The 72,089-nt window shown below is 38.5% G+C and overlaps 1 long non-coding RNA gene across 1 annotated transcript; it reads left to right on the top strand.

The window, feature by feature from the left end:
- Window positions 1–32,933: 32,933 nt before the first annotated feature.
- On the top strand, window positions 32,934–43,855 carry LOC309647527. The gene is made up of 2 exons (XR_014256145.1): window positions 32,934–33,531; window positions 33,858–43,855. It is a non-coding gene; the product is annotated as an uncharacterized lncRNA (long non-coding RNA).
- Window positions 43,856–72,089: the final 28,234 nt, after the last annotated feature.

Below are 72,089 nucleotides of genomic sequence, written 5' to 3'. Positions count from 1 at the left end.
TAAATATTTTTGAAGACTTGCCAACATAATTAAGGACTGAGAATTTCTTTCAAGTGACTGGTTCCTTGGCCTTGCTTTTAAAATTTCATTGATATCTTTTATGACTAAAAACTTTCCTTCTGTTTAAGCTTCCTTCAGAGTTAGCTTTTCTCCTACATCGCTTTTTCCAAAGCACACTCATGGAAAAAAAAATGGTATGGTAACCTGGGTAGCTTCTTTTGAATACCCTCCTACACATTGAGAGACTCCCAACTACACTGCTCTCATTTCATCACATACCATTTCAAAATTAAATTTCAGACATCCTTTGTCAGTATAGGTTTGCATTTTTATGGGCTCCCTGACCTATCTTCTCAACTGTCATCAAGATATTAAAGTGAAGTCTTAACATGAACCTTAGGAGGCTTTGGCAGCATCAGTTAATCTGGGTCTAGTCTGCACTGAGTAAATAATACTGTATGGAAGACGTGAAAGATATATACAGTTGACCCTCGAACAATACGGGTTTGAAATGTGCGGATCCACTTACAGGCCGATTTTTTTCAAAAGTAAACACTCCAGTTCTACAGAATTCATGGGTTGGTTGAATCCGAGGATATGGAACCTCAGATATGGAGGAACTGAGTCTATGTGGAGGTCGACTCTAAATTATACTTGACTTGTCGTCTGCATGGAGGATTGGTGTCCCAACCCTTGCGTTGTGCAGGGGTCAACTGTATCTGTATTTATTATGGATGTATGTGTTTATTTATATACTATTTGTATATTTATTTATTTATTTATTTATTTATCTATTTATTTCTATAAATGTTCAGCGTGTGGTTTTCTGAGCAGAACTTGCTAAAAGTGCAAATTTCTGAGCCCTACTGTAGACTTTCTGAATCAGAATTTCTACAAGTAGAGTTTAGAGAATCTGCGCTTATCACAATAGTTGATACTTACATACAGCAAAATATGAGATCTGCCAGTACAGAACTTTCACAATGCAAACAGTCTTTGCATTTAATTTAAGAGGAGACTGGACTGGCCGATAGGCAGTGACACATAGAAATATCAGATTAATATCCATGAAATTCAGGCTAACACACTCATAGCATCATTTGATGTCAGCTGTGGTTCTAGGCTTTTTGACAGATATTGTCCCTTTTAGCTCCCACAATACTGTTATGAGGGCAGGTGTCTTATTTTTCCATTGTTCAGATAAGTAGATTAGCTCAGAGAGGTTTGTGCCTGTCTGGAGATCACCCAGGAATTAAATGACAGAACTGGGATTCAAACCACTACCTCCCAGCTACTTCCACAGTGCCCTGCACTGGTTTCTCTCTGCCGCCCAGTGGGAGCCTCACGCAGCTTCCTTGCTAATCAGCTGCTATAGGCTTAGGAAATCAAGTTCTTTTTACCAATAATGTAGAGAACACCTAATTAGGAGGAAACCTCTACTAATGCTAACATTACACAGTACACTCAGATCCCTTCTTTTGAACTACCTCTGCTCTCATTAGCACAGCCATGTGAAGGGTGAGTGGGTGTGAGCCGACAGACACACGTAGAGAAAACTTAACACTGAAGACATTGAAACTTAACCTACATTTAGTTTATGAGGCTATGGAAAACCAGAAGGGCAGTGTAAGGGCCATGGTAAGGTACATGCATGAGAGAGAATATCAGCACTACCCAGCCAACCCTTTCAAACCTTATCAAACTCTACAGCAAAACCTTAGTTTGCAATATGGCAGCGTGAATAAAGACAGTGCTCTGGAGTCAGATTATCTGGGTATAAATCTGCCTCCTGTTCCTAATAGCCGTGTGACATCAGGCAAATTGCTTCTATTTCCTGAGCCTTGCTTTTTCCACCAGTGAGATGGGAACAAAGTCATCTTTATAGGGTTTTTACGGAGATTAGATGAGATGGTTCATGATGAACTTTTGGGACAGTGCACGACACATGCTAGCATATTCCATAAATGTTAGCCATGTTAAAAAAATTAAGCTCAGCATCTGGACATAGTAGACCCTCAATGATGTTTGCTGAATACTAGGCTACATCATCATTCTTGTTCCCCTACCTTCAGGGGAACCGTGTCCTTTGATAGTTCCCCTTTCTTTCTCTCTGTCTGTTTAAAGACTGACTTGATATTAGTCATTTTACTAGATATTCTTTTTTAGAACCTAGATGGATTCTGTCCTATTCTTAGGAAATGCTGGTTTTTTGGAGATGGGAGAGTAAGTTGGTGGAGGAAAGAGAAGGAGAAGGGGAGGGTTCTTTTAGTCATAGTTCTATGACCTGAGCACACACTGGGTTGTCCCATCTCACTGGTCCACATCACTTTCCTCTTCACCCTCGCCCTCAGTTTGGTATTCCCTCTCTGCTTCAAGGCAGCCAGATGCTGGGGATCACTGTCTTTTGTCTTCTACTCTTTTAAAAATTGAAGTAAAGTTGATTTACAATGTTGTGTTAGTTTCTGGTGTACAGCAAAGTGATTCAGTTATACATATGCATAAATATTCTTTTTCATATTCTTTTCCATTATGATTTGTTACAGGATATTGAGTATAGTTCCCTGTGCTATATAGTAGGACCTTGTTGTTTACTTTATATATAGTAGCTTGTATCTGCTAATCCCAAACTCCTAATTTATCCCTCTCCAACCCCCTTCCCCCTTGGTAACCATAAGTTTGTTTTCTATGTCGGTAAGTCTGTTTCTGTTCATTTGCATCATATTTTAGATTCCATATATAAGTGATATCATATGGGATTGGTCTTTCTTTTCCTGACTTACTTCACTTAGTATGTCTTCTACTCTTGAGTTGTGCTTGTCCAGGACTTCAGCTCACCCTGATTCAGCCACCCCTTCCCCACCTCGTTCCAGCTCATGCACACTGCTTTTTTGGGGAAGGGGGTTGGTCATACTTTAACTTGGAACCTTTCAAAGCCCAAGTGTAAATAATTAAATAGGCTAAAGCAATTAAATTAGCAGTAACTTAGATAGAGCCAAGAATTATGTAGGTGGAAATTAGGAACTTTGCAATAAATTGTTTTCTTTTTGTTTCTTTCCTTTGACAAGTAGAAACTCAAGCAAAGCTGCTGTGTTTGGGTGCTTGCAGAATCCACACAGGGAACCTATTCAACCACAGAGACTTGACTACCCCGTTCCCCCAACAATCCTGCCACTCCCTCCCCTCCGCCCCCTGCAGAGCGCCAACCCTAAAAGAATAAGAAGTAGAAACCACAGCGAGTGTGTGTATGTGTGTGTGCCTGTGTATTTTTGAATAAATTCTTTCAATTCTTTCTGCAAATTATTGGAAAATGACCAAGTGATTTTTTTTCTCTGAAATCTCAGAATGAATTTAGCTTTGTGTAACTAGGTTTTGTTGTGTCAGAGGCTTTTTTGCAAGAAGTAGTAGCAGGCTATCTTAACACCTTAAATTTATATTTTGAAATTGGTGTCTGCAATGTTTAGTATATTTGGACTATTTTATTCTGTGACTGCGATTGTAATAGAAAAAACGTGTTTGTTCTTTCGCATTCATGACAGTTCTGAGTATAGTCAGCATGGGATTAAATAAAAGAAGATTTCTAACTGCTTCAGAATTCCCGTTTATGTGTACTCTATGAAAAGTTTTCTTGAGGGACTTTTATTTTCTGATTCTTTATCAATTTTATTTCTCCATGTATTATGTGGTGCATTACTGCTATTATTATTATTGTTTATCTCTACATCACTATTGAATGCAGTAATGCATTTTCCCTACCCTAGATTTTATTTTGTCTAGCATAAACAGCATCAAAATTTAAATATTCATGGTAGGGATCATTTTAAGAGGTATTTTTCTTTTCCTCCTAACCACTTCTAACACAAGACATTGTAAGAGAACGATATGAGAAAGTGAATATAATATTTGTCTTTATTGGTGTTTTCATGCTGTTTTCTAGCTGATTTATATCATTATTTAATGCCAAAATGTGAGACTTGATAAAATAATAATGCAGGAGGCTGTATGCTTGCTTGGTTTTTATTGTATCAATTTGTATTGAAAATGCATAAAATATTTTAAAAATAATAATGCAAAAATTAATTAGGTCTGTTGAACACTGGGGTGTTCATCTTGACAGCCCCTGAATAACTGTGCTTTGGTTCTGGGGAGAATGCACTGTTGACTTGGAAGAAATGAAGACTTGGTCGGAGGGAGATTAAAATATCAACTCTCACCTCTCACCCCCAAGTATTTTAATTTTCTTCAAGAAGCCCACAGAGGGTTTATGGGTTGTCAAAGTGCTTGTTATTAGGCAGGGATTAATCAACAAATATTTATTACAGACCATTTACTAAGTGCTTTTTTTTTTAATATAAATTTATTTATTTTTTTTTTGGCTGCGTTGGGTTTTTTGTTGTTGTTGCTGCATGCAAGCTTTCTTTAGTTGTGTCGAGCGGGGACTACTCTTCGTTGAGGTGCGCGGGCTTCTCATGGCGGTGGCTTCTCTTGTTGCAGAGCGCAGGCTCTAGGCGCGCGGGCTTTAGTAGTTGTGGCACGTAGGCTCAGTAGTTGTGGCTCGTGGGCTCTAGAACGCAGGCTCAGTAGTTGTGGCGCACGCGCTTAGTTGCTCTGCGGCATGTGGGATCTTCCTGGACCAGGGCTCGAACCCATGTCCCCTGCATTGGCAGGTGGATTCTTAACCACTGCGCCACCAGGGAAGCCCCCTACTAAGTGCTTTTAGCTTGTATTATCCAATGTCATCCATACACCAGCTCTGTGAAGTAGGAACTAAACCTCACGTTGAAATGACCAACCATTGACCCGACAGCCAGTTAACAGCAGAGCTGATTCCAAATTCTGTAATGTATGTTGTTACTAGGTAGTAGGGCCTGTGCTAAGTGTTTTATGAATATACTGTACAATTCTCACACCAGTCCTCCAAGATGGTGCTATTATGTTCATTTAGAGATGATCAGATCAAAGCTTAGAGAGGTCAAGAGGCTTGCCCGACATAGCACAGTTTGTGGTATTGGATTGGAACTGAGGCACAGCTTGTCCCAAGGCTGCATTAAAACTCCATGCTGCCTCTGTGTTCTTTGCACTGGCTTCCAAAAGAAACCTCACCATGTATTATCCATGTTTAATTCTTCCAATCAGCAATTATTTACCAACATTCCTCAGATCAACAGTAAGAATTATTAAAGGCATGTGAGATAGCTCCTGTCCTTTCATGTGGATTAAAAAGGAACCACATTTGGGATCTTTTATTACAATTTCTTTTTTTTATTAAAAAATGCTAAAGAAGAAGATCTTTCAAGATCTATGTAGTAAGGTGTATTAGTGAGCATTTGTAATAGTACATTGTCTCAGCTAAGGCAGAAAGAAGCAGACTTCAGCTGTGAAAGGAGAATGCAAATTAATAATGAGCACCATTTATCCTGCTCCTGCTGGGTACAGACGAGGGACAAAGGAAGGATACATGAAGAATGCAAGACAAAATCCTTGTTATTGTGGTACTTGTAATCCAACAGAGCAGACCAAATCTCCATGTGGGTTCAGTGTGTATGTTGTATACCACAAGAGGAAACCTGCTTTTATTTGGGCATTTTATATTTTCCATCTCCTTGGTGCAATCCTAATTCCATAAGTGTATTGAACATCTATAATTAGGGAATTTTAAATAACCAGAAAATATTTTTGCTCGCAGTCAAAATAGAGTAATAGGGATCAGATTTATCCTCCCACCTGAAACCAAATAAACCAGGGGAAATATTTAAAACAACAAAGGACAATAAACCCTAAGAGGCAGGAAACAAATATGGTGAGTTCTATGATTGCTCCAGCTAACTGCATGGAGAGAGTTTCTAGGCTCCAAATCAGAAGAGAGGAACCCAGGCTGTCATGGGCAGACTCCCTGAATTGAGGAGACAGAGCTGTGAGTCTGGGGAATTCAAAGTGGCTGGAATTCACAGGACAGAGTATTTGAGAAAGAACTTCAGAGATACTTCCTTGAGTATTCATGCATATGAAGAAACTTCCCACAACTGGGGAAAGTGCCACCTGAAAGAATTAGAGAGAAAAATGCCTGGCATATCCATAGGGCTAGGAATATGCCTGTTCCCAAAAGCCAGACCAGAAAAACATTATAATTCATGGAATATCAGTAGATTACTCAGAAGAGATTTACCTCAGTAGTGTGGAAAAATTAGCCCTGTTATAAATAGAGCTCTGATCTCATCTACCAAATATCAAAAGCAAGACTTGAAAAGATCAGACTGTTTTCATGTGACTTAACTTCATCCCAGAACAAAGCTCAAGAATATTTAATATTTATAGGAATACAAAATATCCGGCATCCAACAAGGGAAAATTCACAATGTCTGGCATCTTAAGATCACCAGGCATGCAAAGAAGCAGGAAAATATGATCATTAATGAGGAGAAAAATCAATAAATCAAAACCAATCCAGAACTCACATAAATGTTAGAATAACAGACAAGGACATTAAAATAAATTTTTATGGCTGTATTTCATGTTTAAAAAGTCAAGTTAATTGACCATATCAATTGTTAATGTGGATGTGGAGGAACAAAAATTTCATATGCTGCTGGTGAGACTGTAAGGTGGTACCACCATTTTGGAAGAGTTTGGTAGTTTCTTAAAAATTTAAACCTGCCCTTCCTTTATAATCTAGCCATTCACCTACCATATATTTACCCAAGAGAAAAGAAAGCCTATGTCTATGCAAAGATATATATAAATGTTCACAGCAGCTTTATCTGTAAGAGCAAAAACCTGGAAACAATCCAAATGTCCATCAACAGTTGAATGGATAAACAAGTTGTGGTATTTCCATGTAATGGAGTATTACTCAGCAAAGAATAAGAATAAACTATATATGATACATGCAATAAAAATGGATGAATCTCAAAATAATTATGCTGAGTAAAAGAGGCCAAAACAAAACAAGAGTACATATTATATGACGCCATACAGTATATCATACTGTATAATTCCATTTATTTAAAACTTTAGAAATTGCAAACTGACCTATAATGACAGAAATCAGAAAAGTGGTTGCTTAGGAGTCAGGGAAGGATTATAGCAAGGCATGAGGAAATTTCTGGGGATAGCTAACTTGATTGTGGTTATGCTTTCATGGGTGCATAGATATATCAAAGCATCAATTACAAATTTTAACTATGTGCACTTTGTTATATGTCAATTATACCTCCATAAAGCCTTTAAAAAAACTCCAAGAACAGAAAAAGTATAAATAAGGATAAAAAATAATAAGAAAAGAATCATTTGTAAAAAAATCAGCATTTTTAGCTGTTTAGCACTTTATAAACTCATTCGTATTTTTGTACTTGAGAATTTTGTCCCCCTCTTAGTATTACTTTTTGTTATGTTTTCCATTTGTAAGAGTGATTTAATGACTGGCCCTGTATGAGACCCTCCAGATATGTGACATTTATCTTTTTTTAAGTTTTCTGCTTTTGGGGTTCTCATCAAGGGTGGTCATTACCCCTCTCATTTCTAAAAATTGTTTAGGCTTGGCCTAGGCCATTTCCTTTTTTTTTTTTTTAGACTTGTATATTGTGAAAATCAACAAAATAAACACCAGTGAAATATTCATATTATAAGTCTCTGTTTTTTGAGGCATTTTCTGATGTTTGGGTATATGTATTATATTGGGTGTATTCAATATATACTCATTATTAAAGCCATTGATCATGTTAATTAGCAAATGGAGGTCAAGAATTCTAAATACATTCCCTTAGGGCAAAAAAAAGACCATTGAGAAAGCACGTAGAAATACAGATTGGTTTGAGAATGCCTTCAAGGTATGCAGGAAAATACATAACACAGAGTTTTAAAAATTAAACCAATAAGAATAATATAAAGCAATGATTTTCAAACCTTGTTACATATTAAAATATCATATTAAAAATACCATGGCTGAGCCCCAACCTATACTGATGGACTCAGAATCTTTGGGGATGGGATCTGTGCTAGTAATTTCATGAATCTCTCCATTCAATTCTAATCATGCTGCCAGGGTTTCAAGAACCTCCAGTATAGTTGTACAGACAGATCATGGGCTTCTAAAAAGACTTCCTCTGCCACTTTCAACCTGAATGGCCCTGGGTGAGTGATGATGAAAGTCGTGCTCAACTTTGACTTTGGAGTCACCTGCAGGGTTTTTAAAACTACACATGGTAGGTCTCTCCCCGAGAGCTTCTTGAATCAGTGGACCGAGGTGCAGCCTGGGAGGGAGCTATTAGTAAGAAGCTGCTCCGGTGATTGTAACATGCGGCCAGAATGATGAACCACTGTTCTTAGATGTGCTTCCTCATCTATGATGTGGGAATAATACTTCATAGCTTGTGTGTGTGTGTGTGTCTGTGTGTGTGTGTGTGTGTGTGTGTGTGTGCTCATGATGCTTTCATGAAATAATATGTGTTAAGCACTTTGTATAGCTGTTCGGCTTATAGCAAAAGGTTGATAAAAGGTAGTCATTATTTTTGTGTTTTCTGAAATGCCTAAACTCTAGAAAGGTGGGGTCCATGTGAGAGAACACCACACCCATGAAGGCTCCGCCAAACCCTGGAAAAGTAGACTCTATATTTTTAAAAAGTCTAAACCCATGAAGGACTGTATGAGGGGATGTTATTTTATATAGAATAGAGCTGAGGTATAATGAGGCCTTGCCAGTTTCAGAAGCAAGCGTTATTCCCTTTGAGGAAGAAATGTGTCTTATGAGAAAACTATTTGTTTGAAATGACACTAATACAAGAACCCAGGGAGACTGGTGGGCTTGTACCCATTCTCACTCAGGAGCTGGTTGAAATGGGTTAGTTCATGAAAAAATCTGATTTTTTTTTAAAAAAGTAAGGCTCTCTAGTGATCAGTGAATTTGGCTGTTAAATACGATGCTTTTCTATTGTGAGAGAAAAGTCACTAAAACAAAAAAACAAAGTGCCTCATAAGTGCCCAGACTTGAGCACATAAATAAGAGCTTGGGCCAGGACTGCCTGGGACTGACTCAAGTTGGCTGCTCTAAAACACTACAGTATAAACAGTCTCATGCCGGTAGTCCTGGGCTATTACCACCATCATCACTCATGTACCTAGACCTTCACCATGACCTCACCACCCCCTCCTCTCAGCCTCTCTCTGCCTCAGCCTCTCCTATGGGCAAGATGTTATCTTTTGGAGGTATTACTTTGTTACTATAATTCTCCTAAGATCCTACATTAACTTCTAGTGCCATCAAAATAAACTTTCCATCTTGGGGTGTACAACCAGCCTCCAACTCACCCCTTACTCTAATTACCTTGTTTCCCAGGACAGTTGAATCCAGCTGGACACACCTACCTGTCATCACCTGTGTGAGCTCTTTCCTCTCGCACCTGGCATTTCTTGAGCCTTCAATTTGTTTAGTCATGGTGTCAGGTATGGTGTCATTATCCCCATGTGAATAATGAGAAACTTGGGGATCAGAGATATTAAGCAATTTGGCCAAAGGCACACAGCTAGTAAGTGGTAGAACTATGGTTTGTACCTGGTTTTGTTCCCAAAGCCCATGGTTTTTTCACTGTTAGTATATCACACTCTGTAGGTTTCCCCTCACCAAGAGGCATAATTTAAATTCTTTAAAAAGCTATTAATGATTTATTTTATGCCACCCTGATAAATCTTCTTGATTCCGGCCACCGTAACGAGTATAGTTGAGATACTCTCCTTTATTCTAGCTTTCTAGTTTCCCAAATATATTAATGAAAACCTGTGGAAATATTTTTCTTTTTTGGGGGGGGGATGATTTCTGTGTTACTATCATTCCTATTAAAGTTTCATTTATTAGACTCTGTCTCAAGGAGAGGAATTGCTCCATTGTCCTCATAGAGCCTAGTAAAGATTTTGTAGCAAAAATATGTCAGCTACCTTCAGAGCAGTGTGTTGAGAGTAATATCAGGCAGAATGCAGCCAAATCAGCATATTTGGAGAGTCTATTATGTGTTCTGTGAACACACAGTGTGTGAGTGATGAATGGTCTCTGCCGTCAAGGAGCTTATAACCTAGTGGTAAAACGTTGAAAATAACAGCAATGATAATTTCCTGTAAATTAATTTTATATTAATTGAATTGTTAAAACTATTTAGGGTGTGTAATTTACCCAAACACACACAAAACAGGGACAGGTACTTTCATTTGAATTTCTCCAGTGGGAAACCGAACCACAGAGTGGATCTGTAACTTTCTTCTGGTCTTCTGGTGGGAACAGCTCAGACTCACTGCTCTCTGGCCAGCTGTGCAGTAAGGCTGATACCCCTGTGCTTGGCTGTGTCCCCTTTGCAAGTGAGAGCTAGGAGGAAATTGTGAAATTTTTATTCTTAGGATTGTTTAGTAAGGATTGATGGACTTCTTGGGAATTTTCCCAAGTTTAATAATTAGAAGAGAAGGACATATAAATTAGGTAAAATTTTAAAGGAACTCTTAACACCCTGCCCTTTAAAGTTAAGCGACCAGCGTTTCTTTATTATGATACCCCAGACTAACTATGCTACTTGGACAAGTGTTTCAGGTTAGTCTCAAAATAAGACATCATAGAGCAGTTGAACACGTATTTACTGAGGGCCTATGATGTGCTGGGTACAGTGGTGAAAAAGAAGGACTCGTTCTCTGATCTCATGGAGCTTCTATTCTAGTTGAGGGGGGTGACGAGGAGAAGATGACAGGAACTAAGTAAACCACCCAGTAAAGATGTTCTATGAAGAAAATAAAATAAGATAGTGTGATAAAGGATGTGTCTGGGACTAAAGTTGATCAGGGAAGTTCTCACTTAGAGATGTCTTTTGAGCTGAAATCTGAGGGGAGAAAGGAATTAGCCATGTGAAGATTTAGGAAGACTCTTCAGAACAGCAAGTGCTAGGGCCCTGTGGTAGGAACAAACTTAATGTGCACAGAATAAAAAGCCAGTGTGGCTGGAGCAGACTAAGTCAGAGAGAGGGAGAGTAGTAGAATAAAAGCGACGGGCTGCATCCATGGAGGAGGGACTGAGGATTTGGGCTCTTGCTCTGAGTGAAATAAAGAATAGGCATTTGGTAGAGGTGTGTTTTGCTTTGAAAGTAGTTATGTTTTGGGAGGATTACTCTGTCTCTGGCGTCGAGAATAGACTATAGAGGGTGAAGAGTAGCAACAAGGAGAACATTTAGGAAACTACTGAATAACCCAAGAGAGAGAGGTGGCTTGGATGACGTGGTAACTGTGATAAGAAGTGGTCAGAAACTGGATATGTTCACATGATATCTTGATATGAGAGAAAGAAAGAAGTCAAAAAGGACTCCAACTTGTCTGGCCTCAATAACTGGAAGTTTGGGGGTTGCCATTAACTGAGGTGGGGAAGGCTGCGAGTTGAACAGTTTTGGGGGCAAAACCAGGGGTTCAGGTTTAGGTATGTGAAGGATGAAGTGTGCCAGTGGAAATGTCAGTAACCATTGGATACAGAAGTCTGGAGTTTGAAGTCTATCCTAGAGATCTATACACTGGGCATTGAGAGCACATCTGGAGCATTTAAAGCTGTGGGGTTGGGTGAAATCTCCCACAGAGAGTTAGGTCCTGGGGAGGGGACCTGGGGAGGGGATGCAGGACAGATGAAGAGCTGGTCCTCATGAAGCTTGCTTTCTAGAATGTGTCGAGGAAGACTCTTAGAGTTTCTGTCTTGTGATCCCTTCCTTTCCTTCAGGCTGATTTGGTTTGATTTCCTCTATTTTTCTTGGGTCTACTATCACGTGACAGTATTCACTGATTTCTGAAACTGCATGGATAGTTAACACCAGGATAAACAAACAAAAAAATGATCTTAAGTAATGGGGACCCATCCACAAATTTGGAGGAATCACTTTACTGAAGAAGACATACATATGTACAGCGTTTAATGGAGCCAGAGTGTCTCTTCTACTATGCTGTTCATATAACATTTTGAATTAGAATCTAGGAGGAACAATGATTCTGCCATAACATGTCTTCAGCTTTAAAGTTGGTCTCTTGCCCCTTTCAATTGTGGAGTCCCTAAATCCAAATTTTGTTTAGGCTTGGAAGATGTTAGCCACACCCATGGGGAATTTTTAAATTAAGGGTTTGAATATTTCTATGCATTAAAAATTGTGCTTTCTGGGAGCTCTTTTGTTTTTAACTCTCAAATGATAGTGTAAAGACAAAGATGAATTAAAAATAAGAAGCTTAATTCTCCCTGTTGAAAATAAGGGAAACGATTTCCCTCCCCTCTTTTTTCCTTTGAGCCTTTGCTTGAGAAAACTTGTAATTGTATGGACTTTCTCCTCTCTTTGAAATGGATATAAATCCTTTTGAAGACTAGATTAGCATTTTGTCAGCTTTATGACCTGGGAATGTCTTTCTCCAGGACTGGAGAGCCAACTCTTTGAAATGTAAACATCAAGAGAGATAGAGCCCCAATCTCCCAGTTACTGTAGGAGGGTAGAGGCTCACTTCCAGTGGGCGCTTTGCTTGAACTTGAATCACTACCTTCTGCTGGAAAGAGATGAGAAGTTGTTTTTCCTCTGGATAAATCCACTTGGCTAACACAGATGGTCACCCCAATTACCAGGTAAAGTTAGGATAGTTTATGTGTGACAATGGTCCTGTCAAGTCCTCTGACTTGAAGACTAGTTATGGCTTATCTTAAGAACATGTGTGGGAAGGGTTATATCTGCTTGGCTATATAAAAGGGTCAAATTTCCTTCTGTCTTTTCATATCTTAGCAGATAGCTTGGGATGCACATCATGTTCTGGTTTAATGTGTTCTCAATAACAGAAGTGTTTTCTTTCTCTACTACTTTCATAGAGAGGATTTCTGAGTCAGGAGAATATTTTGTTTTTAATTTTACTGCTCTGACATAAGTTTCCGGTAAATAACCAAATTCCTGACATGCTTTGGTTTTCTAAAATCTCCTTTCAAACATTCATGGGTGATCCGCTTCTGTTGGAGATTCTAAATGACTTTTTGCTCTTAAGTAGAGTTGACATTTGAAAACTAGATTATCCCCACTCTTAGGGATAATTCTAATCACTGTACTCTTGTTATAATTAATATCTTGTTCTTTGAAAATGTTATACTCACATACTAAGGATAATCACTAAGGGATTTAGGGTCCTATTAAGGTTCTGTTGTTGCAGGTATTAGTTTGCTAGGGCTGCCATAACAAAGTACTGAGTGGTTTAAATAACAGAAGTTTATTTTCTCACAATTCTGCAGTCTAGAAGTCCAATATCCAGATGTCTGCAAGGTTGGTTTCTTCTGAGGCCTTCTCCTTGGCTTGCATCTGACCACCTTCTCCCTGTGTCCTCACATGGCCTTTCCTCTGGGCATGTTTGTGCCCTAATCTCCTCTTCCTGTTAGGACACCAGTCAAATTGGACTAAGCCCCACCCTAATGACTTTATTTTAACTCGTTATTACCTCTTTAAAGACTCTATCTCCAAATAGAGTCACATTCTGAGGTACTGGAGGTTAGGACTTCCACCTAAGAATTTGGGGTAGACACAGTTCAGTTCAAAACAGCGTACACATACAAGTTGCTATTCAAGTATGTGCAAAGGTAGTTTGGTCAAAGCACCTGGGAGGCTAGAATGTGACAGTCAATTAAAATAACATTTATGGGATTAGCATCCAGCATTCTACTTGTCTTAGTCACCAGAACCATTATTTCTGAATTTATACCCTATGTTTCATTTCTCTTTTTTATGTAAGAAAATCGGATTGGTTTTGAATAGCTCTCAGTTCCTTCAAAGGAGGGACAAAGTATTTTATGAAAAATATATCCCAAGTCTTCTGAAAATGTACCCCAAGTCTTTTTTTTGTAACTTCAAGTTGACATAGTCAGTTACCTCTGAAACACGGCAGAATAAAAGGTCTTTGTTGTCAGCTCCACCCTAAATCACATGCCTGCGAAGGTAGCCCCCAAATGGTACTTATGGCCCCTAATTAAAACTCAGTTCTCTTGATGATCACTATTATATGTATGGGGGAAGAGATAACAGATGTACACATTTTTTGACCTCTGCATATACTTGCATTCATTAAGAAATCAGTTCTTTCCCCCAAGCACATTTTGGTGACAGGCAGATTGACTTGCCACCAGGCCTGACCCTTGGAGGGAGGAGGAGGAGGATGAAGAAATGCTAAAAGGTAGATGTATTTTTCTCCTCAGACATTATATTTGTCTCCTTCTATGAGATTTATTTTTGGCACGCAGAAGAGCACATCCATGGGGGGACCATTTTAAAATTGCTTGTGAAGAGCCGGCATCTTTCCAAGAGGAAATGTAACCTTGTCTTCATCTGGCATATCAGATCAATGTGCCATAAAAGATCATGTTCAGTTACCTCATTTTTTTGAATTAGAATTAATGGCTCATTAGTCTTGATCATATCAATATTATAACACCACTTCCATTTGATAGGAAAAGGAGGAAGGCTGCCGGAGTGCACTTAGTCCCTTGACTCTCAGTGAATAGACCACGTGCCTGTCTCAGGGAAAGCCCAGCAAAATCACCGGAGGTAGCCCTTTTCAAACCAGCCCCATTTAGGGCAAATGTGGGCTGCTGTGTCAGAGGCTCTTGAAAGAAGATTTAAAAGGTTCTAAGGGTTCGGGTCACTGGGGACATAGATCAGTGTTTCCCCCACTTTAGGCAGCAGACCCCAGTCACGGAACCAGACACCCTCAAGCCTTTCTTTGGCCACATGTCGGACCATATGTTGGAAACTGGAAAAACAGACATTAAGACTCTTCTCTTGAACATCTCTCCCATAAGGAATTTCACCCCCCAAGGAGCATATATTTCTGCAGAGCTCAGAGAAAGAGGCAAGTTGACTCTTTTGAAATAAAAATAAGAAACATTGCCAGACACAAGATGATATTATCTAAGATTTACCCCATTCCCAATCCTTAAAATTTGCCAAAAGAAACAGTAATCAAATGGGTTCTAAAAATAAAGCAAAGTAAAATTAAAACTACCTTTGAGAAAGGAAACACCGGACCAGGAGTCAGGAGCTCTGGCTGTATTCTTGACACTGTCATTAGCTAACTGTGTGACATGGGTGGTGGACGTTTGTTATTTTTTGCCTGCCCAACACGGTTTTCCTTTGGAAATTGTCCTCATCCCCACCCTACAACTGGTTGCATTGTAAACCTATGGTACGCGAGTTTGTATGTTACCTCCCTGGCCACAGTGATTCACTCAAGGATGCATACATGACCAAGCCAGGCCAATTAGGGACTTCCCTGGGATTTTGCTGGACCAATCAGGAATTATGAATTGGAAGGATAATCCAAGCTGATAGCTGCTGGTCTCTGTCTTTGTCACAGAAAGGCAACCAAGAGAAGGCAAACCTGAGAAACCCCAGCGAGAAGCAGAGCTGGCTGATACATATTTGAACCCCTGCAGTTGGTCACTCCGGGAATCCATTTTTAAGCTGAGCAACACATCTGCTTAGTTTCAACTGGGACTTGGCCACTCAGAACCTGATTATTACACTTTGTATATTTGGATTCACCTCTCTGAGCTTCTCTTTCTCATTCGTGAAGGAACATACACAATCTAGTGGATTCCTAAGTTTCTTTCCATCTCTGAGCATTTTTCGACTCTAAATCTTTTTTTTTTTAATTAAAGTATAGTTGATTTACAGTGTTGTGTTAGTTTCAGGTGTACAGCAAAGTAATTCAGTTATCTATATATTCTTCTTCATATTCTTTTCCACTATGGTTTATCACAGGATATTGAATATAGTTCCCTGTGCTATACAGTAGGATCTTGTTGTTTCTCTATTTTATACATAGTAGTGTGTATCTGTTAATACCAAACTCGCAATTTATCCCTCCCCCTCCCTCACTTTCCCCTTTGGTAGCCATAAGTTTGTTATCTATGTGAGTCTATTTCTGTTTTGGCAGAAAGTTCATTTGTATCATTTGTTTAGATTCCACATATGAGTGATATCATATGACATTTGTCTTTCTCTGTCTGACTTACTCTAAGTCTAATCTTTTGACACATTTTCCTTAATACATTGTTGTGATGATATATATTTTCATAGACAGATGATAAGTTCTTAGAAATCTCCAAAATTTCCCTCCAATTATTTGGAACATATGAAAATTACACACGGGGTCAAATTTATCTTTATATTAACGATGAATGAGGTGTTTGATGAGAAAGTAGATAGCATAAACAGGATCAGAGAGCACCATTTAAAACCATTTTAAGAATGCAAACAGCTTTTAAAAGAGAGGGAGGCATGATGAAAATCTAACATCTATTCATTAAAGGACATCCAAGTGTTAAATATAGCTATAGCATCTACTTGAAAGCAATAAAACAAAATATTTTTCTAAAAATGTAATTAATAATTAAGACCAGGCAATTCCACCAATTAGTTCAATTCTCTATACCCATCAGCAAAACTGAGTCAAAGTTCCATTAGGCAAATGTTTTAACAAAATCTCTCTCTCTTTTTTTTTTTTTATCCTATGGTGACATGACTTCGTGCCAGCTAAGAAATAGAATTTGAATAGGAAAGAGCACAATTCGCCTTGAGAAAAGAAATTCAAGACCTTGAGGGTGTTGGTGTAGATTAACCAGTAGAATTTTTTTTTCCTTCTTTTTTTTTTAATGAAAGGACAGTGTCCTGGGTTCAGGTTTCTTTCACTGCTCCCCACCCAGATTTATTAACCTTAAGCAGGAAGAAGACTGAATTAAGAAGGAATTAATAATAAATATTCTTTCTGTTCTTACCCCTTCAAGAAGCTCACAAAATTTTACTAATTTTTTAAACGGAATCCAGTGTGAATGGAAATGTCCCTTTGACAGCTCCGAAAATATGACATCTTTCTGCAGAACTGGCTCAAAGTTATCATAGCACCTAGCATTTGTAGCAGTTGAAAGCAATTAATTAACACACTTAGCATCCTTTCGTGATGTTCGAGTGATTTTAAAAGGAAGATGCGGACGATCAAAGTGGGGGAAACACGGACTTGTATAAACAGTTTGAGTTTTAGACCTCACAACTTTCAATAGGCTGTTGGAGAGTCATCTCTGCTTCTCCACCTGGACCAGCTTTCTTCGGGAGGGACCTCATCCTTTACTCTCTTCATTATCCCCTGGGATGCTTGCTTTCCCATACAGCATGTTGGTGACTCGCTCATGGTGCCCTAAGAGTGCTTTGGCTGAGGTTTTGGAAGAATGGCCTTGCTTTAGTTGAGGGGTCTCTAATGGATTGTCAAGAGCCAGAGGGTAAAACAGAATCTACTTTCTAAAGCAAGAGTGACTTAGGAAATCCCTGATGGGGAGGTTCCTCTCTGACTATTTTGGAAAGTGTTTTCCAGTGCTAATTTCTAAGAGTAGATTCTGCGGTTTGAGTGCCTCTGCCGAAGACATCACAGACACGGCATCTGATGGAGTGAGTGGTTACTTGTGCGTTATCCACTTTGTGCAGCTCTGAGCAAGCAGACACAAAGGAAAGTGACCAATTTCAATTCCCAGCCACATATCTGACAGGCTTCCTCTTCATAAGCAGAGGATGAATTCATCCAACTAGCATCTGGGAATTCCCTGTGGGGTATGTAGCCTGTTGTTGGTCAGTAGTGCTCAAAAATCCAGTGTGCATAAGAATCACCTGGGACCTTGTTAAATTACCAATTTCTAGGCCCCATCCCCAGAAATACTGATTCAGCAAATCTGGAGCAGTGTTTAAGATTTAGATTCTGACTTGAGGGGTTCATAAATACTCCTGGTTCCCTAACACCATTGTTGTAAGTGCTCTGTGGACAATTAAATTCCTTGCTGAAAATCACTTGGTCACAATGGCCAGATGAGGCCCAGTGGCCCACACAAGTGATATGGATGATGGCAAAACCCCATGGAAAACCAGACAGAATGGTACTGTCCAGGGATACATAGCCATGGGAATTTTAGAGTATTGTGGGCTAGATTTGGACTTGAAGAAGTCTCTTGAAGGATTTTTAAAAGGAACCTGGACTTTAATGAAAATCAAATCTGATACAGCCATCCATTTTTTTTTTATATGAGGCAAATGAGATGCAGAGAGGTTAAAGGACTGGGCTATATAGTCACTCAGCTAAGAGTTGAATTGTGAAGATTGGAAGCAGAGACTTCTAACTCTGTCTATAAGCAGCCTTGGGAGAGTCTGTGCTGGATGCAATGGAAGTGGGTACACAGATCAGCATCCTATTAAAAATAGCATTGGGCACATCAACAAATGAATAGATAAAGAAGATGACATATATATATTTTATTTATATATATATATATATATATGGAATATTACTCTACTCGGCCATAAAAAAGAATGAAATAATGCCATTTGCAGCAACATGGATGGACCTAGATATTATCATACTAAGTGAAGTAAGTCAGACAGAGAAAGACAAATATCATATGATATCACTTCTATGTGGAACCTAAAAAATGATACAAATGAACTTATTTACAAAACAGAAACAGACTCACCGACATAGAAAACAAACTTATGGTTACCAAAGGGGAAAGGGGAGGAGGGATAAATTAGGAGGTTGGGATTAACAGATACATACTACTATATATAAAATAGACAACAAGGTCCTATGTATAATACAGGGATCTATATTCAGTATCTTGTAATAACCTACAATGGAAAATAATCTGAAAAAAAAAAAACAAGAAAGAGAAGTAAAGTTACAAGAAGAGTGTTACCGAACTGAACTTGGGTCCACTCGCTCAAGCTACAGCAAAGCCAATCTACTGACACCAGGTTGTGGTGAAGGAAAGTATAGTGTTTATCACAGGGTGCAAAGCAAGGAGAACAGACAGCTCAGGCTCAAAAGACCCAAACTCCCCAATGGCTGTTAGAGAAGGGTTTTTCAAGACAGTGAGAGAGAGAGGTTTGGGAGTGTGTGACCAGCTTGTGCACAATTCTCTGATTGGTTGATGATGAGGTAACAGGGCGCTGTTTTGGGAATCTCAATCATCAACCTTCTGGTTCCAACCTGTCTGGAGTCTCCATGCTTGTGGGCAGCATGCAGTTAACTTCCTCTGCTTGGTGGAGGTTTCAGTATCTGCAAAACAATTCAAGGATATGGCTCAGGTTAGTATCTATAGCCCTTGAGGAGGAGCCAAAACTCCTTGACTTTGTTTTATGGCTAAAGTATTATTATTTTGTCTTGATTACTTTCCTTTGTTTCTGTGTTTTCTCACTTCTCTGATTAAATTTGTTCTTTGGAACTTGGGGGAAGGCTTAGGAAGCTAAAACTTTTTTACAAACAAGAGGTGGGGAACATGGGGATATCTGCCCCTGGGAAGGCCCCACAGCATTCTTCTCGGTTTCAAGAAGAAAGAAAAGAGGCTGATGATGATGATAATTCAATGTGTTTTTTTAATTTACCAAACATTTTTGCAGATTTTCCTTCTTGTTCCTTGTGAACTCTTTTTTTTTAATGTAAATTTATTTATTTATTTATATTTATTTTTTGGCTGTGTTGGGTCTTCGTTTCTGTGCAAGGGCTTTCTCTAGTTGCGGCGAGCAGGGGCCACTCTTCATCGCGGTGCGCGGGCCTCTCACTGTCGCGGCCTCTCTTGTTGTGGAGCACAGGCTCCAGAAGCACAGGCTCAGTGGTTGTGGCTCAAGGGCTTAGTCGCTCCGCGGCATGTGGGATCTTCCCAGACCAGGGCTGGAACCCGTGTCCCCTGCATTGGCAGGCAGACTCTTAACCACTGCGCCACCAGGGAAGCCCTTGTGAACTCTTTAAGGCAGGTATCATTACCCCTGGTTCCTAGGCAAGCATCCAGAGGTGTGGAAAATGTGATTTACTCAAAGTCCCAGAGCTAAATCCTCTAATCCTCCCACCATCTCTTCCTCCCAACCCCCTTCCCTATCTTCCTCTTCCCCATCAGTTCCTCTGATGAACCTCTCTTAAAATAAAATTCTTTTGGAAAACTTCCAGTTTCCTTTTTCTTCTTTGAGCATGTACTGTGCCTTCCAATTGCAAAACTCATCTTTGACTCGTGTTGGAGACAAAAGCCCTAAACCAGATTATATGCACACACTCTCTCTCCCACTCTTGCTTTCTGATCAGTGTCTTCTGGGCCTGATTTACAATTCTAGTAGATTTACTGGGTGAAAAACCTGGAACTCTCATAAACTGCACCCCTTGTCAGATGCTAAGAGCTCTCTCAGCCAACCAAAATGCAGGTGACTGTGTTCTGGTCTGATCTGGGTAGTTGGACACGAAATCAAAATATGTGAAGGCTGGAAGAAAGGAAAGTTTCCTTAGTATTAGTTACAAGTTTTTCTGCAAGCAAAAGACCCAAGAAAAGAAACTGTGTTCTGAGTGGAGTTTGTTTTAAGTACCTGATTCCTGCTGTGAACAGTGATATATGATTGTTTTATAAATTAGCCACATTTGAATTCTAAATCACTATAGGTGCAGCACAACCTTTGATATAAGACTAAGCTTATTTTTCAGCAAACAAAATAATTGCTCAACATTGGTGGGTTGGTGGGAGGGGGAGGGGAGAGTCTATTTTTGAAGCACTATACTTGCTGCCCAGATAATATTCCAAATACCTGACAGGACAAAATAATGGTATTGATAAGATGAATAAATCTGATCCTGGCTATTATATGTCAAATTGGTAGAAGACAAATTTTCATGCAAGAATGCAGAAAAGTAATAAACCTGCTTATGGAACAAATTTAATGGTTTCTAAGCCTATATATTTCTAATAATTGTTTATACTTTTAATTTAATACTATTATTCCTAGCAGGAAGCTTGTTTCAAGTTGTGGAGAGATTGGAATAAAACAGAAGAATAAGAATTCCCCAGAAGGCAGTTTCCGAGGGATTTCAACACGGTTAGATACAATTCTATCATAGTCACTTCTTTGTCTCAGAGATTTTCTTGTAAAACAATTCTGAATAGACTTTGATAGCTCTCCCCAATTCTCCCTTGGATATGGGAGGTGAAAAGGGAGGAAGGCTAGGTCTTAGAGAATTTTTCTATAATTATTTTTTTGGTTTATCCCTAAAGGCATCTCCACAATTTATATTCTTACATTTTAGCTCTAATTTAAGTTAAAACGTCAAACCTCAACCTGATGGTATTTTCAAAAATCAGATGAGTCTTTGAGAGCAGTCAGTAGAGCGTTTCTAGAATAGTTAAATGAGGCATTAAGCATTCAAGATAATCACTGCTGGCTGTTCTTTGATTCCTGAGAAATTAACACAGCCTTGTCTAGCTGTCTTATCACACCCTCCACTTCGCTATCCCCTCTCCAGGCCCTCAGACTGAAAGTCCAGAGTTACGCTTTACCAAGCAAGTTTGAAATCTGTTGGCAAGCCAACCTGGAACTCTCCTGCTGCCATTGCTGAGGTTCTGCCTCTTCTGGGGATACATAAAACCCTCTGTCTCCAGGTGTGCCAAGTCAGCACTTCCCAGGAGCACTTAGAAAGGGCGGCATCCCATACCTCTCCATCAACAACAATAGAAAGCCCTAACTACTGGCAATGGCATAATGGGGAGCAAGGGGGGACTTGAGAAAGGGTCTCAGGAAATACTTTTCCAGAGTGAGTCAATATGAATGGGAGGTTGCCTTCCAGAGCGAGCGTAAAGCCGTGTCACTGGGACTCTGCCCACTTGTGCTATTAATACCCTGGCTGCTCTCGCATTCTGCACGTTGATCAGGCCCGGCTGGTGCATCAGGCTCCTGGTGGAGCCGACTTAGACAGGGTGTCTGCAAGACGCAGCACTCCAAGATGTTCCTCAGGAAACAGCCCCGCACTGACAGGGAGAGAGGAATGATGGTCTCCTCCTCAAGTCTCTGTTTCTATTATAAATTAGCTGCCTACTTTTAAAATGAGCGAAGCATAAATAATTTAAAACAAATCAAAGGCCGTTATTACCACCATATCCAGGATTTTGAAGATAACTCGTCTACCCGCACATTTATGGACGCTTGCTCTGCCTTGCGGTCCTCTATTTCTCCCACAATGATGTGATACGAAGAAAAACAAAAACAAAACAAAATGAAGGGGGAAGAAACAACTCAGTATGGTATTCAGTCTAATGTCAAGTGCAAGTCCCAGGCCCCAGGGGAGCCAGAGTTCATTCCTGAGACAGTCCGCTCCCGAAGTCTAACGTGAGTCTGTCTCCCTCTTCCTCACCAAAGGGATGGATGGCTTTAAAACCAGAGTGGAAGATCCCAGAGTGGTGACAAAGCCACCAGGGATGTTCTGGGAAGCATTTAAAAGCAAATATTCATTGACCCAGCTCTTCCCATCGAACTTTTTACTGCTTCTAGCTCTGGTAAAGTTGCAACTTCTTCTACCTCTTTTCCATTTTTTTTTTTTTTTTTTTTGGTAATGACCAAGGCCTGATGAAAACAATGAATTAGGGTAGGTAATTTGAGAGCTTTGATTCAGGCAAAATACTCTAAGTTAGTTCCCAAACCTGGCTGCACAGTGTATCACTTGGGGCCCTTATTAAAAATGCAGGTTTCCTGGATTCACACTGGGAGATTCTGCCTCAGGAAATCTGGGGTGGGGCTCAGAATAGTGCCTTGGGAATCATTGCTCAAGAAGCAATAAAATATAAGATTGGTAATTAGCACTTGTACTTTAGATAGTTACCCTGAAATAAGCTAGATTGAACAGGACTAGAGCCTGTAGTTAACCAGTATCTGAAAGTTATCCCAGTAGTGGTTAAGATTTATGATCGGTTTCGTGAATTGCGGTTATATTTTTATTTCTTTATAAAAAGTTCTAAAGAGTATAGAGAATGGCATTGTATTTATTTACCAAAAGACAGTTGATTTGACAGTTGTATTACCAGAACAAGGGTCTCCCCACAATTCCCTGCTGGCAGTTTTCTATAATAAATGTGTCTGAAGAATCTTATCTTCTCAGCCAAGGTGAAATGACAACCAACATGGAAAGCAAAACAGGCAACGTTCTTCTAGAATAGCAGTTCTCAAGCTTTTAAAGGATCCCTTTACGTTCTCAAAAATTATTGAGGACCCCAAAGGGGTTTTGGGGGGGATGGGTTATATCGATTGATATTAACCATATTAGCAATTAAAACTGAGAACTTTTATAGTATTTTAATTTATTTGAGAATAACATAATAAAAATAACATCATAAATCCATAATATGTTAGCATAAACAATATTCTTTGGAAAAATAATTATATTTTCCAAAACAACAGCAACAAAAATCTGTGAAGAGTAGTGTTGTTTTGTATTTTTGCATTTTTTAAAAGTGTCTGGCTTTATAAATGATAGTTGAATTTTCATATCTGCTTCTACATTCAATGGGTTGCATTATGTCCTTTTGATTGAAGCATATAAAGGAGAAAACAGCTTTAGACAGATACATAATTGGAAAAGGGAGTCCCTTGTAAGTTCCAGGGAAGTGTCTCAGGGACCGGGGCTCCTCAGACCATACTTTGAGAACTACTCTTCTAGAATGACTGCAACAGTCTCACAGCAATGATGATCTGGCAACATCAGCTGAAGGCACTCAGCCTTGAGGTCTGTGGGGCTGGATCAAGTCACGAGGGTTTCGCAGCTAAGGACAAAGCACGTCTAGGGAGTCCAGGTTGGCCGGGAGGAAACTATCAGTAATGAAGTGGTGTGGGCCCTAGAGTGAGGTGTGATGGGGGACGTTGGAGGGGCGTCTCTGGAGTGGAGATGGGGTGGGGAGTCTCCAGGGCAGGCATCTAAGAGAGTTGCTGCACTACGTTTCTGCTGCTTTATAATCTGAGGGCAGCTCAGGCCACTGCTGTAGGCATTAAAAAAAATTCTGTTTAGTCTTTCTGGGGCATTCAGTTGACTCAGTAAAACTTGCTCACCATTTCTGAGGTATCTTTCTAAGGTGTTCTGAGGTTGGAGCCTTTTTTGAAGTAGAAGATTGCCCATAAGCTTTATCAAGCTTTCTCTCTGAGGGAATTTCTTCCCTCTTTTGCCTTTTCCAGAAAGTTTACAATCTCGTCTATGTTTGAGCAATGATTTCCCGGGTTCTCTCTTCTCCATAGATTAGCCCATTCAGCAGTCCAAGGCATAGGGTGTAGGTTCGATTCTTTCACAAGCTGTCTCCTCGTCCTGGGAATCTGACGGCAAAATTGATCTAGTCTCATCGATTCTGTGACCCTTCTCCCCGGTTCCTGCTTCAGCCTCCTGAATCCAGTAATTAAAATGGGCAACTGGTTCAGCTGGAAAGTCTATTAAGGAAGGACTCCGTTCGGCATGAGGTTCCAGAGCTTCCCTCAAATGGGTGTAAAATCCATTGGCCCTTTTCGAGATTTTAGGTTTATATTCCAGATTAATGACAAGGTCACAATTGTGGTGTGAGGCCAAAGACATCTCCCGGGGGGTTGGCTGGTGGTAAAGGAAGTTTGCATACGGGCGTCATCCTCTTATTCAACATGGCTTTGCCCTGCTATCAGCCTGGCAGCCCCAAGGTAGAACCCTCCCATTTTCCTTTCTCTCTTCCTCTCTACCCTCCCTCTCCATGCAGATGGATATCCAGCATTACCTGGGGCCAACTCCAACCTCAGTGTCTTCTTCTTCCTCTTGCATTGCCCTGCAAGTCCCCTGTGGAATCTCTAAAGACAGAGCGACTTTGGCCAGAGGCAGTGGGGTTAAGCCTCTGGGGTAGCAGAACCGTCTAGCCCTTCCATCCTGCATCCTCCTCTCTCCCAGGATCACTGTTCTTTTCAGCAAGAAGGAAAATGAATGTTTATTGAATGTCTCCTATGCTCCAGCCACTTCTATTGATATAAACATTACATATCTCATTTAATCCTAAATAACCTTACAAATCATTACTTCTGTAGGTAAATAAACGAAGATTACACAAGGTCACCCAAGGGTCTGTTCCTAAATTTTCTCAGTTCTACCCTTGTCCTAAACCTCACAGTTGTCTCTCCCTGCACCATGATCCTACTTCAGCTGTGTGATCTCAGGCTCTTATTGTGTCTCAGCTGCTGCAGCTGCGCCGGCGTTCTCCCTGGCCCTCCTCATGCTACGCTCACCTTCTTCTGGAGCAGCAGACTGTGGGATTAGTGGTCAAGGGCATGGAGGCTGCAGCCAGATTCCCTGGATTCAAATCCTGCCTCTGTCAATTCCTGACTATGTAATCATGGACAGTTGATTGAATTTCTCTGTGTCTCTGATTCCTCAAGAGTAAAATGACAACAATACTAGTACTCACCTCATAGGATTTTATGGAGACGAAAGGAATTCATGCACATAAAGCATTTGAGATGGTGCCAGGCATGCGCTGAATAGGTGTTAGCTGCTAGCTCAGTTTTCCTACTGCAGAGTTCAGATCAGCTTGTTTCTTAGTGAAGCAAACTTCCAAGCTTCCCCATTTTGTACCAAATAAAGACCCAACTCTTGAACTTGGCCTTCAGTGCTCTCTGTTGTTTTCCTCCAATCTATTTTACAAACTTCTTTTCCATTCGATTACCACATACACTCCCAGCTGGCAAGAGCGGCTAGACAGCCTCTGTGTCTCATATGCTTGCTTGCGTATCTTTATTCCTCTGCCCATTCAACTTCCCACGCATTCTAATTCCATTTATTCTTCAAGACTCAAAGCCCAGTGGCATCCCTTTCAAGAGGGCTTCCCCGACCCTCCCAGTGGGAAGTAATCTATTTACCTTGTAGACTCCCATAGCAATTTATTATACCTCTCTTTCAGCACTTCAGCATGTTTTCCCATCAATTATAGTTATTTACGTATTCATCTGCCCAACCAGGATCTAAGCCCCTCCAAAGTAGGGACTATGCTGTGTTAATCTCTGCCTTCCCCTAAGTGTCTATACAGTGTCTTGCTCATAATGAGAATTCAATAAGAATTGTGTTTGAATGACTGGGATGTGAGTTTTATCTAATAATAATAGTTACCATCTATTGAGCTCTTCCTCCATGCCAAGTACTGTGAGGAGGGTTTAATGTGTATTGTCTCATTAAATCTTCATGACCCTATGAGGTACTTCTTCTTCTTCTTCCCATTTTTTAGAGGAGAATATTGAGTCACAAATAGGTTCAGTAATTTGTCCAAGGTCACCCAGCTAGTAAATGACGTAATCTGGGCTTGATCCCATTGCTGGTCAACTCCAAGCCCATACTCATCTCCACTGCATTAAAGTGCCTCTCTTATTGTCAAAGGAAAGCTTTAAGGAGCTAAGTCAACGCACACACACATATACTTACTGGTATTTAATTGGCCATCGGGCCTGCTGCCATCTCAGCAGTTGCATCTTGCACACCCCTAGGTCTATCTTAGCTGAAGCACACTTCCTCCTTTTCAGGCAGGGTGAATTCCAAGAGCAGTCATAGGGAGACCTCTCCCGCCAGCTCTGTTCCTTGGGAAAGGAACTGAGCTCCACTCGGTGGCCCGACTACAGTGAACTCGTCAACAGATGTGTCAGCATTTATGCCAGGCTGATTAAAATGCAGCAAGCAAATCATTCATTGCCTAATGTGCAATGCATTGTAGCTTATTTGATAGCGTATTTATGCACACATCTTCAGAAACAATATTCTTGTAAATCTTGTATCAAACCCTTAGGGAGGTATTGGTAGTAAGCAGGAAATCAGCAAACACATTGATCCCTCATGTTCTGTGATGTTAGTAGTAGTCATGAAATTGAATTTCATCTTAACATATTAAAATCAATATACAGTGTTCAGTTTAATTTAGAATGTAAATACCATCAAGGGTTTTCAAGACAGAGGAAATAATCGTCTCTAATTCGGATATATATGTATCATTACACAGGCCACTTTCCATTATTTAGAACGTGTATAACCCTGGAATAGAAAAATAGCTAGCTCAGCCTGTTAGAGTAGATGGGAACTCAAGTTCTCTATTGATCAGAATCAGCAGCTAAAAAGGGGTTCTCATTTTAAACTAACACAGAAAGTTTAGCTATTCTCCTCTATTTTATTTAAAAATAAAATTTTGCCTAAAATCGCACTTACCGTTTTTAATTCTCTAAACTCTATGTCAAAGAACCTTACCTTGTGTAAAACTCCAGTGAGAGGACTGAGAAGATTTTTGAAGTGTGTAGCAAAATAAAACAAAATGAAATTCTTTTTGACATCATGAGGGATGTGGTCCCAGAGATACTCCTTATCTGGGGATATGGGAATATGGAAGTCTGAGTGCACGGGATCCCAAATTCTCTCACAACCTTGTTCTTCTTTCTTCCTCCAACTCTTTCTAATTTCATGGATAAAATGGGAAATAGTAATCATCGTGATTACTATTGCGTGCAATTGTATGTTTATTGAAAACTGAAGACATGCCAGGAATGACATTAAGTTCTTTACATGTGGTTTTTGTTAATACTCTTACTAGCCCTCTGGTGTAGAGATCGTCATTATCTCAGTTTCATAGATGAGAAATGGAGACATGGGATTAAAACTACTTTTCCCAAGTAACACTGCTTGTGAGTGACAATGGAAATGTGAACTGGGTTGGTGGGACTCGGGCACTCGTGCTCTTTTCCATGACTGGCCTGAGGGGATAGCGCTGGTCTCTTGGAGAGAGTTATTACTCTGTCTTTAAACAACCTTAAAGCGTCACCTCTAGAAAGACTTGAAAAGAAAGCAGGAGGAAGAAGGATTGCCTCTGACTTGAATGTGAAAGTGTGTATTTCCTGGAGCACAGGGGTAAGGAAAAGAGTAGACACAGGGGCTGCTCAACAGCAGGGATTTAGAGGCTAACACGCCTTTCCATTTTCATCACTGCTGCTGGCTCTTGTGAATGTGGGATCTCTGTGTGATCTCTTTCAAATACCTGAAAGGCTAGATTGGAAGTATGGAGTCAATCAGATAGTTTTCCGAAGTCCACAGCTGTCTGAGTCAGGCCTGTAGAGCCTGTTCATCTTTCCTGTCCCCCAGACTGGCACATGTGATGCCCAAAGAATATATAATCATTCAGTCCAAGATGCTTATTGCCTGTGCTACCTAAGCACTCTGAAAAAAAAAAAAAAAAAAGCCCCTCAGTGGTATTTAAGTAGTCCCACTTTCATCCTTAAAAGAATATATATTACCTGCTGGTTTCTAGATTTCTTGTGCTGATTGAATAGGGCTGTACTTGTAGGAGCCACTTCTCGGGTTAGGATCATAGGGATGTTGTGAGGTAATGTCTGGAAAGCACTTTGAGCTCCTTTGAGAAAGGTGCTACGTCAATACCATGTATTATTATGTATTATATCAGCCTGAGAGGAAAGCACGGGCAGGAAGTGCCTTTGTGTCCTTCCCGGGCTACAGCAGTGCAGTAGCTTAGGTAGATTTCAGCTGGGGGAATGTTCCGGCACCTGCAGGCTTGGACTGAAAGGATGCAGGCTGCATTGGGGGCGCTCTAGGGACAGTGCCACAGGTGAGGAGGGACAGAGTCTGTGGCTGTGTCTGCCCAGTGCACTCTCTCTTAATGGCCAGAAGCTGTGCTCTGTACCTTGGGAATTGAAGTTTGTGGGGGACAGGGGATGGATTTTGAGTATCTGGCAGTAATGAAGCACTCTTAGAAACAATCAAAGTGCCCAATGCAGTAGCATCTGAGCCGGAGTCTGTTGAGTCCTGCCCAATTCTATTTGTATTGATAAAATGCATGCACAGCAATAAAGACACAGACCTACTAGAGAATGGAGTTGAGGATATGGGGAGGGGGAATGGTAAGCTGTGACAAAGTGAGCGAGTGGCATGGACATATATACACTACCAGATGTAAAATAGATAGCTAGTGGGAAGCAGCCGCATAGCACGGGGAGATCAGCTCGGTGCTTTGTGACCACCTAGAGGGGTAGGATAGGGAGGGTGGGAGGGAGACGCAAGAGGGAAGAGATATGGGGATATATGTGTATGTATAGCTGATTTACTTTGTTATAAAGCAGAAACTAACACACCATTGTAAAGCAATTATACTCCAATAAAGATGTTTAAAAAAAAAAATGGCATCATCGTGCCAAACTAAAAAAAAAAAAAAAAAAAAAAAAAATGCATGCACAGGGAATTCCCCAGTGGTCCAGTGGTTGGGACTCCACACTCCCAATGCAGAGGGCATGGGTTCAATGCCTGGTGGGGGAACTAAGATCCTGCAAGACAAGCAGCGTGGCCCAAAACAAACAAATAAATGAATAAATAAATGCACCTCCCAAGTTGACCAGATTGAGCTCCAGTTGTCCTCTCAGTGCCCCCAAATAAGCCTCATCCTTCTTGGCTGCTACAAAATTCAAGTTATCTTTTAAGCCCCAGTGTAGATATCATGATTTTCTCTTTAAGCTTTTCTAAATAGCTGTTATGGGTGAATTGTGTCCCCCGCAATATTCACATGTTGAAGTTCTGATTCCCCTAACCCACAATATTCACATGTTGAGGTTCTGATTCCCCTTACCCACGATATTCACATGTTGAAGTTCTGATTCCCCGTACCTCAGAATGTGACTGTATCAGGAGACAGGGTCTTTAAAGTGGTAAGTAAAATTAAATGAGGTCCTTGGGGTAGGCCCTAATCCAGTATGATTGGGGTCCTTATAGGAAGAGGAGATTAGGACACAGACAGGCACAGAGGGAAGGCCATGTGAGGACAGAGGGGGAAGACAGCCATCTACAAGACAAAGAGAGAGACCTTAGAAGAAACGAACCCTGCCGACACCTTGATCTTGGACTCCTAGCCTCCAGAATTGTAAGAAAATAAATTTCTGTTATCTAAGCCACCCAGTCTGTGGTACTTTGTTATGGTAGCCCTAGCAGACTAATATAATAGCCAAAAAGTAATTAAAGAAAAAGAATATGCTCTTACAAAATTTTGCTACTCAAAGTGTGGTCCGTAGGCCACCAGCATTCATATCACCTTCGCCTGGTAAGCACTGCAGACTCTCAAGCCTCACTTAGACCTTTGGAATGAAAATCTGCCTTTTAACAGGATCCCCAAGTGATGTGTGTGCATGTTAAGGTATGAGAAAAGCCTCAGTGAATTGTTCAGTTTGCCTTCAAAACCACCCCCAAACTTAATGTTTAAATGAGCAACTATTTATTATTTCTCATGATGCTCTGGGTTGCCCAGGCCATTGCTCTGCTGGTTTCACCTGGGCTTTCCCATGTGACTGTCTTCACAAAGCCATTGCAAACCAACTGTATTTTCTAAGAGTTTTATAACATTTTTTTTTTTTTGGTTTTCATTGTATATGTTACATGTCCAGCTTATATTTATGACCAGTGGAACTATTATTTCCATGTATGGTGGGAATACAAAATTTCATTTTTTAAAAATGCATTTTCTAAAAAAAGGGAGTCAAGGCAGAGAAAATTGTTAAGTAAGTAATGTTACAGGCTGTACGAGGCTATAGCAAAAATCATAAAGTGAGTATGTGAACTATTAAAATTTGAGAAACGCTCTTAGTTCAAAATTTGCCAGTTTTCCAAGGCGCCAAAGGCTCATCTACTATTTTCAATGTACGTAGGAGTCTTAGAGGGGAGGGGAGGGACGTGGAAAGACACCAGGTCATTAAGATATTCCATCTCCCTTAGACCCAGGAATCAAATGGGAGCTCGGGGTGGAGGTGAGAAGCACCTCCTTACTTCTCTTCTTACTGTGTTTCTTTTCACCCAGGTTTCTTATGGTAATATCAGCACCTGACACTTATGTGGGATTTTACGGTTTGAAAGGCTCTTAACACGTGCTTGACGTCATTTGATCTGTAAAGCATTTGATCTGTATGGCATTTTCTCCGATATGGAAAGTGAGCTGAGTGATGCTGGTCTTTGAAGGAGAGGACGGTCCGGCTATTGCTGGGGCAGGGCTTCGGCTCTATACATGGTTTTCCATAAGGCTGACTCTATTTGTTGGAGGCCAACTGTGCCTTTGGCCTTCTGGGAATCGCTGAGTGAAGCAGAGGCCACGTTAACTGCACATTTTCCAGCAAAGGGGAGGGCCAGTGGATGGAACCGTGTGGTGGTGACTGGCCCCAGATTTGGGACCACTGCTGCACCACAACAGTGTCCTTTGCAGCCCTGCCTCCTGGTGTTGGTAGAGGCATTTAATACTTGACGATACTGGTACAGAGTTGTGTGCCCTGCACAGCCCTCCTTGTCCTTCAAGCCCTGATTTAAATCATAATTTCTTTCTCAGGTCCCTTGAGGTAGAATTTCTCTCTCCCTTTCCTAGAGTTTCATAGAAATTTTAAGGTTTTCCTATTATACCATTTGTCTTAAGCGACTTTGTTTTGGAGCTGTTTGTTTTTGTGTCTATTTCTAGTCCTTAAGAGCTGACATGAAGTCTTACCCGTGTTTGTATTGGTCCCAGCCCCTGGACCGGGGCTTTGTGTCCTTGAGAAAAAAACACGACACAAAATGTTACCAAAAAAAGAAAAATTCTAACATGTTGTTTTGCATGAGTATCCTTTTGAAAATTTTATATTTTGTGAATTGTAGTTGAGGTATAAAACTTCGTGGTGCAATTCACCTTTTTTACATTTTCTATCATCCTTCATAGGTGTAGAAGTTTGGGCCCATCGAGGAGCTAAGTCTGAATCAAGTGCTGCTATCCTATAGGTCTCTGAGCAGACTTTTATTTTAAATTTTAAAATGTGTGATCCCCACTCCTTTACTAAGTTTTGAAAATTATAGGCATACCTTTTGTGAAACATTTTTGCTTTTCTTAAGGAGTTACATAGTTCTTTAAACACGCTTATGTGTTCAAAATATTCCAGATAATATCACTTGAGTAAGATCTTAAAGGTGGAACAATACCATAGATGACAATTTACTAATTTACACGAAATTTATGATTGGTTCAACACTCAAAATATTGTAAAGGCTCTAAATAAGCAGGCATAGAATTTGGCAGTTACTGTTAAAGTTTCTATGTAGCCTGTAATGAAAACTATTAATGCTAGAGATCTTTCAATAATTCTATGGAGTAAGAACTTGAATTTCCATGAACACTTGGTTACCATCTCTAATACTGAGGATTGCACTGGCTCTTTTTATTACCAGGTCCTGAATTTTACTAAGGGAAAGTATCAAGCATTATTTAAAGGCTGAAGAGCGTTTCTGATTATAAGCCCTGGACATATTTTTTTATTCGTGTAATTACTCCTCTTAGCTATGAGAATTTGGAAGTGCAGCCATAAGAACAAAATCTGCTTACCTTATTGTATTTGTTCCATACATTTAAAAAAAAAACACACGTTCTGTAGTAAGATGGTGACAAGCTAAAAAGTCCCTAAGGTGAACTTTCCCAACTTGTCATGAAAATACCCACAATGAGCTCTGTATCTTATAGAAAACACAGGCTTTTGTAAACTTCCAAAATGTGTCGTGGGGAAGTGAAATGTACAGAGACGGGAAGAACTACAGAAGAAAGTAACTCCTGACTGACACTTCAAAGAACAAGGGGAAGGGGGGTTAAGATGCATGTATTTTAATCAAAATTAAAAGTATATTAAAGGGAATGTAGGCAGAAAATTTGAAAGGCTTGAATGCTCTTGAAAAGTAAAGCTAACACTCAACCATATGGCAGAGTTCAGGAAGGGGAGGGGGTCTTGCCACCTGTGGTTTGAAGACACTGGTTTGAAGAACCCAGTTGTAGCCCACACATGCACTTTGAATGTGAACAGCACGGCTGGCTGGTAAGTAGGATGGGGGCCATGCTGACTCTTTTCTTCAGCCAGCCTCTTGGGTAAAGAAGTATGGGCAGATGACGGGCAACTGTCATCTGATGGTTGGGAAATATCTTCCTCTTTGGTCAAAACAGAAGCAGCTTCTCTTTTTGTATCTGCTATTACTTCTAGTATCCAGTGCATCTGGAGTTAAACAATGGACTGAAGCATTCTGGAATCCTGGAACATATGTTGTTATAGGTAAAGGTTAGTGTGTGTGTGTGTGTGCATGTGCACATGCGCCCTTAGTGAAATTTTGGAGAATTTGGAAATTGTAATTTGTAAGGTTATCAGGCCACATTCTCTCAAGAAGAGAATTGTTAAATTGTTTATTTTAAACAATTTAAATAGAAATGTCCAGGCCCTGAAAAGCTAAAAAAATTGCTTTCCTAATAACTTAGTTAATGTAGAACACAATGAAGCTGTAGATTACTTCAAACACACAAATATGAGAATATTATGTATCAAAATATGTGACGAATTTAAAGATATGCTCTGAAACATATTAGTTATTAAAAGAGAGAGAATGTGAATCATTGAATCATTGAACTCAACAGTTAGAAGAAAGCAAAGAAAACCCCACAAGGAAAGTAAAAAGATGAAAATAATAAAAACTAATGGTAGAAATTAGTGAATTAGAAAACAAAATGCATGATTAGAAAATGAATGTAAGAACTGGTTTATTTTTTAAGAAATTCAGCAAACTAGATAAACACTTAGCAAAGCTAATGAATAATTAAAAAGAAAATACAAGTGCATGAAATTAGAAATAAGAAAAAAGTTATAATAATGGCTTGCATGAGCATACTATGTACAATTTTATATATATATATATATTTTTTTTTAATATTTTAATTTAATTTAATTTATTTATTTATGGCTGTGTTGGGTCTTCGTTTCTGTGCGAGGGCTTTCTCTAATTGCGTCAAGTGGGGGCCACTCTTCATCACGGTGCGCGGGCCTCTCACTATCGCGGCCTCTCTTGTTGCGGAGCACAAGCTCCAGACGCGCAGGCTCAGTAATTGTGGCTCACGGGCCTAGTTGCTCCGCGGCATGTGGGATCTTCCCAGACCAGGGCTCGAACCCGTGTCCCCTGCATTAGCAGGCAGATTCTCAACCGCTGCGCCACCAGGGAAGCCCCAATTTTATATTAATAATTTGAGTCTAAATGAAATGTATGATTCTTTGAGGAAAAAAGATACATGCACAAAAGCGACTTAATAGAAGTCATGCAAAAAAAATTTTTAAGTGATAAAAAGCAAGAAAAAAAATCACCAAGATAATTGTACAGCCCATAAGAAAATCTGCAAAATTCAATGAGGATTAAAGGTACAGAGAAAAAAGTGATGTACGTTTGGGCAGACACTAGGGTGACTTCGGTGATCCTGGAAGCACGTGTGAAGATGGTTTTTGATCAGCCTGGATTCCTGGTGACTATGATAAACAGAGCCCCCTACTGACCCCAGAATACATGTTACTTGAGTGAGAAATAAACTTCTGTTTTGTTAAACTGCTGATATCTGAGGTCGTTTGTAACTATCTAGTCTATCTTGATTGATAATACACTACTATAAAAATATACTCAACAGCATAGAAAAAAACTTGAAAAATAGACCCATTATCCAAAAGAATACTGTATGTGATAAAGAGGCATCACAGATAAGTGGGGAAAGCACAAAGATTAGTTAATTAGACAAACAGAAATTTTAATTCTCTCTTTACACTATAGAAAAAAATTCACGTGGATTAAAGAGTTAAATGTAAAAGCTCAAGCCTTAAAAATAAAAAGAATAATGAGGGTGATTACTAAAACTCTGCATAGGACTGTGTATTTTTGAGGGTCTTAAAAAGAGTTTGGACCTGACAACAGTTATACCCAGAGAAAGCCCCATAAAATTCAAATTAATAAATGTTGAATTAAATATTAAGAAACCAAAATCAATTCAATTGCCACTCATATGTAATTATATATGAGTTTAAATCAGAAGAATAAAGTCATATAATTTATTCTTAGCAAAACTCATATTTTAGCTTACAAGGTCTTATAATCAACATTGAATTCATTTTCTAGAATCCAAGGCATCATTGGTCAGAGTTACGAGTGTGGGTTCTTGACTTGGCTTTTCTACTTATCAGCAACGTGAACTCCTACAGTCACATAACCTCTGGAAGATGGTTTCTTTTTTTCTGTAAATAAATGTATTGGACTAGAGATCTTTAAGTTCTTTTCCACCTGTCAAATACTGTGACAATGTAGTTATCACTGTGAATAGTGTAGCTATCCACAGCATCAAAGTATTAAGAAAATACTGTAATAAGGGGATATTAAATAGTACACAAAACAAGCTGGTTAAAGGGAAAACATATTTATAAAAGTATAGTCGTATTTTACTCTTGCGATTTGAATATATGAAGTGTGTGCATACTTAGATAAGGTACAAAGAAAATATGTCATTTCTTTACTGAAGCAAAACTCCAGAATTCCAGTCATAAATTCACCCCAATGACCGGATGACCTATTTTTGATGGGTGGATTTTTTTTGCAAATTATCTAGTAAGCAAGCCAACCCAAGAAGTAAAAGGATAATATATCATGAAAAGTATTTAGGTCACTTTTTTTGATATGTGTGGTTCGACTTTAATTATTTATACAATTTCCTAGTGCAGTAAGTGTCTTGTGGTATTTTTCTAAAAAATAATGAAGGTCTCTATACATGAGCTCTCACTAGAGTTCTTGCTGTTAACTTTTTACAGAAACATTTATTTAGTGAAACTTACTGAATTTGAGAATAAATGATATTTAAATCAGTTAGGTTCTGATAAACCAGATGTGTTTTTCACTTACAGAATGAAATGTGCTGAAGAGCAGGAAATGAAGTAACCAAGTAGTAATTCGCACTTTTGCTCATCTGAGCCCTGCTTCTTCTCGAGGCCATTCGTGAGAATTTGGACCTGGGAATGAAATCCTAGGCTTTCCTATCACATTCAAGGATGAGAAGTCTGTTACTGATGGAAGCATGATCGTCAGCAAGCAGTTATGAGGCAGCTTCTCTGTGTCAGGCACTGTTCTGGGCTCCAGGAATATAAAGGTGAACAAAACACAGTTCTTACTCTCAATGAGCCCAGAGTCTAGTGTGGAGACAAGCATACGTTTTTGTTTTTTTTTTTAATTTTATTTATTTATTTATTTTTTGGCTGCGTTGGGTCTTCGTTGCTGTAGGCAGGCTTTCTCTAGTTGCGGCGAGCGGAGGCTACTCTTCGTTGCAGCGCGCGGGCTTCTCATTGTGGTGGCTTCTCTTGTTGCGGAGCGTGGGCTCTAGGCACGCGGGCTTCAGTAGTTGTGGCTTGCAGGCTCAGTAGTTGTGGCGCACAGGCTTAATTGCTCTGCGACATGTGGGATCTTCCCGGACCAAGGATCAAACCCCTGTCCCCTGCATTGGCAGGTGGATTCTTAATCACTGCGCCACCAGGGAAGTCCAAGCATACGTTATTTATCAGGGTAAATAATATTATGTTCTCTAATACAAACACCCAAAGTTCAATGGCTTAACAAAATATAAATTTAGTTCTTATTGGCGAGTGGCCTTCAGGGTGGTCATTCAGAGCCTCAGCCTTCTTGCATTGAGGGCTTGCTTTCTCCTAGGACTGTGGGTTCCTCTGCTGGCTCCTGGTATCTAATCAGAACAGAGAGTGCAGAGGATCACACCAGAGGAGTTTATGGGTCAGGACAGGGCGTGACATACATCACTTCTGCCCACATTCCATGGCCCAGAACTTGGTCACAAAGTCATACTTAACCGCCAGGGAAGCTGGGGAACGTGGAGCAGCCTTGTGCCTAGGAGGTAACAGAAACACATTCTCATAAACACATTTGGTGTCTGCCATAGCATAGGAAGAAAAGGGACCCCAATCAGCGCATAGTTACTATTAAAGAGGTAGACTACAATGCATGGTAGGGGCCAAAGGAAGGAGAGGTTGACCCCAGCAGGGTAAGCTGACATAGATATAAATGGCAAATATCAAGCTGCAATTGAAATTATGGACTCAATAAATCCTTACAGAATAAAAAGAACTAAAAATATCCCTAAATTATGTTAAAGGAAACCTCAGTTACTTTATAATACAGAACCATAGTGGTTTTTTAAATTGAGATTTTTATTGAGATAATTGTTGATTCATATATTGTTATAAGAAACGAAACAGAGTGATCTCTTATGAAACTTTAACCAGTTTTACCTGATGTTAATATTGAAATAACTCTAGTAGAATATCACAACCAGGATATTGACATTGATGTAATCTACACAATCTACCAAATTTATTCAGATTTCCCCAATTTTACTGGTACTCATTTGTGTGTATGTGTGTATGTATTTCTGTCAATGTTCATCACATGTGTAAGTTCATGTATCCACCACCACAGTCAAGGTACAGAACAGATCCACCACCACAAAGACCCGTCCCACCTCCCTTTTGCCCCCTCCTCTATCTCTGACCTCGGGCAACCATTCTTCTTCTTTTTAAAAAAATTTTATAGAAGTATAGTTGATTTACAGTGTTGTGTTAATTTCTGTTGTATAGCAAAGTGATTCATTTATACATATATATAGTCTTTTTCATATTCTTTTCCATTATGGTTTATCACAGGCTATTGAATATAGTTCCCTGTGCTATACAGTAGGACCTTATTGTTTATCCATCCTATAATAGTTTGCATCTGCTAATCCCAAACTCCCAATCCTTCCCCCGCTCCCCCTTGGCAACCACAAGTCTGTTCTCTATGAGTCTGTTTCTGTTTCATAGATATGTTCATTTATGTTGTATTTTAGATTCCACATATAAGTGATATCATATGGTATTTGTCTTTCTCTTTCTAACTTACTCCACTTTGTATGATAATCTCTAGGTCCATCCATGTTGCTGCAAATGGCATTATTTCATTCTTTTTTATGGCTGAGTAATATTTCCTTGTGTATGTATATACATACATACCACATCTTCTTTATGCATTTATCTGTCGATGGACATTTAGGTTGCTTCCATGTCTTGGCTATTGTAAATAGTGCTGCTATGAACACTGGGGTGCATGTAGCTTTTCAAATTATAGTTTTGTCTGGATATATGGCAACCATTATTCTTTAACTCCATTTCTAAAATTGTGTCATTTAAAAAATGTTATACAAACAGAAGCAAACAGATATAACCTTTGGTTACTGGCTTTTTTTTTTCCCACTTAGCATAATTTTCTGCAGACATCAAGACTGTGTTTATCAATAATTCCTTCTTTTTATTGCTGAGTACTATTCCATGGTTTGGATGTACCACAATTTGTTTAACCAATGGCCAGTTGGAAAACATCTAGACTAATTTCAGTATTCGGGCTATTACAAGTTAAGCTGCTACGAACACTTCTGTACAGTTTTGTTTTGTTGTTTTTTGTTTTTTGTTTGCAAGAAGAAAAATTTCCATTTCTCTGAGACAAATGCTCAAGAGTGCCATTTGCTAGGTCATATAGAAGTTGCAAGTTTAATTTTATAAGAAATTGTTAAAATGTTTTCTAGAGTGGTTGTACTATTTCACATTCTCACCAGAAGTGTATAAGAGATCCAATTTCTCCACACCCTAGCCAAGATTTAGTGTTGTCATTATTTTTTATTTTAGTTATTCTGATAGTTGTGGTTTAAATTTGCGTTCTCTACCTGTGCTCATTTGCCATCCATATATCAGAACCATAGTGTTTTTTTATTTGAAACAGATTTTAGAAATTTTCCAGTTGTTACAAATAACTTCCTCTTCGTTTTAACTTTAAAAAATTCTGGAAAATTCCTATTGATTCTCCTACACTCCATCTGAAAGCCCCATTTTCTTTGAAGCCCTCTTCAACTCCTGTCTGAGTTAATTAAATCTTTCTTGACTTCTAAAGCCAGAGTGAATGTCTATCTTCTCTGGGTTCCGGTTTGTTCTCCTTCTGTTGCAGTGGTTATCAAAGTGTGTTTTCATGAAGGTACTTACCCGTCTGTGCTTCCCACTAAACTGTGCCCTGAAAGAAAGGACTGTCTTACATATTTTTGCCTCCCCGGCACCTAGTATGGTGTCTGGTGCATTTAAATGCTTAATAAACATTTTCAGCCAGTTTGGGTACTTCCTTATGTTCTGCCTCTTTCTCAAAAGGCTTTGAACATCTACTGCGCTGAGCACCTTCACAAATGCTAACTCATTTAGAGCTCACAACCAGCCAGAGGAATGGAATCTTTATCTCTATTTTGCAGATAATGAAGCAGAAACTCAGAGAATTAAGTAATTTGAAAATTACCATCCCAGAAAGCTGCAGAGCCGCGGCTTGGCTGTGGATCTTCTCGTTGCTATGTCACAGTTGCCCAGAGGGGGCGCAATTGCGTTGTATTCTTTCCCTTGCACCACGTTGATGGTGCATCGCTCTCATCTCACTCATTGACTGCTATAGAATTTGTTGATGCATCCTATTGACTGCTGTGCCTCCCCGGCCCGTGTCCAACTCAGAATGGGCAAAAACCATTGCTACACTTCCCTTCCCTGCAAAGCTTTGCCCTGAACACCTCCTTCCTCACCAGCCCCAAGGCTTAAAGCTTCTGTTAACCATTTAATTGCCAGTTGCCCGTGGCTTTCCATTATCTCTGATAACCCCTATGCCTTTGGATTTTCGCTTCACACTTCATCTCCTTTTCCCCCTGCAGTCTTCTAGTTTCATATTATCCATTTCTTAAATGAATTAGATTCCATCTAATTGAACATTTTTGAGATCCTATAATGTAAAAAATGATATAATAGCCTGTATGAGGAATACAAAGATGGAGAGATCAAAACTCTTCTTGTGTTGTTACTGTTTTCACAAATTACAGAAATCTATTCACATAGGCTTAAGCAAAAAAAAGAAAAAACTGGCTTACGTAATTGAAAATCTAGAGGTAGAACTTGCTACAAGGCTGGCTGGACCCAGGTGTTCAGGCAATTGTCAGGAATCTACTTATCTCTCTCTCTCTCTCTTGCTCTTTGCATCTCTTGGCTCTGCTTCTCTCTGGGTTGGCTTTATGTTTAGCCAGCTCCTTGGCTGTATTAATTTTCCATCACTGAGAAATAGTCCCAGAGAAAAGAGAACACCTATTTTCTTGGGATGGATTTTGCTGGCCTGACTTGGTTTTCATCCTGGAACTGATTACTGTGGCCAGGGAGATGGAACATTCTGATTGATCAAGCCTAGTCTACCCACACCTGCACTAGGGAAAAGACTCATTGAATGACTTAGATTGAGAAAGGGAGTTATTCCCTCCTAAGTGAAGAGAGAATGACACACAGAGCAGACCAAACTAGTAGCTAATGCCCAATGAAGTGACTATAACAGTAGTCCATGCAAAAAAGAAAAAGAAAAACAAAAAAAACCAGATTTAGACAAAAACTATGGTACTAGGAACTGCGAAAACAGTCCGACCTTCAACTTGGGAGGTAAATACTATTATGTTGTCAGTTTTACCAATGTGGAAACTGAGGCTTAAATAAGATAACTTACCTGTAGTCTCATAGCTAATCTAGGATCAAATCATGTCTATGTGACTCCAGAGCCCACGATCTTAACCGCTAGGCTACAAGGAAGCCTGAGGAAGGGGAAGGTAAGGGGAAACCAGCTCAGTGGTCTGCTCACCCCAGCTGCCTAAGTGAAAGTGAAAGAAGAGGAAATTATGTGCTACCTCTGTTATCCAACTCCACCCTCAACAAGGCTGAGGGAAGAGGGAGAAGAAGGGTGTTGTGAAAGGCCTCATCCTATGCAAGCTTCCGCAGCCTCGGCCATACTGATGTATTAGGGCCCCATGACTCTCGGCTGTGGGGGGCTGTCCTGTGCATTGCAATATGTTTAACAACATCTCTGGCCTCTTCCCACTAGGTGCGTGTAGCGCCTTCTTCCTGTTGTGACAACCAGAAGTTTCCAGAATTGCCAGATATGCCCTGGGTCCCCACTAACCCCATTGCTTCCCTCACCCCCATTGTGGTAGGGGCCTTCTTGGTTACCCTGGAGCTGTGCTCTCCTCTGTCCTCATGGACCCCCAGCCCCACTGTGAGGCGCCAGTGTTTTAAACTCGCTTACTCTCTCCCAGAGGTGACCTCCAACGATGCCTCCCTTCCCTACATTCCAAGCAAGGTGGACTGCGTCTCTGCACCCTTGCCCCTTGGAATTCTGGGATTTCTGGGAAACTTTTTTGAGAAAGAAATCTACTGCTACTGGGATCCTGAAATCTTTTGTTTCCAAATGAAGAAAACCCTATGGAAAGGGAAGACCACCTAGACAGTAGGCCAAAGGTCAAGTTAGGTTATTCATAATCGGCTATTTCGATTGAATTTTGTCATCTAGACTGCCTACGTTAATTAGAGGTCACAAAGTGAATGGGGGAAATACTGCTTTCACCAGTTACAAGCGCTGTGACTCAGGGCAACTCAACTTCCCTCAGCCTCCGTTTACGTACAACATGAAGCTGGTATGACATACATGTCTCTGCGGTCATGGTTTTACAGAGCAGTAGTGCTGAGCTAGCACAAATCTGACTTTGCGTCATCAAGAAAAAACTAAATACTTAATATATATCATTTCAGATTAAGGGAGAGTTTAAAACTGTCTAAGAAACAGCTTCCAAGAATGCCCATTAAAAAAAGAGAAAAAGATTAAAGTAAAACATTTCAGTATGCTCCTGAAAAAAATGTTTTTCTGTAGAATATTTATTAACCTATGTGGGTTCTATTTAGTTAACTGAACTTTTCAAATTCTAAAAGATGCTAAACTTGTAAGTTTGGGTATATAAGGAAATTTATTGTAGAAAAAAAGGTCTTTTTGTTGTTTGTATTTCGAGAACTTTGTTTTAACTCTTATTTGAGCCTCTGAATCTCTAGCTATAAAAAGGAAAGGACTCAAACTTAAATGCGAACAGAAGAAAGTGGCTTTCTAAAATAGAAAAAAGAGAAAGGGTAAAAATATATGTCCTTTTCTCCTTATGTCTAATTAGCAACATAAATATTATCAGGTCCTCTAAATCATTCTCTGTGTTAATGCTCTGGTAAAATAAACTTTGAAATTACTTCCAATATCAAGTAATAGACTAAGATACTAGAGTGAAATTCGCTAACCTGTTTTTGTCAAAGCGCAAGCGGTTCTTCCTGTGTCGACCATGTGGCTCCAGCCCTCTAGTGCCCCCTGGCTATTTTCTCACTCAGGCGTCGGTTAACTAGACCCCTCTGTTAATCTACAGCGATTTATCAACTCCTTATAAACGGATAAGCCTTTGCCTTCTCCCTGTTCTCTTTTTATTCTGGTGAGACACTGTGTTTTGCAATTATACTATATTTATTTGCTATCACCAGGGAGTGAGTTCTTACTGATAAGGGAATTTCAAGAACACTTAAAGCGTCAAAACTTCAAAAAAATGTGCTATTGATGAAAATCTTTACAAAATATATCACACATTTCCATGCCTTAGTACATGAAATTGATCAAATTTTGAATTTTTCTTACAAAAGAGGTGAAAATATAGAGTGATGTCCTAAAATTTGAGTTTTATAGCCTAATTTACTTTTATTTATTACTTCAACAAAGATTTATTGAGCCCCCATTATATTCCACACACCCATTTGTGTCTTCGTATTTAATTCCTCCTGATTGCCACAATATTGAGGCTACTCAAGATATTTAATATGTAAGAAGTCAGGACTACACATTTTCCCCTATATTAAACTTTATATTTAGTTTCAAGGACGCAAGAGAGAAAACAAGAAAAAAATGCAGTCAAAATTGACTAAAATTTGACATATTTATGTGATGTTTACTCAAGCCATTTTATCTGGTTTTCTCAGTCTCAGCCACTTTCACCCTCTTATGCAGACTCAAACACAGACGCAAAACAGAGAAAAGTGAAAATGTATCTGAATCTGAAAAAATAATTGTAACAGAGACCAAGGATCTCACTCTAATGAGATGAAAGGAGCAATACCCTGCTTTTTCAAGAAGAGACTATATTTGATCAAATGTAAACACAGATGAGACTCTCTGCTTATACTTGACACCCTTCAGTCCTGCGGGGAAGAGTACGGCAGAGACTACAGAGAGTGATGACAATTTTGAGCAGCTAGTATGACTGCCAGGGGGGTTAAGTGGCACTAAAGCCCACTGATAGATGGTAGCAAGAATCAACCAGGGACTTCCCTGGTGGTCCAGTGGCTAAGACTCCACGCTCCCAGTGCAGGGGGCCCGGGTTCAATCCCTGGTCAAGGAACTAGATCCCACATGCCGCAACTAAAAGTTTGCATGCTGCAACTAAAGATGCTGCATGCTGCAACTAAAAGACGCCACATGCCACAACTAAAACATCCCGCATGCTACAATTAAAAAAGATCCTGTGTTCCACAACTAAGACCTAGCGCAGCCAAAAAAAAAAAATCAACCAAAGTAGAACCACCAATTCTGCTGACAAAGACTCGATTTTAACATGAACTTTGAGAAATTGGAAAAAGCAACTGAAAAAAATCTTCAAAAGATTTATAAACTCCAGTTAGAAAATAACTGACCATTGATCACTGGGTATGGCAAGGGAGCTGCACGTACCAAAGGTTGAGTGAAAAGAGCAGTCTGGGGAACAGAAAGTAATTCCCATGACTGGGGTAACAGTATGGTTAAAAAAATGAGTCTAAGAGAGGTAAAGAGGAGCCAGACCAAAAGGGTGTAGTAAGCAATCTTACCAGAGGGAAATGGGGAGCCATTGAAGGTTGAAGCACAGGAATGGCATGATCAGATTTGTGTTTTGAAAAGATAATGGGGGGGGGGGGGCTTCCCTGGTGGCGCAGTGGTTGAGAATCCGCCTGGCAATGCAGGGGACACGGGTTCGAGCCCTGGTCCGGGAAGATCCCACATGCCGCGGAGCACTAGGCCCGTGAGCCACAATTACTGAGCCTGTGCGTCTGGAGCCTGTGCTCCGCAACGGGAGAGGGCACGATAGTGAGAGGCCCGCGCACCGCGATGAAGAGTGGCCCCCGCTCGCCGCAACTGGAGAAAGCCCTCGCACAGAAACGAAGACCCAACACAGCCAAAAATAAATAAATAAATAAATATATTAAAAAAAAAAAAGATAATGGGTAGTAATGTGAGAGCAAGAAGAAGAGGGTGACACTAGGACACTGAAAAATGACAAAACTTAGGCAACAGGGACTGATGGCTTGAATGAGGTTCTGGCTTTGGGAGTGGAGAGGAGTGAACAGTTCACGGAGACATTTGGGAAAGTGAAGCATTACAACTTGATGATTGGATGTGGGGTGAGAATTTGAAAGATGTGTTAAGAACAATGTCTTGATGGCAGTACACATGCAAAAGCTGTAGGACTTAAAACACTTTACTACAAGCTACACACCACCGCATATACTTATTATTTGTCTTTCTAATTTTACTGCTTTTCTGAAACTGCACAGAAAGCACTTAAAATTCCAGCTTCTGTCTCTGAAATTCAGTTAGATCTGCATTAACTTGGAATATTGATAGGCATATTTGGTTTGCAACGTACAACTCCTATCTGGAACTTTAAGAGCAGAGCTGAAATGTGTTTAAATATGTGAGACATATGGAAATTGACATCTAAGCTTAAATTTAACTGTCATCTCATAGTGTTTTATGTAGCAATTGGTCTATACGGTGCTGAAATTTTGCATGTTATTGAAAAGTCATTTTTAGGGACTTAGAATTTCTCAAATTTGTTGTCTTTAGTTGAGAAATAGGTTGCTGGTGGCTAGGACCTATATAATTGAGTTCACAGAGAAATAATTTGATGAAATTAATAAAGTTAATGTTCTCTAGGCAGCTGTATGCTGCCAACGTGCTAAATCTTTGTCCGTTAACTTATTAAATTATTGTTTTATGAATCTTCTGCAGGACTATATCCAAATTGAATGTTTTGCCAATATTAATCCCCTACCGGTGGTTCTAACAAAGAGTTCTCTTTCAGGGACAGGTCTTTTTCCTTGGGGAAGTAAATAGAGTCAGTGATTTACTGATAAAGCCACCCAGTATATACATCATCTCTGTCCCATATATCAATGTCATGGGCAACAGCTTGCTTTACTAAGTGATTCTGCAGTGTCTTCTCAAAGACTATTTTGTTTAGCAATCAGATCGAAGTGCCAACATGCATACTTTTTTGCATCCTTTGAATTGTTTTTATCTTTAATAGCACAATCAGTTCAGAGACATTTTTATGGAATGGTTTCCACCACTGAAATTTTATCCTGCCATACTGGTCTACTTAAAAATAATGTTAGCCAGTATATCATTTCTGTGCACTTGAGCACAGATTCTTTGAAGCAGCACACTTTATAGTTAAAGCTGAAATGTTATTCTTGTTATCAATTAGGAGAATTCTCATATTTGCAGCTCTTCCTAACTGACCAGTTTTTAATTTGGCGTTAATTATCTAAACCATTTGGGAGATAAGGCTGCCTTTCTGTTTCGTGCGATTAAGTGGCATTAAACATTCCCTCCCAAGCCTTGAACACGGACTGTGAAACTAATGAGTGATGGCTTTGTGAAAATTTACATGGGGGTGAATAGAAAACCGTAAAGGAAAAGTCCCCTTTGATGATGACTGACAGTTAATGACAGAGCTTTCTGTCTTGGTTTAAAAAAGGAGGTTTTACTGAGTGGGTAGTTCAGTTTAACATCTTTGTATGTCGACCCTGAAAAGGACTTCAGGAAGACAACTGCAAGGGCACAGATTTTTTTAAAAATAAAACATTAAGATAAAGAAAAGTTTTTTAAAATGATATTTTAAAAACAAGTTATTGATTTTCTTCTTGTATTTGTGATGCAAGCTTTTTAGTGAGTGCCATTTCAAACTGTTTCTCTGGAGAGGTGTGTTGTGCTATGTACATAATCTTCGGTAAGGAATTCTACTTGCAGCATATTTTTCTTCAAAGGCTTTGCATTTCTGCATAAAAAGCTTATTAATTATTTGTGGCTGCTTGTCATCGTGTTCTGATAATAGAAGCCTGGTCAAGGATAATAATTACCACTTCACCTTTTTGGATCATATATATCCACTATTCCTGGTGCAATATTACCCAAAGCATCTCTCCTCTCCCTGTACACAGGACCAAAAGTGCAGGCACATCATTTATTGATAAGACAAAAAGAATGTAATGAAATTATCAATGTTCTTGAATTAATTATGAACATGATTAAGAAAGCTAAAATCTCAGGAGCCAGGATCTCATTACCCATTCAGTCTTAGGGATTGCTTTCATTCAGCTAGGCAAAAAGGCTTCGAGCAGCCCCACAATTGCCTTTCTCTCATTCATTCGTGCTAGAATTAAGGTTTATTTGTTTTCTGTTTTCTTCTTCTTCAGATTGTTTCTCTGTCTTTATCCATTTAACAAACTGTTTCCTCCTGTATCTCAGAAGGATACACCGATAGGGCCTACATCTGTCTGCAGTCTACACACCTTCTTCTGAGTGCATTTCTCTCAACTCATTTTGCTGGAGCTCCTAAATATCTCTCAAGGTAAGTCTGAGAATGTAGCCAAAAAGTTCTTTCAGATTTATGTCTGCAGCTATACAACAGTTCTGTCTGAATCCCATTCAGCCAGGAGTCTTAATGACATCATTATTACGCTGTCTGTACTGGGCTAGATTTTACTTGGCGCCTGTACTGTATTATTACTTATCTTCCTTTCTGTGTGAACGTATGAATAATACTCGCTTAGGGTGGGGAAAATGCTTCAAACCTAAGAGGGAAATACATTTTTTATTCAAATCAAATTTCCAAGAGTAGTATAAACAGTAAGCAAAAAGTAAATCCATTTAAAATTTATATTTGCTGTACAGATATCCTAATTGTGCTGGAATTCCTGCCCTCTCCTCTGTGCTATTATAACTGAATTGAGAAGGACAACCAAAATGTGTCCTATATTTAGATCTATTTTAAAATGTCCAAGTGTTCCCTTTTGAAAGGCCTTCTGAATTTCTGGGATTGTAATGTAAAATGCAGAGGAATATTGAATTGGTGTCTGATATAAATGTCTTGAAATTGTCCTCATGGCCCCTGACTGAACTGACTTTTTTTTTTTTTTTTTTTTTGGTAAAATTGGCCAAAGGTAGTTTGACAGCAAACTTTTCTGAAATGTGACAATAGGTCATTTCTAAACAAGGTCATTGGTAAAGCAGGTAAAGTACTGTCAGCATGTGTTTTACAGTCACATCCAGATTGATTGAAAAGATCATACAGTTGGATGTGATTTGGGTTTAAAAATATTAATACAGGGCTATTTTTGTATGAGAGAATTAAGTCTTGCAAAGATAAGACAGGAGAGAAGAACTATAGCTTTAGGCCATTGAATAAATATGGTATATGTGATACTAAATCCATTGATCCTGGTTTCCTTTAAAGTGAAGGTCTGGTAAGATGGCTAAAACATCCAGGAATCTGAATGCATAAAATCATTGAAAAACCCAAGCATGTTGAATCGATAAGTGACAAAGTGATTTCATTATGGCACACAAAATATAAAAATGCCCAGCTCTTAAATCTTAGGGACAACCTTGCCATTTGAAGATTTGCTAGAAAATGTGGTTAAGTAATACAAGGGAAAAAGGTTATCTGACTGTTTCTACAAACCTGCTACCTCTGGATACAATAGTTAGATAATGACATATATTACATTAAAAATGCTTGTTTCATATTAACTAAGTATCTAAGATATTAAAAGGTTATTGCTGGAGTATTATATGATTTATGAGCATCGAATCTTTTATTTGGGGGGCACATAAAAGATTTTAGTCCTTGTATGTTTTCTGCTGCATTTGTGGGTTTTATTAATTTGATAAGCAAGCAGTTATTGGTGCTCACTAAAATTGCAATTGTTGTTGTTATGTTATTAGTTCTTATGTTAATTAAATTCATCAAGATAGCTAATTTAATTTGAAAGGGTAAAAATGTAAAAAGATACCGTATCTTGTTTTCAGACATCAAACCCAAAATAGCAGTAAAAAAAATTTTCTCACTTTATGAACCCAGAATGCCAGGGGAAAAGAAAGCATGTTTCTTAAATAGAAGCTTCATCTCATTCCGAGAAAATGGAAATATCTCTGGATTTCTTTTGATATTTCTTTCATACCTTATCAAAAAGGAAAAAATGAATCATGAAATATCCTGCATGCCGTTTCTACATGAAAGGAAGGAACAGAAGTCCCATATGGCTCTCTCGAGGGAAAGCCCATTATTGTGGTTTTCTAGGTGGTCGCCTGCACCTCAGCAATTGGACAGTCTCAGGTGAAAGAGTTTGGAAGCTGAAAGAAACACAAATAGCAGAGGCTGAGGTGGAGGAGAAGGTGAAGGAAAAGGAACTAGCAGAAAAGTTGGTAAAGAGCATTTTTCTTTTCAGTTTATTGGCATCTAAGTATCAGTACATTTCTGAACAATAAAATACCAAAAAAAAAAAAAACCCAGTTATTAGTGCTGTAGCGGGCCAGATGCTGTTAATTAGTGGAAACTTCAATAAACTTTAAAAAAGTTGCATTAGTGAGAAGTGTTTAAATGCTGGTCTCAGAAAATCAAAAAGCATGCTTCTGTTTGACAAAGCAACTGTGAAAAGCATTGTGGTTTACATGTTTTCATTAATTTCTATTGCAGTAAAATGGAATGACAATCTAGTGTGTCATCACTAACTTCGAGTTCACAGAGTGTGAAAATGAACAGTTGAATAACAGTGGAGAAGTTTGAATATTTACCCCATTCTTTGAAGGCAACATTGTATGTGTTTGTTGGGGTGAGAATAGGGATGTTGTCCCAAACTGGGCATAGTTGGTACCGGATTTTGTTTTTCTGTACGTATCTGACATTGACACTTCACACTCCTGATACCCAGTGAAAAGGTGAATGTATTCAAATCTAATTATACGGAAATAAAACACCAACGAAAAGTCAACATAACTAATCTTAAATATTTAATGCATGACTCCTGTTTTTGTTCATAGCTTGAATTAGTTCTGAAACCCAGAAAGTACTAAAATCTCATGCGTATGTGGAGTTATGTATATTCACAAAGACTTCTGTTTAAAAGCAGCAAGTATACCAGAAAAAGCATTAGCAGGTGTTAAGAGATTTCAATTCTGTCAATATCTAGTTGTGACCTTGGGTAAGTTCTTGAATCTCTCAGAGCCTCCATTTTCTCTCTGTAAAATCAGTGGGGTAAATTGATAATATTTAAGGCCGCTCCACACACTAAAATCTATTATTTTACAACTATAGGTGTGTGAAAAATAGATATATTCATTTGACCTTATAAGTAAGACTGAAATCTATCTTTAGCATTTATTTATCCAACTGTTAAGATATTCAAGAACATTTTTCATTTAGAACCTCTGAACCGTATGCCCATCTGACGTCCCCGCTCACTTAATTCCTGAAATGCAGGGCTTAATTTGCTCTTAAACATTCCTCGCATTTATGCTGGCCTACAAACAGCTGGACTTGTTTCCCAGCAAATACATCTTTAACAAAATTCCTTAAGTGTAGAAAGTGGAAGTTATTTCCTCTTCAGGTTCCTCACAGCAAGTTGTTGGGTCTTTGTAAATTGCTAACAGGCTCCTTAAGCGCCTGCTCTGAATATCTATAGAGCAAACACAGAATTAATCATGACTAAAACTGGATTTCAAGTTTTGGTCAGGAGCCTCAATCTTACAATCTTTCAGAGCGGTGAGATTTTAAAAAGATGCTTGGTTTAGAGGACCCAACGTGATGTTTTGCCGTTAATGTCTTCCCAGGGAGTTTCTGTATCTGGAGAGAGTGTGTGAGTTCTCTGGGGCGGGGGTCAGGTCTGCTCTGATGGGTTAAGGAGAACTACCTGCTGGAGATTGATTTAAATCAGTAATGGATCACCTCATACAGCTGCTGTTACTAGATATTACCCTGCTATCTCCAGCCTCTGATAGCACAGATAAGAAGTGCTTACCACAGAGGAGTTTCCAAGAGGATAGATACTGTTTCCTGGACCTCAGGGAGTAAAAAGCCATACTGCTGGATCAGTGACTTTTCCTAACTGCAAGTAAATTCAGGCCTTATCAAGTTACAGCACAAACTGCACTCATGTTTTATTATTCTCATTAGAGATTTAAGGACTAATTCCAGTTGTCAGCGCTTAGCAGTTTAATGTTTTCCACAGATGAGAATTAAGATTCTTCTGGGGGATTTTTTTATTTGCTAAAGCTTGCAAAATAGAATGTGGTGATGCGCTTACTGTCACGTAACGCGGTAGATTTTCTAAATGTCCTGAGTGTTTTGAAGGCACACGTTTTAAAAATTTAAATCTGATGACTGGATTTTTCCAAGTTGGATATTCACCCATTCCACTGAAACACGCCTTTCTTTGCCTGAGAACCCAAATCTGCTGTCCCTCCGGAAATATGACACAGGAGACTGGACGTAATACCTCCGTAGCTTGTCTTTAACGGCCCTGTATTTTCTCAAGGTAAATTCACTTAATCGAGACTAAGGGTAGTGTCTGATTCAAAAGAAAAGACCTATTTTGTTAGTAAGCTTGGCTTTAAATTAGTTCCTTGAAGTGAAGCTTTCCTTCTCAAACAGGTGGAGGAAACCTGTGACTGTCACATTCATTCTATTTCTGTTTTCAAAGAGATGACAAAGTTTGGATTTAAAAGTAAAAATCCAGGCTTACCGTCTGCTTGGATACTAAAGTTAAATCAATGTTTTATGACTTTTCGGTAAAGTGAATGTGCTGTTGCATGAAGTTAGTCTTCCTAACATTCTTGAAGGAAAAAAAGAAAGATTTTTGATTAAGAAAGTTTAATGTAAGTTACAAGTGTGATAACATTATTACTGGAGTTAAAGCTCAATGATAAATGTCCTATTTTGGGGTTATATTTATTGAAATTCATTGTTTTATATGACGACTCTAGTGTGAAAAACCTTGTTTTACCCCTTTGTTTTTCCTGGGTTTATCTTCAGATTTCTCATCACATGTGGTTTGAGGCTGTATGGAATTTTCAGAGGTGGCTGAATTTTTCAGTAGTGTCAGTCACAGATATTATTGTCAAGTTTTGGAGTCCTTTAGAAGAAAACGTGCTACACGCAGATGAAAGTTGTCTTTGGGAGGCATTCACTGGCTGACACCTTGATGGCTGTTCCTGGAAAAACATTTTCCTAAGGTAAAATAGTTCTAGCAGTAATGCTAGAAGAATGGTCTGCTTTATGGCAGTTCGGGTATCCTGAGTACATCTATCAGGTAAGGATTAATAGTTTAATAATAATAATACAAAAAGCAGCTACCATTTATTGTGTGATGGACACTGTGCTAGATGTTTTAAATGCATTATCTTATGTATCAGCTGTTTTTTCAGGAAAATCTCAATGTGTTCAGCTGACCTTTTTCATTTTGAAGGTAGGGGGACCTATTCTCGTTAATGTTTTTGCTTATTCTTAGCTTTTCAGGCTTTGTGCCTGTTTATGCCCTAGTTTGTTTTCCCCTTTTAGCCAGTGATATTCTTTCTGCCAGAAAAATTTAACAACGCTTGTTCCCGTTATCTGACTGGGTGCAATCCTCCCTTATACAGGAAATAAATTTATTATGAAGAACTCCCAGTAGAAGCCTTGGAAAACCTACACAGAGCTATGCTGTATCCAAAATGCTGTTCAGTAGGTTTTCTAAAGCACCCAGGTAACAGCTGGTGCAGGCCATGTGCCAGCTCTGACAGCCCATATGCTCTCTTTAGTGCAGTAATTATCTCAACACAAAACTCTGATAGCCTAGTCTGTTGGGTCCAGTTTCCCTGGGTTAAACTGACTCAGTGGCTTTGTTAGTAACCTCCTTTGGCACAGTGAGAACTTCATCAAGAGTTTAAGTATTGGAGTAGGCTTCAAACACCAGTATGACTGCTCCTTTCAAGACAGGTGGATTATTAACCCTAAGAGATTCTAGGTGGCGGTTCATTAGGCTGTCACCCACAGCAACACTCTAGTTAAAGGTCTGTCCCTGTTTCTACCAGATACTCAGCTTAGGGATGGTGATTAACTCATCTGTTTTGGTCAGAGGTTTAATTTTTGTATTTCGGTTCTAAGACAGGCACAAGGGTTTCTTCTACATTTCGATGGTGGTGTTGGGAGTGGAAGGGTTGGGGTGAGGCATTGTAGGATAGAAGAGTTGAAGAAGAGGGACCTGGATCAAAATGGGTATAGGCTTTCTTTCTTAGAACATCACAGAAAAGACTTCCCTCTCTTTATATGTTCCTGTTCCGTCTGGTATGCTAACAATCTCTCTGTGTGTGTAAAATTCACATGTTGGAAGCTTGGAGTCCATATTCACGAGTGATTTCCTTCCTTTCTTCCTTCCCTTTCTCCCTTCCTTCCTTCCTTCCTCCCTCCCTCCCTCCCTCTCTCTCTCCCCCTTCCTTCCTTGCTTCCTCTCTCTCCTTTCTTCCTATTCCTTTTTTTCCCTTCCCTTTTCTTCCTTTCTTCTGAGAAACACAAATATCCAAAGGACCAGCTGCAATAAAACTATTGATGTAAACCTGCAGTTATAGTACAGAGAAAACTTCCCATAAACTGAGCAGCCATGATCTTGAAAAATGTTGCCTGCTGTGGAATCATAGCATTCAGCCACAAATGTTTGAAATTAAATGAACATGATATGATATTAGTATTTCAGCTTTTTTTCTGTCTTCTGTTCTTAGCACAGACTTTGAGTGATGATTGTGCTTGTCATGACATGTTATTCTGTCTGGAACAAGTTTAAACCTTACTTCTGGTCTCTTCATAGGATGACACTAGGCTCATAATCTTAGCAAGAAGGTTGAGCCACTAGGTCTTTTGGCCAAGATCAACCTTCACCGTACTAAGACTAACATGAGAGTAACATGAATGGTTGATTCTCTAATAGAACTTTGGTGCAGGATGGTTTCAGATGCCTCCTCAGAGAAGGAACGGCATTCTGCCCATTTGAATCACTAAGTGGCATAAAGTAATTAGATTATCTCAATTATTCCTGAACCTAAAGAAGGTTTGAAGCAAGGGCTGTCTGCTTTGTCAGTAGAGTTTTAATTTCTTGTGCTGAAGTAGACATAGAGAGGAATGCACGAAAATAAATGCAATATAAGGTCCAAGAGGGACAGGGTCATACCTTATAATTCTATGTAACCCCATAGCACCTATAATATTCTGATCATCGGATTTCTTTCCTTCCTTACTCCATATAGGCTAATCTGGTTCTGGCCAGACCTTGCCTGTCTTGTTCATTACTGTTACTTCCCAAGATAGAGTGGTGCCTGGCAAGTAAATATTTGCTAAATCAATGAATAGATGGATTGAAGTAGGCTCTTTTCTTTATGGAAATGACTCCAACTATCAGTGGCAGTGTACAATTGGGTGGGTTGTAGTGATGGAGACAATGTGGTCCTGAGTGTTGGGCCATACAGTTGGGTGAGGAGACTGGACTCTTTTGGTGACAATTCCTGGTTTAAAGGATCCTAGGGAAGGTCTGGATGCCCAAAGTCTTTCTTAGTGACCAAGGTCCAGCGGCAGGAACATGACCAGGGTTGATTTATTTCAAACTAGATTCTGGGTTGAAATTTGTTCACTACTAATGTAATGTCATTGCATTATTGTGTTTTCAATTTAATACTGCACATTATAACCCTAAAGAGCCTTTGTAGAAAGCTAGATCAGCTAGTTTAAAAAAACCCAAACACAGACCTTCGTTATTTAGTTTTCAAATACAGGTAGTTATACTTATAAAGTCATTATTTATATGTTGTCAGGAGTACCCACCAAATTTATTGACTTGTACATTATTCTTTGCAAATATGTTCTGGCTGCTCTCTGCATATTATAATTAAAACGACAGGGACTTTAATCATTTATGAAATTTTAAGCTACATACTGAATATAAATGTATCATTCAATGTGATAGAATGAATTAAATTCATCACTGTCAAATAACTGTATAAAAGATGAAATATCTCTCATCCCACATCATTAACTTATTAAAAAGAAAAAAACCAGATTTGCAAGCACTGTAATAATACTTTTATGGTCTTTTAAGGACACTTTGAAAACTAAGACATTTGGCATATATGGGAAAAGTAGTTTTGACCAAAAAGTTGATTTCTAATTCTACCTGTAAAAGTTCTATTTGAATTTGGTGATGTAGAGTAGCTTTTACCTAGATAGAATCAAATATATGGAATTTCTTTTATGGGAACATAAAGTATTTTTATCACCATGGTATACACAGGTAAAATAGAGTTTTGGCAATCCACATCACTTAGGTGAAAATTCTTGTGGTGGGTTGAAAGGATAATTTGGGACAGGAAGGTAAATGAAATATTTACCTGGTGTGGGTAAATACTAGCTGACATTTGATCACTTTTCAACAAACATTTTGTACATGTCTAGACAGAGTATCACACCTAGATCTCTAAGGAAAACAAAACAGATTTGACAAGCCATGATTCTGATAATTATTTTCATTTTCTAGTTTACTATAATCATTACCATTTTTGGCTGATATCCATACTTATGAAATACTATGAGACTCTGTTCAAAATAAATTTGGGGAGATAAATTTATATCAGAATGCTTTCTAACGTGTGAAAACTTCTATGTATCATTTATTTCTGAAAAATATAGGCTATAGACTTTTTAACACTTCTCTGCCAATCTAACTGAGTCTTTGGAAGTTTCAATTTATCTCTGTTTCTTGATTTCCACCCCTTATTGGGTAGGACATTTGTTAATCCATTGATTGATTCACTCATTCATTTAATAAACTTTTACTGAGCCGGGCAAGGGGTCAGGGGCCAAGAAAGATGGGGCTTGGTTTTGGGACGAGATGCGAATCTGAGCCCTTCCTTTTGAGGAATATATTGTCTAATGGAGGCGACAAAAGTCTTGAAAAAAACCTGAAATGAGCAATGCGTTCATAAACTCATGAAATTAATTAATTAACTAATTAATTAAACAAAAGTACAAATTAAGTAAAATTATCTTCCACATCTCAATTTGTTTAATCCAGCTCCCAGTCAGGCAACTTCATGCAGTGTTTCCAGCCAGTGTTTCCAACGTGACATAACTAGAAGGAAATAAGCATTTTGTGGTGTTCTAGGATACACAATATATTTTTTATATAAGTGAAAATAGGAAGAAAATCTCAAGCCCAGACAAGATATGTCACAGTGGAAACCAAATCTATGAGTTTTTAGTGCTATATTCAGTGACATTTTATCTTGTCAAGAATTTTAGATTGGGTATTTCAGGAGTGTAGTTAAATGCTATTAAATTCCTTCTATTCTCTGGCTGATTAAACTATTGTCACATAGCACCCAAAAACCATGAAAATCATTGTAATCTAGAATTTTATATACGTTTTGTTGTATTAGCTATAAGATACCTGATTGACCTGTAGTTACTTGTAACTTTTTGTGACAGAGAGAGAGAGTGGCATGGACATATATACACTACCAAACGTAAAATAGATAGCTAGTGGGAAGCAACCGCATAGCACAGGGAGATCAGCTCTGTGCTTTGTGACCACCTAGAGGTGTGGGATAGGGAGGGCGGGAGGGAGGGAGATGCAAGAGGGAAGAGATATGGGAACATATGTATATGTATAACTGATTCACTTTGTTATAAAGCAGAAACTAACAAAAATAAAGAAATAAAAAAAAAAAAAGAAAAGTAAGAATTATTTTGGGCAGGGGCCAGAGTTAGGAAGTGTGCATAGGATTTAGGAATATATAGCAAAAACACCTATTATTGTTGATTAATATATTCTGCACTGACAGAGTCTATTAAAAGCTGACTAGAAACCAATGTAGTTTGACTTTTACTTATAAAATTAACTTTAGCTCTATTTTAATCAGCAAGTTTGAATAACAACGAAACTACAAAATGACTGTAGTAATTACAAAGAAAACACACACACACACAAACCAGAGAGTGGAATCAATAATTTAGGAAAATATTTTAGATGAAAACATTCGTTATAAAAGGTGTTGTAGCACACACATTTTTTTCCCCCAACACATGGATTGTTATCTGTTAAATGCATTTTGCTTTTCTTTAAAAATGGCATTACAACTTCCTTTGTATTCTTTCTTGCTCACACTTTCCGGTATATTTTCACAGAGCAGTGTTTCCTTATTAGCCTGCTATAGAAGCTTACAATAGACAAGTTTTAGTTCTTACCTTCATCATTAAGAACCTGATATGAAAATGATCGTCTGTTTGAAAGCAAGAAGCCTTGCTTAAATGCTTTTCCAAGATTTCTAGCAGCTTACAGCTATGTTATAGACCTGTAACTATATACGGTGGTAGTTGGCATGAAGTAACAAAGCCTGTTTAAGATAGAAAGACACTGGCAATTTAAGCGTCCATCACTTCCTAATGGCTTTATGATCAAACCCTTTATACTGAGAGATTTTTATTATGTTTGAAATATAATTTTCACAAAGTTGCCACAGAGTCAGAGTAAAGTGCATTTGCTAAACCCTTTATCTACTGCTTCTCAGTTTGTTTCAGAATAGAAGGTGAAACTGTATTCCTTGGTGTGCAGTTTAAAGTCAAGGGCAGCAATATTTAGCACATGCTTGGGCAACCTTGTTTGAAATCCATGCTGCCCCTCTACGGTGTTCTGATGTGCCTTTAGGGGATGCTTGCCTGTTTGTAGTTTGTTTTCTTTTGTTTGAGATTTCAGCTACTGCACTGACTAATGATTATATAGCAGTAAACTCTCGTCCCTGCTAAATTCAGCAGTGATGCCTCAAAAGCATTTTTCCCTTGTGTGACATAAAACAATAAAAGGAACTAGACAAACCCCTTTTGAGGAAGAATAATCCTTTGTTTAAAGAAAAGAAAAGGCATCTCCTTGACGCCAGAGGGTGGGGAATTCAAATCAAAGGCTGAGCTAATTGATAAAAAATAAAACAAGTGTTAATTCGGAAAAATATTTTGCAGGGAGTTATTATTTATTGGAAATTGTTAGTAATATCACATCTTTGCCTGTGCATAACCTCTTTATTATACCAATTCTACGATATTTAGTTAACACATTATTACTTGATTGATACCCTCTGCTCTTAAATCTAAAGTCTAAATAATGAATCTGTTTCTTCAGAATGCTGTTACCAGCATCATTTATCGATAACATTTTGGTCAGACAGTTGTATTTTATTTCTTTGAAGATAGCTAAATGTATCATTACCCCCTGCATTTGTTCTTTAATAAAAATTAAAACAGTCTGTTTAAAAATACAATTTATATATCACAAATCTGACTAAAAAAATTGAACAACCCATAGACGTACAAAATCTTAGCCTTCAGATTTACCAATGCCAAGTGCAAAGAATTCGAACACGCCATTTAATTGTTCTCCCTGCAATGTTTTTAATGAGACTTGTGGCCATGATTCTAAGTGATAAATTCTTCTTGATTTGCCTCCAGTTGTCACTGGCCAAACCTTAGGGAATGAAAGATTAGTAACGGTTGCAAAAGACTTATTATTTTAAACTGGAGAATTTTTAATGTTCTTAACCCAATTAAGCAGCGAGTGAAGAAACTATCAATATTGTTGTCAGTTTATTAGATGAAAAAAACTTCCAAATTTTAATTTAGCTAGAGATGCTGTTCAATTTCTACCTTTGACTGAAAATAAGAGTGAATTAAATTAGTAGTTGATTATACTTCAATAAAGATGTTAAAAAAAAAAAAAAATTAGTAGTTGACGCTGGTACCTAAATGTCACATCACTAACGTTAAAAAAAATGCCTTGTGATTTAAACAAAGATTTCCATCAGTGAGCAAGGTTTCAGCCCTCATCCAATTTTTAATAGCACTTGTCTTTTATCACACAAGTCCCTGAGTAATGTAAACAAGCTGTACAACAATTTGCATACATTTGGTCCTGTAGTGAGATTAATATGTGTATTCACAGTTTTAATCCCAAATTTCAAAACCCCAAGGAAAGAAAAAGTTTTCTTGTTAAGTTTAAGTAGCGAATCTAAGAGACCACATCCAGCCCACAAAATAGTCCAAGCCGGCCCTAAACACAGGTGCTCCCAGTTTGAACATCATGCCTGGTTTTTCTGCAGAGAAACAAAATGAAAGAGCAACTTCAAACACAGGTGCAAAGCCCCGCATCTGTGACGGACAGCCCGAAACCATGGCTTTCTCCTGACCGTTTTCGGCTTGTAACCCTCATCCTCCATGGAGCACCTGTGTCAGAACCAATCAGAGATGTGTATAAATGTTATCAACACCTACACATCATTACTTATTCATCAACATCAGCACCAAATCTTGATGCAAACATGCAGGAGTGTTGGGGTTTTTTTTTTTCCTCTGGAGTTGCTCTTTTCTGAAGCTTATGTCCATTTGCCCGACAGCTGATGAGAAGTACAATACACAGATTTTTTAAAAATGGGAATATCTCAGGCTTTAAATCCTCCAATCGTTTGTGTTCGTATCACTTTTGAATCTTTAAATCTAATTCCTTCGGTGGGGAAAAATGGCGTGCACACAAAAGGTTCGAACGTACTGATTGCCTAAAGACCTAATTGCTGAAATTCCATACTTGGTGGAGTACTTTTGTGCAGGCATCTCCTCCTTGGTGGTCAGGTACCTTCTCTCTGTTTGATTAGCACTCAAAGAACCTGCATTTGAAGCTGTATAAGATTTTGTGTTTCCGCAGCAGAAGCAGCAGGATCTGGCTCCCTGGCAAACTCCACAGGCATTTGGGTTAGTGGCTTTGTATTTGCCTCTGGGTCTTTCCCGCACAGGGCTGGGGAGGGGCTACTGGGCTGTCAGAGGCTTTGGAAACCATTTCTTCGTTGACAATTGAAATTTATGTGGTTTTTAATTGTCTGTAAACAAAGCCTTTTAAAGCTAGCACTAAATCTCCATCGAGGTCAGCTGGCATCCAAAGGGATGGTTGCTGAATTAGTTTGGAGTCTGCCTTTCTTTTCCTAAAAAAACCCCTCTCAAATCAGTTTATTGTCCTCCAATAGAGAAACACAAAACACACAAATCACTTGGCCCTCCCTCCTACTTTGAATGAATAGATAAAAATCCATCTGTTTTTTATCGGCCTGTTTTGCGGGGGCCAAAGCTGTGTCCTTTGTAAAAAAAAGAAAAAAAAAAAAATGGCCTCAGCGATACAATTTCCAATTAGCAAGCAGCTAGGAAGATTGACCAAACACTTAGGTCTTTGATCAGTGATGGTTATAGTTGGGAAACTTTGAGTCTGGTTTTGGCACTAAATGGTCATTAGGTGGAAATCATTTATGCTGGGAAAAATTAAGAGCTGAAGATGTACTACAGTAAATGTGTATTGGTTCTCATAGTTCACAGTTAGACTATGAATTACATGACTTTATTATATAGTAAAAAATATAAAAATTGGGGCAAAAGGCGGAGTGCGAATGTTTGGTTTTCTATACATTGTCGTACAATTGACGATAGTCTTTGGAAATCATAATTTAAGACCCATACAGACAAATGCCTGACTGCAGGTCTCTGGCTCCCAGGAGCTCCAGAAAGCCTGGGACACAATTCCTGTTTGCAGCACCCTCTGTGCTGGCCCCGGCTGTTCTCCTGTCTGTACCTGCAGGCTCCGTGTTAAAGTTCTCCCATTTCTCTGGGAGCCAGTTCTCTGTCTCTGTCGCAAATGAGAAAACCTGAACCAGTGCGAATGAGGCGAGACACAGAGCTCTTAGGAAAAAAAGGATGCTAGAACCCACAGAGCAACTGTGTTCAAATAAAAGCTGTCACTCCTGAGCAAACTGAAGATTCAAACTCTGGCACAGGATTCCTGTTTCAAGCAGCTCTGGCTCAGGGCTTCCGAATATTCCTTTCTTTGTCTCTTCTGGGCCCTCAGTTCCTGCTTTGAAGAAGAACCATAAAACCAAAAAGAACATTTTGGTTTCTTTTTTCTAAATGTATTTCTATATGTGAGGAGTTATCTCATATGAAGGATTGATTTTTTTTCTTTCAAGTCTATTTCTAATTTGCAGTGATGTCAGATATCAGAAAGGAACCTGCCCGTGTTTTTAGCAGAAAGTGGACTAAAGTTCCTGACTTTGTGAGTTATATGTTCTTGGACAAATTACTTAATTTTTCTGGTCAGTTTTTCTCATCTATGGAATGGGAATAATAATATCTACCATATGGGGCTTGAAGTATGGACTAAAATAAGATCATTTCAAACATAATTTCTTACAGTACCTGGCACATGTCTGCACCAAAAACATTGCAGACCAAGGAACTATTTGAGAACAAAACAATAAGTGACAACCCCCCACCCAAAAAAAAGAAAAGGAAAGAAAAGAAAAAAGCCCTAGCAAATAGGAAGAAAATTCAGAGTGAATCCCTAAAATATAAAATTATGAGAATTAAGTTAGGACTGTAAAAAGTCAGGAATTGAAATAAAAACTATATTACGACGCCCCTGGTTTAGATAAAGTAAATAGAATTTGGGGCTTTAAAAATAGTTCATTGCAGAGAGTAGATACTGAAATGGAATAGAGAGACTGTCCTGACGCAGGCATGAGGAAATTTGAAGCATGAAAACTGGGGAGAACAGAAGCTGAAGTGCTGATCAGCCCCTGGTCACCCAGAGGCAGTGGCAGCAGGCCTACGAGCCTGGGGCCTGCAGGGTCTCGGGACGGGTGCAAGTGGGGTAAGGCCCACCCTGCTCCACGCCATTCTCCCGCCTTTGCAGTCAGGCCTTCCTGGTGGCTTTGACCACCCAGAGGGCTTAGCTGAACTCTCCTGCAATAAAATCACACTTGTTGGAATTTCAGCTCCATTCAGGATGAAAATATTGGGGAAGCCAGATTCCTACTCCTTTACCGTGGGGTCTCAGTGCGAATTCATTCGTTCATTCATTTGTTCATTCGTTCAACTAACTTTTGTTGAGTGTCTACCGAGTGCAGGCACTGTGCTAAGCTCTGGGAATGAAACTGAATTACAGAGACCTGGTCTCTGGCTTCTAAGAGATGTAATTAATTATTCAAGATGGTCTCACCCAACCCTATCAGCATCCCTCCACTGTGGCTTTGGGGCCCTAGGGCTTCCCTATTGATCAATATGCACCCAGCTGCCTTTTAACAAGGCTGAGTCACACTGAAGTTGCCCAGGGCTTTTCATTAGGACATTAGCTAAATTTAGCTTGATCATGAGAGGAAGTAGCTGGATCAGGCCCGATGGGGTTGATCTGGGATCTAAGGTCAGATGGGGGAAGAAGATAGCAAAACTAAGTGTCCAAGCAGTAAATAATAAAGACAAAATAAGTTAGTAGATAAACTGATGGACAAATGAAACATGAAACATACATAGGTTTTTTTTTTATCTTAAAGTTGCTTTTTTTTTTATTCAAACAAAGTCACATAAATTATAATCATCCTCATCAGTTCACTCAGTCCCATGTAATTAATTTTTTTTCATCTTGATCTTTTGTTAGCAGTTTTATGAATTCATCAGTTTTCCATTAGAGTTCTGAAAATGCTTATTCATTCAGTTCAGCAGTACAGTCAGTTACCAGAAACCTGTACTTGTCAGAGTCTTTTCCATGAATTCCTTGAAGATGAAACCTTTTTATAGGAACATTTTTGTGAAAGCATCAGAGTACACCCAGAACTGTCTGTAAATGACAAAAGACTTAAAAATGACCATGGTTAAAGATTTGATGAAAGTTCATAATAATGCGATTGACAAGGAAATTTAGGTATTTCTGAGATATACATTTTAAAGTAATAACTAGAATTATGACTTATAACATTATACCAGAACATATAAGATTTTTAGAAATTTCATGTAATGTCTGAAACATTTATATTAACATATTTCCATACAAATAACCCAAAGAAAGTTTAGTATTAGTTTTTTTGTTGTTGTTGTTTTTTTATATTGCAGGTTCTTATTAGTCATCAATTTTATACACATCAGTGTATACATGTCAATCCCAGTCGCCCAATTCAGCGCACCACCATCCCCACCCCACCACGGTTTTCCCCCCTTGGTATCCATACGTTTGTTCTCTACATCTGTGTCTCAACTTCTGCCTTGCAAACCGGTTCATCTGTACCATTTTTCTAGGTTCCACATACATGCGTTAATATACGATATTTGTTTTTCTCTTTCTGACTTACTTCACTCTGTATGACAGTCTCTAGATCCATCCACGTCTCAACAAATGACTCAATTTCGTTCCTTTTTATGGCTGAGTAATATTCCATCGTATATATGTACCACATCTTCTTTATCCATTCGTCTGTCGATGGGCATTTAGGTTGCTTCCATGACCTGGCTATTGTAAATAGTGCTGCAATGAACATTGGGGTGCATGCGTCTTTTTGAATTATGGTTTTCTCTGGGTATATGCCCAGTAGTGGGATTGCTGGGTCATATGGTAATTCTATGTTTAGTTCTTTAAGGAACCTCCATACTGTTCTCCATAGTGGCTGTATCAATTTACATTCCCACCAACAGTGCAAGAGGGTTCCCTTTTCTCCACACCGTCTCCAGCATTTGTTGTTTGTAGATTTTCTGATGATGCCCATTCTAACTGGTGTGAGGTGATACCTCATTGTAGTTTTGATTTGCATTTCTCTAATAATTAGTGATGTTGAGCAGCTTTTCATGTGCTTCTTGGCCATCTGTATGTCTTCTTTGGAGAAATGTCTATTTAGATCTTCTGCCCAGTTTTGGATTGGATTGTTTGTTTCTTTACTATTGAGCTGCATGAGCTGTTTATATATTTTGGAGATTAATCCTTTGTCCATTGATTCGTTTGCGAATATTTTCTCCCATTCTGAGGGTTGTCTTTTCGTCTTGTTTATGGTTTCCTTTGCTGTGCAAAAGCTTTGAAGTTTCATTAGGTCCCATTTGTTTATTTTTGTTTTTATTTCCATTACTCTAGGAGGTGGATCAAAAAAAATCTTGCTGTGATATATGTCACAGCAAGATTTTTTCCTATGTTTTCCTCTAAGTGTTTTATAGTGTCCGGTCTTACATTTAGGTCTCAAATCCATTTTGAGTTTATTTTTGTGTATGGTGTTAGGGAGTGTTCTAATTTCATTCTTTTACACATACATAGATTCTTGATCACTCTCTCCTCTGTAATCTTCCTTTCTGGTTTCACCTTATTCTAATCTGTTGGACTAGAATATTAATTCACTATTATTAATAAGTTATTATTTAGCTAATTATATTATATGATTATAAAATCAGTTATTAATTAGCCATTACTAATAAATAATATTATTTAATAAATAATAACTGATGTTTAAAAATGGTTTATTATGTGCCAGATACTGTGCTAAATTCATCTCATTTAATTCTCACTTCAGAGAGATGGATATTATTATCACCATTTTGCAAATAAGAAAACTGAGGCACAGAGAGGTCAAGTAAACCCTCCAAGATTGTGTGCAGCTAGTGTTCAAACCCAGGAGTTTGTCTCCAGAACTGACATTCCTACCTCTATATTCTGCCTCCATCCATCATTCTGCTTCTCTTTTGTTGTTTTTTGTTTGTTTGTTTGTCTGTTTGTTTGTTTTTCTGCTTCTCTTTTGTTAGTCAGATTTATTTGGCAAATTGATTTTCACCTCTTGTGTTTTTGACCTGGATTTCTCTCTATCTTTTAACTTTTTCTTTAAGAAAATACTAAGCAAAAAAAAGGAGAAAGAATAGTATAACAAACCCTGTGTACGCTTCAGTCTTGGATTCTCTTTGCTTTGACCTCAGATCCTGATCTGTCATATTCAGTCTTGCAAATAAATCATAACTTTCTATTTCACCCCTGGATTTGATTGTGGCGTTCTTTATATTTTACTGTACTCCAATGTCCATGGTAGTTCAGAAGGAATGATGTAAGGAATTTTCTTTATTCCCCCCAGATTTATTGAGATATACTTGACATATAATATTGTGTAAGTTTAAGGTATACAATACAATGATTTGATACACACATATATTGTGAAATAATTACCATGATAAGGTTAGTTAACACATCTATCACATTTTTTTTGTAGTGAGAACATCAATCTATTCTCTTAGCAACTTGCAAGTATGTAATAGGGTATTGTTAACTATAGTCACATGCTGTACATTAGATCCCCAGAACTTGTCTTATTTAGCTAATTATATTATTATAATATTTTATAGTTATATTATTTTAAAATCAGCTATTTATTAACTATTATTAAATAATAGCTAACGTTTAATAATGGTTTATTATGTGCCAGATACTGTGCTAAATTTATCTCATTTAATTCTCACTTCAAATTGATATTTGTAGTCTTTGACCATCATCTTCCCCTTTCCCCTACCCACCAGTCCCTAGCAACAATTGTTATACTCTCTGTTTCTATGAATTTGCCTTTTTTAGATTCTCATATGAGTGAGAACATATAGTTATTTGTTTCTCTCTGTCTGACTTATTTCATTTAGCATAATGCCCTTAAGGTCCATCCATGTTGTTGCAAGTGACAGGATTTACTTCTTTCTTATGACTGAATAACATTCCATTGTGTATATATACACACCAGATTTTCTTTATTTATTCATCTATTATGGACTCTTAGGTGGTTTCCATATCTTGGCAATTGTGAATAATGCTGCAATGAATATGGGGTACACATATTTCTTTGGGGTAGTGATTTCATTTCTTGCGGAGATATATCCAGAAGTGAGATTGCTGGATCATATGGTAATTCTATTTTTAATTTTTTGAAGAACCTCCATAATGTTTTTCATAGTGGCTTTATCAATATACATTTCCACCCACAGTGCACAAGGGTTCCTTTTTCTCCTCATCCTTGTGAATATTTGTTATCTCTTATTTTTTTGATCATAGCCATTCCAACATGTGTGAGATGATATCTCATTGCAGTTTTGATTTGCATTTCTATGATGATTAGTGATGTTGAGCATCTTTGCAGGCCCTCTGTCCAGTTTTTAATTGGATTATTTGTTTTTTGCTTTTGAGTTGTATGAGTTCCTTATGTATTTTGGATATAAACCCCTTATCAGATATATTGTTTGCAAATACTTTCTACCATTTTGTAGGTTGCCTTTCATTTTGTTGGTGGTTTCCTTTGCGGTGCAGAAGCTTTTTAGTTTGATGAAGTCCCACTTGTTTATATTTGATTTTGCTGCTTGTGATTTTGATGTTATATCCAAAAATTGTTGCCCAGAACAATGTCAAGGAGCTTTTCCCCTATGTTTTCTTCTAGAAGCTTTACAGTTTCAGGTCTTACATTTAAGTATTTAATCCATTTTGAGTTCATTTTTGTGAGTGGTTTAAGATTGAGGTCCAGTTTCACTCTCTTGCATGTAAATATCATTTTCCCAACATCACTATTGAAGAGACTATTTTTTCCCCATTGGATATTCTTAAATCCCTTGTCAAATATTTGTTGACTGTATATGCATGGGTATATGCATGATTCTGTTCCAATGGTCTATGTCTGTTTTTATGCCAATATCATACTGTTTTGATTATTACAGCTTTGTAGTATAGTTTGAAATCAGGACATGTGATGCCTTCAGCTTTGTTCTTTCTTCTCAGGATTGCTGTGGATGTTTGGTGTCTTTTGTGCTTTCATATGAATTTTAGAGTTATTTTTACTTTTTCTATGAAAAATGCCATTGCAATTTTGATGTGGATTGCCTAAAATCTACAGGTGGCTTTGAGTACTATGGACATTTTAACAATATCAATTCTTCCAATCTAGGAACATAGATACCTTTCTGCTTATTTTGGTCTCCCTCAATTTCTTTAATCAATGTCTTATAATTTTTAGTGTTCAGATCTTTCACCTCCTTGGTTAAATTTATTCCTAAGTATTTTATTATTTTTGATGCTATTGTAAATGTGAGAGTTTTCTTTATTTCTTTTTCACATAGTTTGTTGTTAGATATAGGAATACAACTGAATTTTGTATGTTGATTTTGTATCCTGCAACTTTACTGAATTCATTTATTAGTTCTAATAGTTTTTTGGTGGAGTCTTTAGGGTTTTCTACATATAAGATAATATCTACAAACAGAGACAATATTCCTTCTTTCTTTCTGATATGGATGCCTTTTATTTCTTCTTCTTGCCTTATTACTCTGGCTAGGAATTCCAGTACTATGTTGAATAGGAGTGATGAGCTGGGAGTTTTCTATGATACTTTAGCCACTTCCAAGTCTTTAATTATTAATCATGTGATTCTAGGGCTTAAATGGGACAGATTACCAGTTTCTAGGGTTTCCTATCTGCTTAACTCTATAGTAACACATACAGATCAGTATGTTGATTGCAAAAGGTAGATTCTTAATGAATTCTTTTTAATGAATTAGTTAAATTAAGCAGGGTGCAGTATTTTAAAATTTGTGACATAGGAAAAAAAGGCATGGACAGTCTTTTAATTTTTCTGATAGGAATAGAAGAATTTGCGCTTTTTTTTTTTTTCTTGTGCCAGGGGATTTTCCAAAGAATTTTTCTTATCTTAAGGAGAGATAAAGCTGTCCATAACCTTCTTCTAAAGAACTAAGACTCCCAAGAAGAGAATTTTTCATGACAGCTCTTGTTAAAATGTTGATAAAGAAGGGTTAAGAAGGGTTCTACTAGACTTAGATTAGTAAGCAATAAAATTCTGGCAGGGGCCAAGGTGGGTAAAATATCACAGCAGGCATGGTTTTGCAAAGCATTTCCTTTGAAGTAGCAGTCTCTTCCACTTTGTTTTTGGATGCTGTCTGAGGCTTAGTGTTTCCTGAATTTCCTTCCAAGTCTCAGTTCTCTTCAGACTATACACATTGGCCTTGGAAATCTCACCCTCTACCATGGACTAAATGAACAAATATAAGGAGTTGAGTCTTAAATGTCTAATTCTAGCCCTACGTCTCTCATATCCAGACACATTAATCCAACTGTCTACTGGAACTTGACACTTAGATGTCTCACATTTTCTTCGAACCTAAGATGTCTGAAATAGAATTCATCATCTTCCCATTAACCACTGCTTCTTCCATCTTTCCTGCAACACAAAATGACGTGCCCCGATTGCCTAACCCAAAAACTTCACTCCTCATTGTCTCTCCTTCTCCACTTGCCATTAATCACAATGTCCTGTTGGATCAGCTTCCTAAATATATCTCTAGTCTGTCAGCTCTCTTCACCCTCACTATGCATGCCATGCCTCCTTCATCTCTAGACTAGCGTTCTGTAGGTCTCCTAATTAAATCCCTTCTTCTAGTCTTGTTTCCCTCTAATCCATCTTCCTCCTTCTGAATAAAGCGCTTCCTCTGAATCACAAATATTACAGTATTATGGTCAGCTTAAAACTCTTCAAAGGGTCTACATTGCCTAAAGTTCAAACTTCTTAGCTTAGCAAACCTCTCCAACTACCTTCTTTTTGCATCTCCCCTTACACCCTGGATTCAGATATAATCATCTGTTTGTAGTTCCCAGGATACATTAATGGTTCCCAGTTTCATGCTTTTGCTCCCAAATTTTTTTCTGGAAGGTATCCTTTACCCTTTTCTCTTTCCCCATATACCCACCATGACAGCCTACTTCGTCTTCAAGATTTTCCAGACTCAACTCAAGGGTTCCCTCCTCTATAAAGCCTTATCTGAACCACTCTCTAACTGCAAGGGTAAAATTGACTATAAAAGCTTGTTTGGGTTTCTACTGTACCCATGAGAATATAAAATATACCTAACTTTCCCCCCCCTCCCCACAGGGCAGCCTGGGACACTATCACCTTCCCACCAGGCTGCCGAACATTTTTTTTTTATTTTATTTATTTATTTATGGCTGTGTTGGGTCTTCGTTTCTGTGCGAGGGCTTTCTCTAGTTGCAGCAAGTGGGGGCCACTCTTCATCGCGGTGTGCGGGCCTCTCACTATTGCGGCCTCTCTTGTTGCGGAGCACAGGCTCCAGACGCGCAGGCTCAGTAATTGTGGCTCACGGGCCCAGTCGCTCTGTGGCATGTGGGATCTTCCCAGACCACGGCTCGAACCCGTGTCCCCTTCATTAGCAGGCAGATTCTCAACCACTGCGCCACCAGGGAAGCCCATACCTAACTTTTTAATTCATGCACATTTTATAATCCACATACACCTGTCTTCTTTATGAATAGTTTTTTTAGTTTGCTTCCTAAACACCTAATGTCAGTTTAAATATATATTACACTAAATATTGTTGTTTGCTTGATTGAGTGACTGACTGAATAAGTAAATGTGTACCCCTGAAGGGTCTTTCTCATTACCACAAATAGGTTCTTATATTTTGTTTCCTTTTCATTATTATAAAACTTTCTTCTGTCTGTACTGCTAAACGCTGCTAAAGAAATTAGCACTTTACATGGAATAATTATCTTATTTTATATTGTTTTCTTTTTTTTAAGATTTTTTTGATGTGGACCATTTTTTTTAAAGTCTTTATTAAATTTGTTAGCATACATATTGCTTCTGTTTTATGTTTTGCTTTATGGCCATGAGGCATGTGCGATCCTAACTCCCTGACCAGGGATCAAACCTGCACCCCCTGCATTGTAAGGTGAAGTCTTAACCACTGGACCACCAGGGAAGTCCCTATACTGTTTTCTATCTTCAGTATTTCTAAGCACCACCCCCCATTTATTTACTTTATTTTGTTACATAGTTAACACCTCCTTAATGTTAGAATTTAACCGATTTCTACAATGACTTTTAAAGGGATACTTATGGTTTTTGCTATTATTATGTTTAGAATCTCATCTTTCACTTTATTTAGGCACTATTGCCTCTTGCCAATTACAATAAATATGTAGAGAGAGTTAACCTCTTATCGCTCCTAATTTGGTAATTTGATTTGGTTTTTTTGGACACGGTTATTAGAAACTAACTCATATGGGATGAGGATTTGGTATATTTCATTAGTTGTTTCAAAGTGGAATCTTCTTTACTCCTTACTTTGGAAATTTCATTCAGAATGTATTGAGAGCTTAGCCTTTTCCAGGCATATCCTAGGCAGGAATATAAAGACAGCAAGCACAGCTGCTTACCTGAAGCTGTTTATAATATTGAAGGAAGATAAGATGATTGTACAGAGAGTTGTAACATAAAGATAGGATAAATATCAGGAGAAATACACAAAGTGCTCTGGGAACATAGAAGAGAGACATTTCCAGTAAGGGCACCTAAAGAAAGTATCGTGGTAGAAGGGGACTTTTAAGCTTGGCTTTGAAAATGGAGTAGGATTTCAATAGGTGAAGATTGGGGGAGGACACAGCACACTGAAGGACATGGGTGGTGAGCTGAGGTGGTGAAAGCACAGTGTGTATGGAGAAAAAAAGTGGAGCAGGTGGGTTCTAGAGCAAGATAAGTTATAGTCATAGTAAAGAAGCCCTTGAATGCCTCACCGACAATCAAGACTCACATGAGACTGAACAAATTGATGACCTTCTTTTCTTCTGCTATTATCTACCCACAGCAGCATATTAGGTTCCCCTTATCTTTTATACCCTGCATTTGCAAAGAAATTGCCATGATATCACTTCTGTTTGCAGACCTTCTCTAGCCACTTTGAAATCATGCTTTTTTTTCCCCCTTACTTTGGCACAATGTTTTGCTATTTGAACTTCAGCCTCACTTTTTTTTTTTTTTTTTTTTTATTCCTCTGGGGGCACTGCTGTTAGGAACTAACTGATATGGAGTATAAATTGTTCTGTAATTATACTCACTGTAATGAAGGACTCTTCTCAAAACCTTCTAGCTCTCTACCTATCATTTGATTTAAATATTATAAACCCACCTGATATCTGTTGGTCATATTAATGTTACATTAATCATGTATCATTATGATTGTTCCTTTGAGAATGCCATGTTACTTCTTTTACACATTACTCTTTTTAAGTTCAAAAATTCAGATTTCACCCACTTTGGGGCGTGAGGTACATGCCCTGTCAGACATATATTGCAACTCTTTTCTCCCAGCTGTGAATTGCTGTTTTATTCATCTTAAATTTTTAAAGTTTTATTCAGGTATAATTTATATACCATAAAGTCACCCAAGTGTCCAATTCAATGAATTTTAATTTGTTTATAGAGTTGTACAACTATCGCCACAACATGATTTTAGAGCATTTCTATTAACCTAAAATGAAATCTTGTACCTAATTACAGCCATTCCCCATTTCTAGTCTCAGCCCTAGGCAATGATTAATCTACTCTTTTTGTGTTTCTTTTTTTGGACATTTTACATAGATGGTATTATACAATACATGTTTTTTTTTGTATCTGGCTTTTATTGCTTCCCACGTTTTTGAGGGTCATCTATGTTGTAGCATGTTTCAATACTTCCTTCCTTTTTCTTGCTGGTAGTTTTCCATTGTATGGATATAGCACACTCTGTTTATCCTTTCACGGTTGATGGACATTTGAGTGATTTCCACTTTTTTGGCTTGTGTGAATAATGCAGCTATGAACATTAGTGTACAAGTTTTTCTGTGGACATGTTTTCATGTCTTTCTGGTAGATTCCTAGGAGTGGAATTGCTGGGTGGCCTGATAAATTTGTGTTTAGCCTTTTAAGAAAGTACCAACATGTTTTCCAAAGTGGCTGCTCCAGCTTACATTGCCACCAGGAATGTATGAGGTCCAAGCTTCTCTGCCTCCTCATCAACACTTGTTATTGTCTCTCTTTTTGATTACAGTTATTTTCGTGGGTGAGATGGCATCTCATTATGGTTTTGATTTGCATTTCCCTAATGAATAATGATGTTGAGCATCTTTTTATGTGCTTATTAACCATTTATACATTTTCTATGGATAAATGTCTATTCAAATCCTTTGCCCATTTTTAAATAATTTATCTTTTTATTCTTGAGTTCTAAGTGTTTTATATAGAACCTGGATAAAGTCCTTTCTTAGATATGTGATTTGCAGTATCTTCTCTCATTCTGTGGGTTTGTTTTGTTTTGTTTTGTTTTGGTCTTTTTACTTTTTTGATGGTGTCTTATGAAGCACAAAATTTTAAAAATTTTGACAGAATCCAATTTGTCGATTTTTACTTTTATCTCTGGGCTTTCAGTGTTCACTCATCTTTTCTGACTTGGGTCAGATTAATTTATGGAAACTCTATTTGTTTTGTCTGTGATTACATAACAGAGGCCTTTATTACCTTATTTGCAAGGTGGCTGTGCCTGCTTCTCCCTGAAGCATTCACTGATCTACTGTGGATTTCCTGAAATTACAGCAGTGAGTTAAAATGACCTCATACTTTGGGAGTTCACTGCCCACACAAACTTCTCCTTTTCCCTCTCACTGTACTGTCCTTACCCTTGAAGTAGTAAGGAATCTCTGTCCGGAGAGCTTCAGAGTCTATCAATTGCCCAGCTCCTGAAGGGCTCTAGGGCCACAGCAATCACCCACAGGATGTTATCCTCAGCGATAACCCATGTGCCTGGTGTTGTTGGAAATGGACTATCCAAGCCTGCTCTCCTGGACTTTGTCCAGGTCAGAACTCAGAGCAGCAGAATTAGGTTATGAAAGAGCCAGGACTAGGGGCCAGAAGACCTGTGTTCTAGTCCTGAATCTACCTGACAAAATTCCTTAAAACTTATTGTAGTTTAACGTCTTCATTTAGAAATTGAGCTTTGGGCTACCTAATGCTTCTCCTTTTTATAGCCATGGTTCTCAGTAGGGGGACAATTGCCCAGAGACATTTGTAAGACATTTTTGATTACAACAGCTGAGGGGGGCACAACCTCCTGTCCTGGGTAGAGGCAGTGACGCTGCTAAACGTCCTACAATGCACAGGCCAGCTCCTACAACAAAGAATCATTCAGCCCCAAATAGCAAGAGTACCGAGCTGGAGAAGTCCCATTTAGAGTGTATGTTTTATTAGTATATTTATAGAAAATTCCCCTCTCTTGTTTTATATAAATACTTCCTTTCTCCCAAATCTCAGGTCCAAAGTGGAGCCTTCTTTGTTCATCCTAATTCATAACGATTATTTTTTCTTATTTTTAGAATTCCTATGCTACTTATTATTATGTCACTAAGTATAGTATAACAAAAAATAAAATTATAACTCTTGACAATTTATCTTTTTAAGCAATAAGAAATATATATTTATTAAACATACATTAATTACATTAATTAATGTATTGTAATTTACAAGATGTTTGCTTTTGTCATCAAAGTAATTCTGAACATCATGAATATTTTTATCCCAGCTGATCTGCAGCCTCCAGTAATCACAGCCAACAGTAACGTGGAGGCTAAAGATTTTGCCAATTTACATGTCAAAGTCATTAGAGGAACTTTCCCACGCCCGGT

Source organism: Balaenoptera physalus, assembly GCF_965194825.1.
Source record: "Balaenoptera physalus genome assembly, chromosome: 18".
Lineage (NCBI taxonomy): Eukaryota > Metazoa > Chordata > Mammalia > Artiodactyla > Balaenopteridae > Balaenoptera > Balaenoptera physalus.
Note: the sequence above shows the minus strand (reverse complement) of the source record. Positions and strands in the feature narration are given on the sequence as shown.